A 72,089-nucleotide genomic window follows, 5' to 3' on the forward strand; every position below is an offset into this window, starting at 1 on the left:
TTAGGCTTGCTCCCCAATTCTCAGATCACTCTTCCTAGTATTTAATACCTCAATTGCTAGCTTCTTTTGTGGCCTGAACTCAGTACTTTGACCTCTCAAGTCAATAAGACTGTAAGTTTCTTTTTGAGTGCAAAGGACTCCTTATTATGTAGTTTGTTGAGTGCTTTAAAGAGAAAGGCTGAATTAGTATAGCTCTCACCTTGTGCAATTTACTTCTAGGAAAGATTGAATTTCCTGTACTTTCTCCCTGATATTCTTTGCTTCCCAGTGCCTTTAAAGAGTTATACATGTGTTAATATTTGTCCAGAGTTTACAATCACTATTTGTTAGTGGATTTGTCCAACATCAGCTACATTGAATTTAGAACCAGAATCTTAAGATGTGGAGTTTTAATTATCTTGGGTAAGTAAAACCAAACTTTGGGCCTATGAAATAGGCCTAGACTTTCCCCACAGCATATGAAACTGCCCTATTGTGCTGTAGGCATCAATAAATGTTGGCTGATTTAAAGTTAATTAAATCTGAGCAACTGAGCAACATTGGAGAAAATGATACCACAAAGCAGATTGATAATCACTATAAATTCATGATCACTTGCTTCAAGTATGTCCAAAACACTGCCTGACGATTTCACTATACTTCTTGTTTTCAATTCATTCTCTCATTTTTATAATAATAATTTCAAACTTTCCCATGCTCCTTAGGTCTCTAGCAATCTTTCCCTATAAAGCCCACTGTCCCCATCACTATTAGTATATAACTTTGCTTTTTGCTGTATAGTGATTAATAAAATCATCAGAAATAAATTCTTTCAGCTTTTTGGCAGCAACCCTACAACTTACATGTATCTGCCTGTAACACAAAAGGTGATTGGAACAGTGATTGGCACATAATAAGCATTAAGTAATAGCAGTCATCTTTACCATACCATCACGGTAGCATTATTATATGTATCAATGTTTTCATTATTGTATATATTTTATATTGTTATCTAACATCTTTTTCTCAATTCCTTCACTTGGATCTCCAACCGTATTCTCTCTTGAGTGCTCAGAAATTTTATATTATCATTTGACCTTCTCCTCTCTCTTATTTTCAATTGGATTATTATAATCTGTATATGTATGTATGTAAGTATTATCATGTATCATCTCTTCAAACAAGTTTATTCTATTAAAAAAAACCCCCTTTCTTCTCTATGTACATCTTTTCAACCTAGGTCCTTTTTTACCCTCTTCATTGTTTCCCAAGGAAAATTCCTCAGTAAATTACCTGTACTTGAAGTCTATATTTTCTCACAGCTTACTCCCTCCATAACCCGATCTACTAAACTGACACTATCAAAACTTCTCTCCCTATGCCGACACATGACCTAAATTAATCATAGTCAATAAATATTTTATAGTTGTAGTGTACTGTAAGAGACATATCATGGCTCTAAGATTAATGATAGTCATAAGGACAACCCAAGTATCTCACTGGATTGACACTACATGTCACTTACAGTATCGTGCAACCCAGCCCTGGGATTTCCAACCCTGGCAGGGGGATTTCAGGAGACCAGGCCACTTCAGGACAGGTGCAACTTTCATAAACCTTAAAAAGTTTACCCTTACAAGAAATGCTTAAATTCCATTTATGAAAGAAACACCTGGTAATGGACCCAGACTGAATACAGGTGTAAGAAAAGGGGACGAATCCCATAAACTCTTAGAATGGTCTCCAGATGGAGACACTTCAGTCACTGGGTCATCTGACCCCCTGACTGCATTCAGCTCATGCCACTGACCTGCTGCCGCTATTCATCTTGTGAAAGTGCTGCCAAAACAAACTGAACATGAGATGGTGCTTACAACACATCTTTGGCACAAATGAGATTGAAGGGGGGAAGTTGCTCCTGGGAAATCTGGTCAACTAGGACCACTGGAGACCCCTGAACATTACAAGTCTTTACCTTACTTGATCTCACAAAAAACTTGGCCAGGCACAGTTGCTCGCGCCTCTAATCCCAGCACTTTGGGAGGCCAAGGCAGACAGATCACGAGGTCAGGAGATTGAGACCATCCTGGCCAATGTGGTGAAACTACGTCTCTACTAAAAATACAAAAATTAGCTGGGTGTGGTGGTGCATGCCTCTAATCCCAGCTACTCGGGAGACTGAGGCCTAAGAATCGCTTGAACCAAGGAGGCAGAGGTTGCGGTGAGCCAAGATCATGCCACTGCACTTCAGCCTGGCGACAGAGCGAGACTCAGTCTCAAAAAAAAAACAAAAAAACACTTCACACAGGGAAGCACTCTACCTCTGAAAACCTAGTTTTCTCTTGGGTTCTGAAACATGAAACTTCTCTCTTCTTTCCTATTTATCTACGAATGCTTCTTATTTATTTTTCTTTCACACTAATAATGTGTTAAATTCCTCCAGGTCCTCTTACTTTAAACCTGCTGCCTAGGCAATTTCATCTACACTATAGGCATTACCTGTCATCTACTTCATAATGATCTCTCCCCAATTCTTTTCACTATTTCACTATATATATATATATATATATATACACACACACGCATATACACACATACACACACGTGTATTCACTATATATGTATATATATACGTGTGTGTATATATGTGTGTGTATATTTGTGTGTATATATGTGTGTATACACATATGTATATGTGTATGTATATATATGTACATATATACATATATGTATATATACACATGTATATTATATATGTGTATATATACATTATATATGTATGTATACACGTGTATATATGTATGTATACATGTGTATATATGTATGTATACACGTGTATATATGTATATATACACATGTGTGTATATACACACATATATACATATGTATATATATACATATATAGTGAATACACACACTATTTCACTGTATAGTGAATACACACACAATTTCACTACACATACACATGCACTACTCACACATAAACACTACACTACACGTACACACACAATTTCACTATATAGTGAATACACATACACATTATATATATATATGTAGTGAAATAGTGAAAGGACTATATATATGTGTGTGTGTGTGTGTGTGTGTGTATTCAACTTATTTAATAAAACCTCAACTGTGGGTTCCTGATACGGTTACCTAATTGCACACTCAACATCTCTATAAAGAAGTTTAAGACAAAACTTCAACATGTCCAAAAGTGACCTCATAACATTTTCCCCCCAAAATATTTTCCAGTTACTTCTGACTTATTTTTCATCCTAATGACCAAAATCAGTCTACCACTGTCTTCTGTTAAATATGTATTCCAAACAAATTCTCAAGTTTATACAGTTCTCTTCATCACCACCATTACCACCATGGCTGTTAATACTACTTCATCTCTCTATCTATAGCAATAGTCCACTTAACTGAATTTCTGCATTTCTCACCGCCAGCCATCATATATGCTATAGCCAGAGTGATATAAAAGTGCACCAATAATTAAAGAATTTAATATCCTTCCACTTCGCTGAAGATTATGATGAAAATCCCTAATGGTCTAGTCTCTGCATACATTTCTAGTCGTATCAAAGATCCTTCAACCATATTTATCTCAGTTTCTCACATGTGCCATTTTCTTTTCCATTACTTTGCATATATTGTTCACTATCAAAACTTATTTTCTCTCTTTCTCAAACTATTATAAAATATTTAAATATACAATGGCTAGATTTACTGGAGCTATGCTTAGAATATCAATATCTAGTGGCTCAATTTTTATAAACAGAAGTGTTGTTGTGGCATCTATTAATATTTATTCTTTAATTTTCAATATAAGCGTCACTTCCTCTGAGAAGCCATCATTTACACTTACCAGTTAGGATCTGTTCTTGAGTGGTCACAGCTCACTGCAGCCTTGCTCCTGGACTCAAGGGATCCTTGCACCTTAGCCCCTGGAGTAGCTGGAGTTACAGATGTGTGCCACGATGCCTAGCTAATTTTTTAATTTTTTGTAGAAATGGGGTTTCACTATGTTGCCCAGGCTAGTCTCAAACTCCTGGGCCCAAACAATCCTCCCACTTTGGTCTCTCAAAGTGCTGTAATTGCAGGCGTGAGTAATGCATCTGGCAAGATCAATTCTTTTCTGATGCAGTCTTCTAAAACAATATTTATTTTCAGCTTATATAAGTGTGATTATTTGATTAATGTCTGTCTACCTCACTAGGCTAAAGTCTTCATTAGAACATGAACCCCAACTAGTTTTGCTCGTAAATTTATCCCTAGAACCTAGTGTTCCTGTTGCAAATATGCTCAATAAATATTTTTCAAATGAATGGTTGAGTGAACTAAAGAATAGAACTTAATCAAGACATAGTCCTGAAAGCAGATTAAGATAGAAATAAGAAGGAGATTAAGTGAGATGAAAAAAACCCCGTGAATTGAATAACTTGTTTTCATCAACATTGATAACTGCCTCACTTAAATGAGAATTAGAAATTATGTCTATAATGGGCATTTACCATTTAGGTTAAAATTTTTTATTTTTTCTATTTTTTTAAGTGGAAAAAGTCAATTTCATATGATTAAACCTTGATAAACTAAATAAGTTGAATACACCCACTCACACACACACACGCCTTTTAAGTGATCCTACAAATATTCATTAGTTTACACACACACACACACACACACACACACACACATATTCCTATTAAGTGATCCTACAAATATTCATTAATTATTATACTCCAAGTGTTATTCTGAGTACTTGGAATAAGGATAAATAAATGCTGGGCCCTGGTCTTATATCTCTGAGTCTTACAGGTAAAAGAAAATATGCATAAGAAGACCATGATGACCACAGAGTTCAGAATGATAGATTCTTGCACTCCATGTGTTTAAAAGCAGAATGAAGGGACAACAATGATACTTATTAATTGTGATATTTAACCTAGCAGGAAATATCTTGACATTCTGGCATAACTAGATGTAGTAACTAAATGATTAGCTTGAAACTTCTAATTTAGCATTTAATACCAATGAAGAATAATAAATAAGAATCAAGAGCAGTGTGTCTGAGATTGTGGAAAATGTAAGTAAACAGTAGGAAAGTAATTGGTAGCTTAGTTGACTGATCAGGGCCTTATTTTCTTACTGATTCTTGGGTTTGGTTAAATAACAGATACTTGTTAAAGTCTTATAAAGGTAGAAAATGGTATGATTTGAAGTCAGCTATATCAGATCAACTGTTTATCCCTACAAACTGTACAATTTCAGACATGGAAAGGGCATTAGAGGTCACCCAGTATCTAATCTACACCCAGTATCTAATCTAGTTAAATTGCACATGAAAAATAGCTCCATTAATAAACCCAATATTACATAATTAGATAAATTCTAAAACAGGCAAAAATGCAACTTTATCCTTTATTTCACATGTCATTTTAAAGACAATGCTTGATTTAGATGAACAAAAAAAGAATAAAATAATAACTCACATTTGTTGGATGCATACTATGTGCCAGGCACTGTGCTGAGTGCTATGTATGTATTATCTCATTTACATCTCTTGATTATGTGAGATTTGTACTATTATCATGGTCATTTGGCAGCTTAGGAAACCGAAGTTTATAAATATTAAGTTACTTGCCCAAGATCAATCAGCTAGCATGAGGCTGAGGCTGAAAGATAAATTTGTCATATATAAAGCTGTCACTCTCATTATCTAAACTCTGTATCCACAAACCTATTGTGGTTTTATCTACATAATGTTTCAACTCACAAACATGCCATCTTTTCTTGCATCATTTATATAGTGTTCACAATTTCATGGGGCACAAGCTGTGTGTGTGCAATGAATCAGCATTTGGAAACTGTATCATGATCAATGTAGTGAAACGGTCTTCCCTTGTCAAAACGAAAATGATAGGTAATGCCAGAATAAAAGCAGCAGGGTTTGATTATAGTCTTTACCTCTGTGATACACACTTTAGAGCCCACAGGATTCCCATGAAATTATAGCTCTCCATGTTTCAGTTTTTCTGTCTAATATGTTCTTTATTTTTACATTGGCAGCATGTCCTATGTAAGACAGTTTTGTATTGATGTAGCTTTGCCTAAGTGGGTCCCAGAGAGTTTTTCCACCTCTCATTATATTGGTAACACATAAATCTCAGATCACAAACTAAAGTTGACAAGAAATGTCACTTTCTTTGTTTCCTCAATAAGAATGCAATTTTTTTCTTGGGCTTCTTGTTTAATGGGAAAATATTTAATCTTAGTCATTCTGGGATAAATTCATTCATTTAATTAAGAGCTTTTCAGGGGTGGGGCCAAAATGTCAACTAGAAGCAGCCGTGTTTGGAGGTTCCCATCGAAAAAAACCATAATAAGCCTGTGAATCCTTCACCGGCAATCAAGGTATCCAGGTTCTCATAAAAATTAACAAGAAGGGTGGTGTGACCTATTGAGAGAAGGAACAGTGTGGTGCGGCAGCCCACCTGCGAGACACAAAGGGAAGGAGAACCCTATTCCCCGAGCCAAGAAAGGCAGCGAGTGAGCACGCTACCCAGCCGGGGAAACTGTGCTTTTTCCATGGAACTGTGCAGCCCACGGATTGGAAGATCCCACTGAACCCATGCCACTGGGGCCTAGCATCCCAACCCCAGAATGTGCAGATTCTTACAGCCTCTCAGATGGAATCTGATTAAGCCTACAGAACTCTGGGCGGGGAGGGGTGACCAGCACTGGCTGCAGCTGCCTGCTAGCTAAGCTATTGAGCTCCTTGGGGACAGGGCACCAGCCAGCACTGGGACTCCCAACTGCATAACATGTTAAGCTCCCTGGACAGGGGAAGGGTAGCACCCATTTCTATAGCTCCAGGCTGTGCTTGTCCCCTGCTGGATCCAGGAGGCTGGACGGCTATGTCCCAAGACTTGTCCCCACAGCCCAACACACTGGCTGTGGCAGTCTGCGGCCAGAGTGCCTCTTTAGGCCTAACCCTGACTCATCCTGCATCAGTGAGTGGTGCTTCCCTGCAGGATCTCCAGTAACTCCAGCCAGAGGCTCAGGGACAAAATTCAGATCTCCCTGGGCCTGAGCCCCTACGGGGAGGGGTGGCCTCAGTCTCTGTGGACCAGCAGATTTAGCCTCTCCTCCTGGTAGTTCTGAGGACTTCTGGGCAGCCCAGATGAGTGGTTTTCCCCCCAGCAAAATACACCGTCTCCACTAAGGGACAAAGTGCTTCATTAAATGCGTCCTGCTCCCTGTGCCACCCAACTGGGTAAGATCCCCCAACAGGGATTGTCAGATACCCTATACAGGAACAATTCTACTGGCATCAGGTTGGTGCCCCTTGAGGTCAGAGGTCCCAGAAGAAGGAGGAGGCACCCATCTTTACTGCTCTCCAGCCTCCTTGAGTGACATTTCCAGGTACGGGAGCAAATCAGATGAATAGGGCCTAAAGTGAATCCCCAGCAAACTGCAGCAGCCCTACAGAAGAGGGACCTGACTATTGAAAGAAAAAGAAGCAGAAAGTGACAACAACAGCATCAAAAACAGCAACAACAAAAAAGGCCTCCCACAAAAACCTCATCCAAGGGTCAGCAGTGTTGAAGACTGAAACTAGACAGACTCATGAAGATGAGAAAGAATCAATGAAAACATGCTGAAAACCCAAAAGGCCAGAGTGCCTCTTCTCCTTCAAATGACTGCAGCATCTCTCCATCAAGAGTGCAGAACTGAATGGTGTATCATGTGGACAAATTGACTGAAGTAGGCTTCAGAAGATGGGTAATAAAAAACTACAATGAGCTAGAGGAGCATGTTCTAACCCAGAGCAAATAAGCTAAGAGCCTTGAAAAAAGGACAGAGGCATTGCTAACTAGAATAACCAGTTTAGAGAGGAACATAAATGACCTGATGGAGCTGAAAAACCCAGCACAAGTACTTCATGAAGTATACACAAGTATCAACAGCGGAATTGACCAAGTGGAAAAAAGGATATCAGAGTTTGCAGACCACTTTACTGAAATAAGACATGCAGACAAGAATAGAGAAAAAAGAATGAAAAGGAATAATGAAAGCCTCTGAGAAATATGGGACTTCATAAAAAGACTGAACCTACAGTTGATTGGAGTACCATAAGGCGACAGGGAGACTGCAACAAGCTGGAAAGCATATTTCAGGATATTATACAGGAGAACTTCACAAAGCTAGGAAGACAGGCCAATATGCAAATTCAGGAAATACAGAGAGCACCCATTAAGATGCTCCATGAAAAGATCAGCCCCAAGACACATAATCATCAGATTCTCCAAAGTCGAAATGAAGGAAAAACTGTAAAGTAGAGCCGGAGAGAAAGGCCAGGTCACCTACAAAGGGAAGCCTATCAGACTAACAGCAGATCTCTCAGCAGAAACTATGTTAGCCCAGAAGATGTTGGGGGCCAATATTCAACATTCTTAAAGAATTTTCAACCCAGAATTTTATATCCAGCCAAACTAAGCTTCATAAGTGAAGGAGAAATAAATTCCTTTACAGGCAAACAAATGCTGAGGGATTTTGTTACCACCAGACCTGCCCTGCAAGAGCTCCTGAAAGGAGCAGTAAATATGGAAAGGAAAAACCTGTACCAGTCACTGCAAAAACATACAAAAATATAAAGACCAATGACACTATGAAGAAATTGCATCAACTAATGTGGAAAATAACCAAATAGCATCATGATGACAGGATCAAATTCACGCATAACAATACTAACTTTAAATGTAAATGGGCTAAATGCCCCAATTAAAAGACCCAGACTGGCAAATTGGATAAGGAGTCAAGACCCATTGGTGTGCTATATTCAGGAGACCCATCTCAGGTGCAAAGACACAAGCAGGCTCAAAATAAAGGGATGGAGGAAAACTTACAAGCAAATGGAAAACAAAAAAAAGCTGAGGTTGTAATCCTGGTCTCTGACAAAACAGATTTTAAGCCAACAAAGATCAAAAAGGACAAATAAGGCATTACATAATGGTGAAGAGAACAATTCAACAAGAAGAGCTAACTATTCTAAATATATATGCACCCAATACAGGAGCACCCATATTCATAAAAGAAGTTCTTAGAGACCTACAAAGAGAATTAGATTCCCACACAATAATAGTGGGAGACTTTAATGCCCCTCCAGTATTAGACAGATCAATGAGACAGAAAATTATCAAGGATATTCAGGACTTGAACTCAGCTCTGGATCAAGTAGACCTAGTAGATGTCTACAGAACTCTTCACCCCAAATCAACAGAATATACATTCTTCTCAGTGCCACATGGCAGTTATTCTAAAATCGACCACATAATTGGAAGTAAAATACTACTCAGCAAATGCAAAACAACTGAAATCATAACAAACATTCTCTCAGACCACACTGCAATCAAATTAGAACTCAGGATTAAGAAACTCACTCAAAACCACACAATTTCATGGAAATTGAACAACCTGCTCCTGAATGACTCCTGGGTAAATAATGAAATTAAGGCAGAAATCAAGAAGTTCTTTGAAACCAATGAGAACAAAGAGACAATGTACCAGAATCTCTGAGACACAGCTAAAGCAGTGTTAAGAGGGAAATTTATAGCACTAAATTCCCAGATCAGGAAGCTAGAAAGATCTCAAATCAATACCCTAAGCTCACACTTAAAAGAGCTAGAGAGGCAAGAGCAAACAAATCCAAAAGCTAGCAGAAGACAAAAAATGACTAAGATCAGAGAAGAATTGAAAGACATACAGACATGAAAAATCCTCCAAAAAAAAAATCAATGAATCCAGGAGCTGTTTTTTCGAAAAAAAAAATATATATATATATGTATATATATATATATATATATATATATATATAGAGAGAGAGAGAGAGAGAGAGAGAGAGAGATAGATAGATAGATAGATAGATAGATAGATAGCTAAACTAATAAGAGAGAGAAGAATCAAATAGACACAATAAAAAATGAGGACGGGGATATCACCACTGACCCCACAGCAATATGAACTCCCATCAGAGAATACTATAAACACCTTTGTGCAAATAAACTAGAAAATCTAGAAGAAATGAATAAATTCCTGGGTGCCTACATCCTACCAAGACTAAAGGAAGAAGTTGAATCCCTGAGTAGACCAATAACAAGCTCTGAAATTGAGGCATAATTAATAGCCTATCAACCAAAAGAAGCCCAGGACCAGACAGATTCACAGCTGAATTCTACCAGAAATACAAAGAGGAGATGGTGCCATTCCTTCCAAAACTATTTTAAAGAATTGAAAAGAAGAGACTCCTCCCTAAGTCATTTTATGAAGCCAGCATTATCCTGATACCAAAACCGGAGGAGACACAACAAGAAAAGAAAACTTCAGGTCAATATCCCTGATGAACATAGATGCAAACTCCTCAAAAATACTGGTAAACCAAATCCAGCAGCACATCAAAAAACTTATCCACCATGATCAGCTTCATCCCTAGGATAAAAGGCTGGTTCAACATATGCAAATCAATAAGTGTAATCTATCACATAAACAGAACCAAAGACAAAAAGCACATGATTATCTCAATAGATGCAGAAAAGGCCTTCAATAAAATTCAACATCATTCGTGTTAAAAACTCTCAATAAACTGGGTATTGATGGAACATACGTCAAAATAATAAGAGCTACTTTTGACAAGCCCACAGCCAATATCATATTGAATGGGCAAAAACTGGAAGCATTCCCTTTGAAAACTGGTACAAGACAAGGATGCCCTCTCTCACTCTGATTCAACATAGTATTGGAAGTTCTGGACAGGGCAATCAGGAAAGATAAAGAAATAAAGGTATTCAAATAGGAAGAGAGGAAGTCAAGTTGTTTCTGTTTGAAGATGTCACGGTTTTATATTTAGAAACCTCCATCACCTCAGCCCAAAAACTTCTTGGACTGATAAGTTGTTTCAACAAAGTCTCAGGATACAACATCAATGTGCAAAAATCACAAGCATTTCTTTACACCAACAATAGGCAAGCAGAGAGCAAAATCATGAATTAACTCCCATTCACAAATGCGACAAAGGGAATAAAATATCTAGAAATACAGCTAACAAGGGATGTGAAGGATCTCTTTAAGGAGAACTACAAACCACTGCTCAAGGAAGTAAGAGAGGACACAAACAAATCGGAAAAGCATTCCATCTTCATGGATAGGAAGGATAAATATCATGAAAATGGCCATACTGCCCAAAGTAATTTATAGATTCAATGCTGTTCCCATCAAACTACCATTGACATTCTTCAAAGAATTAGAAAAAAAATTTAAATTTCATATGGAATCAAAGAAGACACCATGTATCCAAGACAATCCTAAGCAAAAAGAATAAAGCTGGAGGTATCATGCTACCCAAATTCAAACTGCACTACAAGGCTACAGTAACCAAAACAGCATGGTACTGGTACCAAAATAGACACATAGACCAATGGAGCAGAACAGAGACCTCAGAAATAACACCACACATCCATAACCATCTGATCTTTAACAAACCTGACAAAAAGAAGCAATGAAGAAAGAATGTCCTATTCAGTAAATACTTTTGGGAATAGTGGCTAGCCATATGCAGAAAACTGAAACTGAACCCCTTCTTTACACCTTACACAGAAATTAACTCAAGATGGATTGAAGACTTAAATGTAAAACACAGAACCATAAAAACCCTAGAAGAAAACCTAGGCAATACCATTCAGGACATAGGCATGGGCAAATACTTCATGACTAAAACACCAAAAGCAATGGCAACAAAAGCCAAAATTGACAAATGAGATCTAAGTAAAATAAAGAGCTTCTGCACAGCAAAAGGAACTATCATCAATGTGAACAGGCAACCTACAGAATGGGAAAAAATTTTTATAATCTACCCTCTGACAAAGGTCTAATATCCAGCATTTACAAGGAACTTAAATAAATTTACATGAAAAAAACATTCCCATCAAAAAGTGGGCAAAGGATATGAACAGACACTTGTCAAAAGAAGACATTTATGTGGCCAACAAACATATAAAAAAAGGCTCAACATCACTGATCATCAGATAAATGCAATCATAACCACAATGAGATACCATCTCATGTCAGTCAGAATGGCGATTATTAAAAAGTCGGGAAACAACTGATGCTGGAGAGGATGTGGATAGATAGGAATGCTTTTACCCTGTTGGTGGGAATGTAAATTAGTTCAACCATTGTGGAAGACAGTGTGATGATTTCTTAAGGATCTAGAACCAGATATACTGTTTTACCCAGCAATCTCATTAGTGGGTATATACCCAAAGGATTGTAAATCATTCTACTATGAAGATAGATGCACATGTATGTTTATTGCAGCACAATTTACAATAGCAAAGACATGGAACCAACCCAAATGCCCATCAATGATAGACTAGATAGAGAAAATATGGCACATATACACCACGGAATACTATGCAGCCGTAAAAAAAGAATGATATCATGTCCTTTGCAGGGACATGGATGAAGCTGGAAACCATCATTCTCAGCAAACTAACACAGGAACAGGAAACCAAACACTGCATGTTCTCACTTATAAGTGGGAACACTGAGAACACATGGACACAGAGAAGGGAACAACACACACCATGGCCTATTCGGGGGTGGTGAGTGAGGGAGGGAACTTAGAGGATGAGTCAATAGGTACAGCAAATCACAGTGGCACACATAGACCTATGTAACAAACCTGCACATTCTGCACATGTATCCGGTTTTTTTTTTTTAGAAGAAATAAAAAAAAGAAAGCTTTTTCTCTCTAGGGACCATATAAGATCTACTTTGTAGAGGGCTTTGAGTATCATGAAGGCATTAAGAGAAATTAAGTATAGCGGAATCTACTAATTCTTAGTTATCTTCCATACTGATATTCTCTTAAATTTACATTATCCCATCTTATCTGTGGGCCTCAGTGTCTGTGTGCTTTAATCTGCTGAGAAATTCATGTTCTCAAATGGTCTTTGGGAGCATAAATGACAGCCGCATATACTTTATCCTGTTAATGAGTGCTTACTAGTTCCAAACCTGTCTGTTGCTATTTCCATATTACTGTTGAGGTGGGGTACAGAAATAATTGTTTTCAAGTCTTCCTCTGGCCTACAAAAACTCTCTTCAGGTTTGAAAGGACATTTGTATAAACATATAGGACAAACATTTTTATTCTATGACCCTGTAATTATATTCCCCACAAAAGATATAAGTCTCAGACGCTGCCTGGTATCTGTCAGTGCCATCTTATTTGGAAATAGTGTCTTCATAGATGTAATCCAATTAAGATGAGGTCATTAGAATTGGCCTTAATCCAATATAACTAGTGTCTTTATAAGAAGATGATGTAAAGACAGAGACACACAGGTAGATGACAACCATGTGATGACAGAGGTAGCTGTTGGAGTGATGAATCTACAAAGACAAGAAGCACTGAGGATGCTGGCCGCTGCCAGATGCTAAGAAGAGGCAAGAAAGCATCCTACTCAGAATCTCAGAGATAGCATGGCCATGCTAACACTTTGATTTTGGACTTTTAGCCTCCAAAACTGTGATATAATAACCTTCTATTGCTTTAAGTCACCCAGTTTGTGGTGTTTTGACAGAACAGTTCTAGGAAGCCATTATAGGTCTCTACACCATGCTGGCAGAAGGATGCTTATCAAGACTTTAAAAGTCTCAGAAATTCACCCAGGTTGAAGTTCAGTTGCTCCTTGAGTTCTTGGATCCTAAAATTCAATTAGAAGTCTCATTGCCCACATCACACTGAGAATCAGTTTAGGGAAGACATGATAAAAAGACATAGTGCAAGTACTTTTCTTTGGGCATACACAAAGATCTAATTTCTTCCCTTTGGCTCTGTCTAAATTCTAATTCTTCATTTAGCACGAGTTCATGCAAAAAACACTATCAGACTGATCACTTATTCTTCCATGTCTATCGTTTTTGTATAGACTTTATGCTTTGAATCTGTCAGGATTCTGGTCTTTTTATTCAAAGCTAAGTTTCTTACAAATTAAGAGCTTTTTTCCTTCAAAAATTTGTCTCTGTCATGTATTTCAAACTCATATTTTGAAATTCAAAGGCTAAGAATTTATCTCGTCAATTTGTTGATTGACGATTGTCAATTGTCGATTGATGATTAAGTCTTCTACTTAATCATCACTCTTCCAAATGGTATGGACTAAATAGATGACAATAAAGAGTAACAGATAATTGGCAGAAAAAGAATCACTTTAAATTTTCAAAACATTATGTCATTTTTGGAAATTATTTTGATGTTGGATCAGCCTATTTGGAGGTTTGGTTTATTATGGTCTACACAGGTTCACCAGCCTTTTTCCTTTGTGTCATTATAAGAGAGAATATCTTCAGCCAGTACTCCCTGAGTGGTGGAACTGTAATTGGCTCAGTAGGAAAATGTTAAAGGAAATGAAAACATTTCACTTTCTGCCTTAAAGCTGAGAAAGCCTAAGGGAAAGCCTGGATTTAGGAGTAAAGTTTTAGGCTATGCCTTATGTTTCACAAGGGGTTTTTGTGTATGTTAGTTCTATTTAGGGCTATAAGTTGGTATTAGTCCTGGGATCAAGGATTACCTGATTCTTGATATTGACCCACTTCTACAAGGGCTCTGAAGAGAAGATATGTGAGAGAGACTTTGCACAAATGAACATTAATACTCAAAGTTCTGACCTCAAACCACAAGTGAAATTCTAATGAGCTGGGCTGTACCATGCAGAGGAATCTATGTGTATGACATACATCCCTTGGCTTTTGTGCCAGACTTTCTATTGGCATCTTGGCACAATTCCAGCTGTCTTCTATACCGTTTTTTGTATTGTACAGTATGGAGCTGAGATACTATAGTTAGACTTCTTGCTAGTTTAGTTTCTAGCAAGGAGAAATATAATTGGCTCAGGGAACCTATGCTGAACTTTTATTTTTTGTGTTACTAAAAGTCCTTCAACCTATCTTCCTTACTGAGATTGTTTGGATGTGTGTCTGCTCCAAAGCTCATGTTGAAAGGTAATCTCCAATGTTGGAGTGGGGCCTAGTGGGGTGTGTTTGGGTCATGGGGGCAGATCCCTCATGAATGAATGGCTTAGTACCCTTCTCACAGTAACAGGTGAGCTCTTACTCTGAGTCCACTTGAGATCTGGTTGTTTAAAAGAGTGTGGCACCCCACTTTCTTTCTCACTCCCCCTTTTGCCATGTGATGCTCCTGCTCCTCCTTTACCTTGCACCATAATTGTAAACTTCCTGAGACCCTTACCAAAAGCAGATGCCAGTGCCACACTTTTTGTACAGTCTATAGAATTGTGAGCCAAAAAAACATGTTTTCTTTATAAATTACCCAGCCTCAAGTACTCCTTTTTAGCAATGTAAATGGACTAAAATACTTTCATATACCTGGAGAAAGAATATCTTTAAAAATATAAAACTATACATGATAGGACTATGATCTGAGAATAAAGAGTATCTAATTGGCCTTAATTTTTTCATTAATTTACTGTTAAGTTGGGTATGACATGACATATACCCTCTCTGGGCTTCCATGTCTGTAAAATGAAAGGGTCAAGAAAATTGACTTAGAACTTACCCAGAATGTTCTTTAAACTGTCCCAAAGGTTCTGATACAGGAAGAAAAAGATCTTTACATTTCAACAGGCAGACTTCACATTTTAGAGTGCTCAGGTCATGGCTAGAAACTGTAACATTCAGGGGCACTACACCTTGTGAAACCTTGGGAAGTGCCACCTGCTAAGATTGAGGCCTGAAATAACTTCTTGGCCCTGGTCAAAGAGGAACACTGTCATTGCAGAAAGAGTTGGCAAGAAAAGGAGGAACGATGAGTTCCCCATCACCTCTTCTCTATGTCTCATTTAATTATCTCTACAGTGCTATGAAGTGATCAGTTATTTCCAGTTCATAGATAATGAAATAAAGTGAAAGTGACTTGCCCAAGTTCTGGTCTTTGCATGTGGGAAAACTGCACTTAAATCTGAGTTTTCTACTTCCAACTTTCTGTCTTCCATACTCCAGCTGACTGGCCTATGTATTGGCATCTCTATGTGCAAAAGTAAAATAAAATAAAATAAAATAAAATAAAGTAAAATAAAATAAAATAAAATAAAAAGGCATTCTCTATTCATCACCTTCTGAGTCTGTTCTTAAGTGTTACTGATTTGATTATACACTTAAACTGCTTCAGCTTTCAGGCACTGTGTTCCTTTATTCACAAAAATGGGGATAATTACCGCTGGCTCTCAGACACTTCACAAGAATAGTTTTGGGTTTAATTAGAAAATGAGCAATAGTTTTAGAAAGCTCAGTGCGTCCTTGGTTATTAATGGACAGAACTATTTTCAGTCAATTAATAAGACAGTCTTTTTCTATTCCCATTCAAATCTTCAATCATATCTTTAATTGTATACCTCACACCACTCCCTTTTACGTAACCCTATAAAGACTCTCCTCTCCTTTCATCTACACTTCCTTTTTGGAAAAGAAGTTGACTCAATCATTTCTACCTTTATTTAAATTTCTCAGTGAGCTATATCCTCTAGGATAGTACTTATTTCATGTAAAATCAGGACTGTTGAGTTTACCCACTAAAGGGAATTTAGATGTTAGTGAGGAAACATTTCAAGAAGTAAAATGGTTTTCTTTATGTCCTTGAAATTAAGGCATGTTTCTACAAATGGCTATCTATAGTAATTTTTCCCATTTACCATATCAAAAAGGAAAAATAATATTCAATAACAAACACAAACACTTTATATCCATTCTCTCCTCCAATTATAATTTCCAAATCATAAGGAGATAGCAGGATATAGGATATTTTATAAGCAATTCTGTTTGGTATATGTTTAGTTTTATTCTCCTAGAGGTCCACAGCTAGGATTGCAATTAGTCACTTCACAAAGCTCCAAGAACACCTGAGAGTGTTGTTTATTTTGCACATTTTACTTCACCTCTTGCTGAAACAGACTCTATCTCCACTTGCTACAGGGGGTGTGTAGCTTAAGTTGAGCAATTTATAAGATCACAGTTCTGACTTCCATGATTGGTCCAGGCAGTAAACATATGATCAAAGTAGACCAATCAGAATAATTTGCATTTTTTGTTAAATACTGAAGCTAGGAAAGAGAAGTTCTATTTTTTTTTCCTGTTAACTAGTTATAAGACTGTGACAAGAATTGCCAGCAGCCTTATTCGCTGTAATGTGGATAATCCTGAAGATAAGAAATAACTGCTAGTGGAGGGGAGAGAGAAAGAGAAAGATTTTAAAACCATAGGTTTTTGAGTTATTTAGTACCTATTGATTTTCCTTTGTCAGGCCACTGCAATGTCATTTCAATAAACACCTTAACCCCTTTTATTCTTAGGTAATTCAAGTTGATTCTCTGTCATTTGGAGCTAAGAATGATGAGCTTAACATTATGGCATAACATTATAGAATAAAGTAATGCTGTAAATTGCAATGAGGGGGTAGATAAGGAAGTGAGAAAATGCAGCTTGCAATGGAAAAAACCCAGGAGCCACTAGAAATGAGTTAAATACATAATAAAAATGGGTTTATTGTAATTTTTTATATATATTTTAGATGCTTGAAAATACAAGCTGTTAAGGGGATTGTGTTAAAGATAGAATGAACATCTCTTGAAAAATTAGTTATCTCCAGGAACTTATCATCTAGTTTTGTCTTTAACCTTATGGAATTATTTTTGTTTCCATTTTACAGTAAAAAAAAAAAATCTGAAAATTTAGGAGAATAAGTGTTTTGGTCAAGATCACACAGCTGGGAAGTGCTGTGGTACAAGAAAACCTAGATTGCAGGTATATATGACAAGCCGAAGTTTTGTCCAATAAATATACCACAAAATTTACATGGAATTAATGAAGGAGGTGATCAATAATGTTCCTGAGTGAAATTATTCTCAGTGTAATCTTGGCCAGAATCATGACATCAGAAAATGTTAAATACAGAAAGAATATGTGAAATGATTTAGCCTGGTTCTCTCCTTTCATAGTTCAAGAAACACAACTCAGAAGGGCTAGTGAACTTACCTCAGGTCCAATACCCCTGTATTTGGAGTGTGTTCATGCATGAGTGGTCTCTCAAATTCTCTGCCAATCTGGAGAGTCTCTGTGTTCTTCTGATTTCACAGCATGAGAATGCCTTATGTCTTCCACATAGAGCAATGCCAGTGAAGCTGCAAGAAGGGATACTTTTAAAATGAACCTTTTAAATTTCATTCTTTAGTATTTGTATGAGCAGAATGCAAATGGTGTCAACTCTATTATTTTCTGCACAAAATGTTCCTTGCTCAGGGCCAAATCAGGGGTAGGAAATATGGAACTGTGCCCCAAGTACCTCAAGGGCAGCTGGCCACTTCTATTTCTAGATCCCAAACACCTGCATTTCTCAAAAGCTGGTGCCGTTTCAGAAAAGACGTTTGGAAGTCATCAACATACTGCTTACTTACTGTGGATTTGAAAACCTTGAAATGTCAAGTTTTAGCTTGAGGCCAAGTTGAATTTTTGAGCCCTCATACTGATGGGTGATGAGATCATTTACATTGGATTATACCTCTGGTGTGTGAGCAATTCAGTAAATGATGAATACAGTGGGAATTACTGCAGTACATCTGCTGGACACTTTTATAGAATAGCTCTCTCATCTCACCTCCTAGGTGTGCAATCTTCAATCAGGAAATTTATTTGAAGCAGGAAATCAGTTCTCTAGGGCTATATCATCTGCTTTCGTCTCTTTTTCTGTGGAGTGTAATTTTGTCCACTGCTATGTCGCAAAGTAGACAACCATAGGACAATGATTCATGGCTAGAAAATAATGCAATTTTAAAAATGCCACCAAAGTTACAGCAGATCATTTGCTGACTGTTGTTAGGAAATAATGAATAACATTTTGTAAAAGAAAAATAAAAGAGACAGAGGAATTAATTTTTTAAAAAATAAAGAAGTTAGGCACTGACTGAGCTAAATGCTGGGAATTCAGTCAATTGTAACACGAATGTGTCCCTGGTTCTTACCAAGCTTTCAACCCAGCTGTAATGTTAGTTGATTTTAATAGGCAATTTTAATGTGATAAGTGCTGCTAAAAGTTAAATGAACAGTATTAAAGCAATAAATAGTAAAATAATTTAACTTAGTTAAGATGACCTTGCAATTTGTCCCTGAATAAGCTATATTTAAGCTGATTCCTGAATTAGGTGAATATTGAGGATGGTAGTATTGAATGTTTTCAAAGAGAAATGCAAATGTGTGGGATTAGTATTGAAATAAAACCAAGACAGTAGGGGCAAACCAAACAGGACAGTAAAAGTAGAAGCATTTATTCAGGCAACCGTTATATTGAGTCCTGTGCTTCTACCTTTACTGGCTGTGTAATGTGGGTTATTTTGGGTGGCTTCTATTTGCTTTTTATGAACACATTAATTTCTCTATGCATTCAATAATCCTGTATTGATTGTTTCATATGTTTCTAGCGCTGTGATAGTCACTAGTCCTTTGAGCTGGAAGCTAGATTTTATCTAAATTTTTGTTACTTTAAAGTCAAACATTTTATGAACTTGGAGTTATATTTTGATGCTAATAAAAGATATGTGATTACAATGGCTTAAACATTTTCTGGTAGATGTCTAGATGTAGCCTGTTGTGGAGAAATAAAAGCTCTCTGTATTCGTCAGTACTCTTATATAATGTCCTAGCTTCCTGACTCATAGACATTTTACAATATATACAATGTTTTCCCTTTCCCTAGGAATATTTTACTCTTCACTTATGAGAATTAGATCTGTGGCCATTTATCTACTTGATTGCTCTGATCTGAGAGTGCCAAATGGTTATAGTTTGGACTAGGTTTTTACATTAAGACTCAAGGTGTCAGGAAGACTAGAACAATATCTCCCTAAAGTATTTCCATTTTAGGAAAGATGAAGCCCAGACCTCGAAGACATCTTTGTGTCTTAGAAGTTTAAAAGATACCCAGTGGTTTATCTAGCACCCAGAAGGATGTATTTACATTTCAAAAGGTTAGAGTGAGAAGTCAGGATCTTTTCTATCTAATCTCAAAGGGATCATTATTCCATCCACAAAATTTTTTTCTCTTCTTTCAGGAGGAATGTGATGGCTGCCTTTTTTCTGAACATAAATGGAGAAAAAAATGTCTGTTTCTCATCTATGGAATATCCAGCTGCTAGCATAGAACATTTGCCCTGGCTTTTGCCAAGTCACTCCCAGAATAAGGTCTAGGGTCAAGGGGAGTGAGGTGATAAACTTATTTACTATGAGGTAATTTATAAGAACTCGGTCTGTGATCCACAATACCTTGTGTTCACAGTTAAAATAAAATTAATAAACATGAATATTAAAAATTAAACATCAGTTCAGAACTGGTATGATAATATCAAGAAACCATTAAGAAGCCAAGTTTCATCTATTGTTGCTTAGTCTTCAGGGTTCCTATCTTCAGGGTCGTGATATGGTTTCTGGAGCATCAGTGTTTACAATCATGTTCTATGCAAGAAATAGGGAGAATGCAAAGAGGCAAAATAAGATGTTTGGATGTCCCTCCATAAACCACTTAGATTTAACTGATTATCCCTATCTGCAGGAGAGGCTGAAGAATATAGTTTTACTTTCATGTGAACACAATATAGAGGGGCTATGAACAAAGATTCAGATGGAGAGTATCAGTCTCTCTTTCAACCATACCCTTTAAAAAAGATGAAAACTTATGGAAAATTGAAATTATTTTAGAGCAAACCCTTTATTTTCCTGTGTATTCTAAGGCCACATATAGCTACAGTGATTTGATCAAGAACATAGGTAATTTGATGAATGACTGCCTTCCCAACTGACTCCCTCTGCATAGGTCTTCCTGCTTTATTTGCAAAACTCTATGTGTTCAAATATTTGATAGTTTAGCAGAAAAGGTAATGTTTCCATAAGATTATGTACAGACTCTGTGCATGTAATTCAATATGCTAATACACGTAATAAAAAATTTAAAAATAGGGCATCTGTCAGGAGTTTCTGGTTTACTGTTTTTGGAAAAGTTATGATTCCTAACGTAGTTTCTCCTGAATCACTTGTTATTCCAATGTTGGAAAATGTATTAAGAACGACATTTTAACATCATTGAAGCATGTGTTTGGCCAGGTTGTAGTTGAAGTTAGAAAGTTTCATTTAATATGTTTTTTGAACTATATTCATTAATTATTTCATTCAATAAGTATCTGAGACCTGTGTTTTGTCAGGCATTGAACTAGACATCTGCTTTATACTAAGTAACCTGTAACTATTGTCAGTGAAGGTAAAGGCAGATGCTCATAAATCCTTTATTCTTCAGAAAGGTAGAATTATTTATTGACTAAATATTCAACCATCTCTGGAATGAATTGTTTTACTAAGTTATGAATAAAATCTCAAATAGAGAGTTTGTATTTTCAATATGCATTAATAAGCCATGTACCCTTAATATTGTACTGATGTTTCTGTTCCAGCATTTGAATTAGGATCTTGGCAAGCTATTCTTGTTAACCATGCTATTAAAAAGTGAAGTAGCACTTTTGTATTGTATTTTTGTAAATATCTATTTAAAAGTGAAAACACAACAATCTGGCTTGATCATGGGTAACATACATTATTATTAACAGTCCATTCTTCATTCTTTCTACTAATATTGATCTAAATACAAACTCAACATTAAGTGGTATATAAAGAAAAACATAAGATGAACTTAGTTTGAAATCCCAGCTCTACCACTTGTAAGCTATGCAATAACTGAATGTTATTTGATCTGCCTGATCTTTTGTTCTTCAACAAAGACAGAAAAGGAGGTTGGGGGTAGAGGGAGGAGATATCCTTCCCTTGGGGTTATAATTAAGAATTAATTTGTTTAGTACATGGCTTTTTGAGAATTAAAAATAATAGATGGACAATGTTTAGCAGGATGTTTAGTATATAGTAGGTCCTCAGTAAACAGTAGAAGATTATTCCAACACATTCTAATTCTCTCCCTTGCTCTCTTTTGTTTCCTCCCCACCGCTTTTTCCTCCTTTAAATATACTACAAATGTAGTTTCATAATATCTTTTCTCTCTTAATGGAATTATCGATGTATAATATCAAAATCTAAACCAAAAGGGCATTTGTGAGGACAGAGGAAATTTGTAAATTAGAGCAGAACTTGTAGAAACAATGCCAAAATATTGAATGAAACCCCTCTTCCATCTTTGTGCACAGTCAACCTCCTATAACTGTTCTCATTTCTTTTACTTCCCTACTCTACTACTTTTATCCCCCCCCTGTCCATTTTTCTTAGTTGCAACAACTCTTTCTTTCAAAGGCATGCCATTCATCACTGCTTTATTAGTGGTGAAGATATTAACAAAGGAAGCAGTAAAAGTTGAGTAGTTCGTATGTATTACATTGAAAATCTTTGTGCTATCTGCCATGGCTGAACAATCCTAACTGATCTTAATCTGGAAATCAAACTGCCTCCCATTCCTACTGATGTGCTGAAGTATTGTCTTTGGCATGGTTTGTGGTCTCACTGAAATCTTTAGAACCAAATAAAAGTGACTTTGGGCAGGCAATTATCTATTATCCCTGTCTTTTTCAGACTCTATCTTGTGTCTTTGGGTAAGTCTACACAGTCTGATGATTAGTCAGATATTTTTGTGGAAAAAGTAATATGATTTTGTGCTCTCTTGGAAGGATTACTGGAAAACAATTTAGGGATTTGGCTGTACCCTTGCTCGCCCTTCCCAATTTTGCCTTGTAACCTCAGCAAAAGCATTTAACTTTTTGTCTTCACCTTTCCTTGTCAGTGGAGAGTGAATAACAAAGGCTCGCAGGGTTGTTACAAGAAATATATCACCTTATTTTTGATAAGTGCTTTAAAAGCTTAATAAAAGCAAGGCAAGAGAGTTAAGTTGACTGACTTTTACAGTTGCTCTGGGAAAAAAAGTTCATTATCCCCAGTGATACATTTGAGCTACTAGAATACATATTTCAAGTGATTCTCTTTTTGAAAAACCTGAACGTTTAAAATTAGGCTACTTTCATACATATTCTTTTAGTGCAAGAACATTTTTAAATGATTAATAATTCTACTTCCCCTTTCTGCAAAAATTTGAATTTGATAATGAAGGTAAGTCTCCTAATTTGCTGTTTTGTGGGCAGAGAAATTCTTAGACTGAAACAAACCCCAGAGCACCAAATTCTGCTTTCCTTGGCACAGGTGCTCATGTTCAGGTAGGGATATCTTGGAAAAATTGGATAAAATAGTTTTTTTCTTTGCCTATATGGGCAAAGGGAAGGTAAAAGTCAAATACAAAAATAGACTATGTTGCCAAAGAATATATTTATTTAAAAAAAGGTAGTGATGTTTGCCTCACTATGTTAGGTGACTTTCTTATATTTGAGTTCTGTTAGTAATGTCTCAAATCTTCATCTTGTATATTACTCAACAACCCTTTTCACTTAAACAGCCTATGCTAATTTGAAGGCCTTTACACTGGTGGTAGGGCAGATGTTGAGATTTGAATTCAGCTTTTATACATACGATGAGTTTCAACTTCAAGTCTCTTCTTTCTACTTATTTATACTTCTTGGCTCTTTAAACTGAACTAAATTCATTGAAATGTTTTGCAAGATAATAATGATATGATGTGACAAGCCAAGGTCTTGCATTTGATGCCTCAGGCTTACTAAGTTAATGGGAAAGGGTCTCCTAAATCCATTAACTTTGTCGCATTTATTGGAAACTTTTGAAAATCTTTCTCAGCAACCCTGGAAAGAGGAAATTCACTTCCCTTTTTAAAGGCTCTTGGGGCTAACAGTCTATTTAAGGAGGTGCCTCTGAGTAACAACTCTCCCATCATAATATTATAATCATGCATCAGATGGTGATTTTTCTAATAATGTATTACTCAAAATGTTGTACTAGCCAGGATATCAGCAAGGGAGATCATAAAATTTTATTTAACCTTTTGTTAATTTAAAGGCTCCAACACTCTCTAATTTATTTATTATGTATGGGAAGAGGGGAAATGACAATAACCTCAAAGGCTATAAGACCTGCATGCTATTTCATTCACTGTGTTCAGAAAATATCCATCACCAATGGGGCAAGGAAAAGATTTAAAAGCCCCAATTAAAAATGCTTGTAAGCCTTACAAGAGCAGACATACTAAATAGAGACCAATGTAGAATGTATCTGAGATGAAAAAAACAAACACTGCCAGCCTGCAGATAAGAGAAAAACTCAACAAATATGATTCTAATATTTTTAATAAAAGACTTTTAGAATAACAGAGTGGGTTTTCATCTACATGTCTGTAAATCAAAAATAAAATTCTAAGCCCCCCAACTGATTGAATGGAAGCCCCTCTTGGCCAAGGGGACCCCCCCCCTCTAAAAAACTGAAAAACTAGTTCAGGCCATGACAGCAAAAGTGAGGGATCAGACCTGCTTCATTCAACCCTCCTTCATTTGGAATTTAGACACAACTGACCAGCATTAACATTGAAACAGAGATCTTGAGACTGACAAGATAGACCCTCTGTAACAGTAAGATACCAAATTCCAGCCAGACTCCGGTATAATATCACATGACAGACAGCAGGCCCTGAAAGAAATAAAGTATTTTACCCCAAAATATGTTTCTTTGACATATTTTGAAATGATCCTGAAAAGCTGTCTCTTGTGGGGGAAATTTATGTTCTGTAGAGAATCTCCTTCCCTTACTTGGTCTTTTCCAGAAAGTCTGACACCATTTTAGGTTTAATAAATGACATTCACATCTATTCTCTCTGCAGCCTGATACCTGAATGCTTCATTTACATGACAAGAATTTTGGCTTCCACAACCCCTACCACCCCTGCCCCTTACCTTAACTCAAGTTGATTTCAATTCTTCAGGCAGAGCTTAACTCTTTCAACCAATTATCAACCTGAAAATATTTGAATCCACCTATGACCTGGAAGCCCACCACTTTGAAGTGTCCTACCTTTCTGGTTCAAATCAATGTATACGTTAACCTGTATTGATTTATGTCCTTGCCTGTACTTTCTGTCTCCCTGAAATATATAAAATTGAGCTGTAACTCAATTACCTTGGACACATGTTCTCGAGACGTCCTGAAGCTGTCCCACTGGCCATGGTCCTTAACCTTGGCAAACTAAACCTCTAAATTGATTGAGATGCACCTCAGAAACTTTTTGGTTTGCATATCAATGGAAAAAACCAGTTTTTAATTCCAGAATGATTCCCAGGCACTATCGCACCAATTATCCATAATCTCCATCATGGTTTCATCATAGAATCATGAGCACTCAAGCCCAAGGCTGTATTCATCCATCTGTACCTCTCTGATAATGAAGTGATCAAATTGTAACATCTCCTTTATGGTGGTTTCTGTGTATGTGATAATCCATATAAAGCTTTTAATATGATGCTTGCCGCGTAGTAGTAACTCTTTAATAATGTTAACTATTATTTTTTGTTAACTTGATATTTAATGTTAAGCTAAATCATAAATGGCATTTTATAATAATATATTTATTAGACAAAACATTACTTTTAAACATTAATTTAGGTTCTAGTGCAAATACAGCAAGTCTCTTCTGATTAGTAAGAATTCTTTTACAGTATCTAACTGTAAAATTTAAATGGAGGCTTATGACACTCAATTATTCCATAAAATTCCCTAAATTAGTTAACTCAAGCTTTGTAAAACAGATCCAAGTCATAGGAATTTGAAATGTCTTAATTCTTAGACAATATTTAAGTTTTCTTTTTTTTTAAAATCACTGTAGAGAATGGTTTTAGAGATCTATACGGTGACACTAATAAGGAGGTTATTTTTGTTGTTCTCCTTTTACTCATGTGATAGGAAAATGCTGGAAAAGAAAAATGTGTGTACTTGGCAATTTCTAGATAAGGAAAATCCCTTTTAAATACTTGCATAATAAATTTATCACTGTCTAGATGGCTCTCAAATGATTAGAAGAATAATAGAAGGAATCTCTGTGTAATAGTAGTCAAAGTTTAATTAATATCTGGGTGGTCTAGGAGATTTTTCTCGATTGTAACAAGTCATGTGAGTCATCAGAGAGTCTGGTTGCTGCCTTTGCTTCAACTGGCTCAACTTGAGGAATTAAGTCTTACACACATATCCTGGCATGCTGGGGCACTATAGGAATTCATAATAATTGATTCCTCTCTGTTGAGCTCAAGACAATGTGCCTTGGCCTCTTCAGGATACAATTCGAGAGTTCAGGTGATTGACTCATTTGTTTACTTCTCTAGCTAGAAAAACACCTTTTCTACCTTTTATTTCCATCCCACTAAACCAAATTTAGTGTTCTTTAAACCAAAATTCTTAAATCAGGGGCTATTTTTCTTTTAAAAAAAAATATTACAGGGCCTGAGGACAAAACAAAACAAGACAAAGCAAATTGGCACTTGTTCTATATTCACTTTAAGTTACTCATCTTAATCTGAAGGTGGGAGGCTACCATGGTGTCAGGATGGATGTGGCTAGGGATGAAAATAATGCTAGTCATGCCTTGGACCACAGCCTCTTTGAGTCATAGTGTTTCTGCTGTTGAGCATCTTTATATGATAAATGTTTAAGAACAACAACAAAAAGTGAGTGAGGGTCTTCAGGTCTCAGAATATCATCTGGATGAACAAGAATATTTCAATAGTCCTGGTCCAGAAACAGTCTTACCTTGCTTCATTTAAATTGCTTTTTCTGGGCAGAGGAGAAAGTAAAAGTAATCCTAGAACCGACTTCTTAGAAGTAGGGACCTCTTTTTATATTTGCTCAGTTGCATTATCTATTTTAGGAAATTAAACATTAGCAAAATTTAAAAAAGATAAAAAGCAGTACCTACTGATGAGAATGAGAATGTAGGTAGCTCCTTTAATTTTCAAGAGTATATGACAAATAAAAATGGTCTTCATTTCTCATAACTTCATTTTTCTTATGCCTCATGTGAGATCATCTAAACAGTATTTATTACAAAACTTCATTTTCAATAAATATCCAGTAATAGTTTTGATTTTAGTTTTGGTTATGCTTTTAACTGTCTAAATGACCCCAGAACAGTCATTTAGTCTATTGTTTTCTGTTTGAACATTTTTAAAGTAAAAGAATCCTCGCAATGTTGAGATTCCCAATGTTCGAAGCAAGCTTCCATTTTATATCCAGCCTAATTTGACAGTTCAGTTTGAGGGGGGCACAGGATCTGATTTCAGCTGGATGTCTGGAGTGTTACCAGGAGACCACAAGAGGCAGCATGTCATAGGGAAGTTAGTTCCTCTACAGCAATAAGTAAATCTCAATGATTTTGTCATAGCCATTTTCTTCATAATGCCCACGATATTGTATTCGATCTTTGAGCAAGACTTTTTCAGTTTATAAAGAACCTAATGTAAGACCAATATATCATGGATAGATTGGAAACTCTCTCCGGCAGCTGACATTTGGGGCCACTAAAGTCCCAGCTTTCCCACTGCCGAGAGCTAATTTTCTTTTATATATACCAAAGCTCTCTGGCTTAAACAACACATGTCACAGTTTGCCAAGCAGGGCTCTAGCCACTGATGCTCCTTTTACAGCAGAATTAACAGATGCTTTTTCTGAAGAAGAGCTCAGCCTGGGAAGCTGGTGTAGCCAGCTGGCTCTCTGAAGTCTCCCAGACTCCCATTCCTGTAAAATTTTGATTTAACCAAAAGTATTTCCTCTCCTATGGACACTGAAGTAAGCCTTAATTTGAAATCAGTCTAATATTGTATAACCAACTCTTTTGATTAATTGTGGCTATTATTTGGGACTTAGAATTTATTATGGTGCTAGAATAAAGCACATTTTAACAGGGATAATAAAAATAAAGCTTCCACATGGTTACAGTTTAAATGAAAAGCACTTGATTTTTAGTTGCAGGAAATATCTCAACACAACTTAAGACAATTTAACACAAGCAGTGCCTCTCATTTGGTGGAAATTCAAGAGATAACTCTTAAAACTTTGAGTACTTAAACTCCTGATTTCCTAAAACATATCCCCGTTCCTTTTGCTTTTTAGTACCTTTGCAAAACTGCAAAAGCCTAGTCTCTGCTCACAACCCCCACGTTTCTTCAGTTTACACTAAAAATAAGATCTTTATCTCTATATTAGAAATAGTGAGATACCCATCTCTCTTGGCTTGGCTATTTCATCTTTCTGCAGGAAAAGCAACCACCCAATTATACGCAGCCATAAATTAACTTGACAAGCGGCATCCTGGAATCGCCACTCTAGTCTGAACTTTTTAAATTGTTCTTACATTCAGAGTTTCTTCTTTAGGAAGGAGAATTACATGCCCCAGTGGAAACTGTTTTATTTTTGTTTTCAGACTTACCAACAATACACTCTGTGCAGCAGGTTTAGCAGTTCCATAGCTCCTTTTCTTGGTGGACTTATTATGCAAAAGATATTGCCTATGCTCCGTCTTATAAACACATCCCCAGCAAGGAGGCTGAGTTCACCAGTGTCCCATTCATCATCCTCTGCAGAAAGCTGGGGTACTCAAGTCTTACAGCTGACAAACTTCACAGGTTTAGAATTTGGAAATGTCCCCCACCCCTTCTCCCAAGATGCTGCCCTTTCACTGAGAATAGTATTCTGGCCTCTGTTGTGATATACACAGAAGTCACTCAGGGAATGTAAGCTATAAATTAAGTGATAATCTTATATATCTGAGGGAAAGTGAAAACATGATTGCCTTTGAATGTACCCCTAGCTATGTTAGGCTTATTGTTTACTTGCACTCCTAATTAACACAAAATGGAGCATACAATATGTTTACACTTACTTTACAGTAAGAATTTGCATTCACAATGTTATACACATAATGTGATAGATTTTAAAATAAACTAAAGTGAATTTCTATGCTTCTTGTATGTTCAGAAATACCAGTTCTATTACCCACCTTTAACTTCTCTCACTCCAGTATCTTCCTTAATGTTTGTTCTAGTGGCTGCTAAAATGGGCTCTTGAATGGGAAAGGTGAAAAGAAAAGCCACTGTGTGATGTCTGGAAGGATTAATTTTTGTTTCTCCTATTTTCCACCCCAACTCTATACTTAGAGACAGCAGTTTCTTTTTTCCATTTGAATGGGCTTTACAGTGGGTAAAAGGACAACTTTCCTTCTTAGCCCTCATGAGACTGTGTTAAGTGGTGAGAAATGCTCTCAGAACTCCTTTGCCCTGCTATGAGAGACCAACAGCACGTCCAATATACCCTTCCCTTTTCTTCCTCTTCCTTCCTCTGCTCAATTAAAAATACTTTCTCCTTTCCTGACACACTAATACATCAACATTGCCTCTTGCTTCGTATTCTTCTCCTCTCTATCTCATTCTCAATACTGCAAACTTTTTTTTTTTTGGACTTATTCTACTTTTTCTACTCTCCTGTCATCATGGCGCAACTATGTCAAGGTCTTTAGCAAAGCCCCATACAATAGAAGTACATGGTCTGTAGAAAATATCCCAACCCACACAGCATGAATATGAAATAGTTTAGCAATGACTGTTAGAGAGGCTAATTTCAAACCCTGTTTCAATAGGACTGTGTTTTACCTAAGGGACGTTTTGATAAATTATTTAGGAACATTTGATTCTTGCCTTCCAGATACTGGAAAAAAAGGATAAATTTTAGCTTTTTTCCCTTCCTAAATTAAGATCTTCTGTTGTGTCAAAGTATCTCAAATTATCGTCTGTGACTCATCTCCCTTCCCATTGCCTGGTTTTTTCCCTCTTAAATATTTGTGCCTGGGGAGGAAAAGTTTGTTTCTTCGTACACTGTAACTTCCTGGGTTACTAAAGTGTAGTTGGCATCAAATTATTGGTAATTCTTCAACTCTGAGTCCAAAATAAACAGATATGCACCTGCCTACATTTAAACTACAACTATCATTCAATTAGTGTTTCTTTGGAGAAGGAAATTATGCTTTAAAATAAAGCAGCCACAAGCTAGCTTTCTTAGGGCAGCTCTGCTTGCTTTCCCAGACACAGGTCAAGACAGCCCAGTGCAGGGCTTCTGCAGGCACTGGCTTAGTTGGATGCACACAGATTGAGCTCAGGTGAATGTGGGGTCAGTTCATGAAAGACTCTTCACCTTTGTTGTCCTAGGTCTACCTACTACTCTAAACTCCTGATACCTCCAGCTCTCCTCACTCCAACTCCCCTATCAAAATAGGAAAATGACCAATACCATTCCTTTACCTTTGATTGACTGGTTACATTTTATCTGAAACTTACTCGCATTAAAATTTTCACCCCCCACCCCGCCCACCAGACATATGCATTTTCTTTTATTGGCCTCTTCTTTCTAATTTTAGACCACATGCTGCCTCACCCCCACCTTGTCAAATGAATTTCAAGCATTAGCAAATAGTTGTGTTTTTTTTTTCTTCGCTTGAAGACAGTGCAAAGGGGAAAAGGAAAAAAGGGTCCCTGAAATCACTCAACAGCTAGCTCTGCAGAATCATCTAATTTTTTCTTTGTAGAATTTCCTAGATGGTGATGAATGAGGTAAAGGAGCCGGTCCTTGGTCTCTCTGATCAAATATCTCCAGAATCCTGGAGGGATGGTGAAGATGGAGGTGGAGGGATCCAGGGAAATGACTCAACAGGAGGACTGGGCTAAGGCCGCTGGTAAAACTGACCCTGAATACCCGCAGGAAGTGTTTATCTCTGATACCTTGATAAATATGTGATATAAGTCAGTGGTTGTACAAGTCACAGACCTGCCTCTTCACTTCTTTTGGCAGACTCAGGCCCTACCTCTTCTTGCTCTTTTTAAAAATCCTACCCCTTATCATCTTGATATTTCTTCCTGACTGAAAACAATATGTATTAACTGCAGTTCTAAAATACATCTGTATCCATTCTCTATAATTAGTACCTGTGGTAAAAAATGCTTCCAACAAAGAGAAGTTTTATTATAACATTGGCTAATCATAACAATAACATTTAAAGTAATAATTATTATATTAGTTACTCTTTACTGAAAGCTTATTATAGGCCAGGTACTCTACTAAGTACTTAATATATACTATTCCTATCTCACAAGTAATTGTATGAATTAAATATGACATGTAAAGTACTTTAGCTCAGAATTGGGCATGTAGTAATGCTAAAAATGTTAGTTCATACATTATCATTTTATATATCATTATTAAGTTAATAATTACAATCAGTATTGTTTATTCATTTGGCCTTTACACCATCCCTATGCAGAAGGAATTAGTATTACTCCATTTTAGAGATGAGGATTCAGGAATATCCATCAGTGAAGGGAGCAAAAATTGAACCTGAACAGTCTGACCTCAGAGCCTGTATTTGCACAAATCTAGTCATCAATATTGTATGTATATACTTTTTTCATATCCTTGTTTTTACATCATATTTAGATATTTTCCTATATATGCTCTTTCATTTCTATCTCTACAAGTAAAGCTTCTGAAAATTATAACATGCTATTGAAATACCTACTTAAAAATTTTTAAATGTTCTGTTACAATTCTGCTCAGTTCAAGTCAGAGGTCGCTTTATACTGGCATTGCTAGAAATGTTCCTACGGAACACAGTACAGCGTAAAGTTTATTTTCATGTGTTCCCCTTTCCCTCTGCCTAGTCAGCTTTTTTGCCTTCTTTACTCTCTTCAAGAGAGAAAAACCATAAAAGCAATAAAGGCAAATTTTCTCCAGAAAGCAGTCAGAGCAGGAAAAGAACTTCAAGCCCAGGGGTGTTTTCATGGCAAGGAGAGTTGACATGTTGGGGGCAGGTTATAAAAGACTAAATAAGCTGGCCCAGGAGAGAGAGAAGGCTATGGGACAGAGGTGGGATGAGTGAGAGAGGTCCATTACATTAGGGCAGAGGATGGGAAGACTCTTGGGAGTTTTGAGGGACAAGTGAATTGCTAAGAGCTAGCTTAGTTCTTGTATTACTTCAAATGTTTGAGGAAACCGTGAAAAGAGAATACAATCCTGGTTGGGCCATAAACTTTTAAATATGGCCCAGGAGAACACAGGAAGGGGTTCATAATGAATACGTATGTGGGGGAGTTTGGGGAGGTGTCATAGATTTACAGTCATTATAGACATTAAAACAAAAACACAATATATTCAGCAATGTAGATGAAAAGTCATTTAGGAATATTGTGTATCAAATGTCTTGTTTTGCAAAACTATAGGTAGTTCAGTTATTTCATCTTGATGCTTGTAATATAAAGTAAGAAAGGGGAGTGGTTAAATCACAGTGGGGGGTTCTACTCAATAAGATTTTTGTGTACGCTTAAAGAACTAATGTATATATAAAATACCTAACACAGTGCCTAGCATATAGTATGTGCTAAATAATATTAACTTCTACTGTTTATTGTTATATAGTGCATTACAGGCATGCAATATATATTTTCAATAAAAAGTTTAAATTTTGGAGCATGATATTTATTAGTGATATTTAACTAATACTTCACTTCACTTTCCACCACTCAATGTCCTCTAAATTTCTGGTTTTTCCTTAGATCCCAGGAGCAAATATAGTGCTCTACACACTCAGCTCTTGCAGTCCAGGGTTGAACACTTATCTACATGTATTTAATACTTTAAAGTTTACAGAATCCTTCCTATAGAAACATTTTTTAGAATAGAGTTCCTGAAGTTTCACCCTGGGAATTTTTTTGACCTTTAGAATGGTTCTGTCAAAAGAGAATTAGGACCTAGGTTAAGAGATGTTTAACTTGTCCCATTGATCAAGAAACACCTGTGGAAAATTACCATCAAGAAACTGAGGCAGGCATGCAGCTCTTCTTTAGCCCCCTGATGTTCTCTAGGGGTGAGGGAAACATGGGTAGGAGCATTGAGACCTGCTCAGGACTCACCTTGTTGGAGAGTAAAATTAGGCACAAGGCTGAGCCTCATGATATTCAACATTCTTCACATGAGATGGTTTCCATGATGCATTGCCAAGTTCAGAGTTTTAATCAATTGGCTTCACTTAGACTGACTTCATCATTTGGCTACCCAATACATTTTGGGGGATCTTGTTATTCTTTTCTAATATATTTTTGGTAGGAGATCTTCAGAGATTCTTCTGTTTGTTCCTGGGATCTATGGAGAAACAATCTTTCTTGAACTTTACTTGTGTACCACCACTCTTGGATATCTACCTAACATGGTGTATGAAAATTAGCTTTTCATAATCTTTGGTCAAATATGTCTGTTTCAAAGATGTATAATGGGAAGGAGATACTGAAGTATCATTTGCAAATGTCAACTTAGACATTCAGAGTTTTAAACAAGAGATGTTAATTATCTTTCAAAATGTTACATTCCTTGCAGTGGGGACTACCTAGAATATATCCACATTCAATTTAAATACTTTTTGTTAGATAATGGCTCATAGTATGATCATATCGGTCATGTTTAAAATGATCAATAAACTTATTGACCTCTTTGATAAATCAATACTTACCTATTATAGGCAGTTAAATTCATATATGTTTGATTCTATTGAGAAAGGGCATTTACAATAAATTAAATCTAACATAACAAGGAAAATTTCTTAATAAGAAAATTAATTGCAAGTAACAAAACTCTTTCACAGCAGCTTCAGAAAGAGAGGCCTGGGACAGGAAAACGGGAATATATCTAAGTCTCAAAAAAGTTAGAAGCCATTGGGACCTCAGGTATTTTTTTTTCTCACTCTCTCTACACATTAAGCATTTTTTTCTACTCTCTCTCTTTCTGTCTACTGGCTTAGCTTATATATGCATTCAGTAGCTTTCTGGTTTACATTTCTCAATTTATGAGATGATTCCAGAGTTATCCTATCTTATCCTCACTTCTAAATTTTCAAGAAAGAGAACTAGCTATTCCAATATGGCCAACTGTCCACCCTAATCAAATCAGCTATGCAGGATCCCTGCCATTGTGCAGCTCCAAGATCACTGTTCATAATGGAGTCTCTGTAAATGCAGTCTATATAACTCTATTCATTAAAAATAACACCTCTTGGAACATGACAAAAACTGCAATGGAAATGCTCCTTGGGATTGTACAAAGTGAAAGCCCTGCAGCTGTGGCCAAGGGCAAAGAGGCGAATAGAAGAAATGTGGAAACATGGGACCCATTCCGGCCATAGAAATAAAAGGATAGCAAAAGACCCCAAGCTTTGTATACTACAATGGAAAACAAACAAATAATAACATCAACAACCAAAAATAAAGAACCCAAAGATTCTGTTCTAACTTTACAAAGCATGGGTAGATATAAGTAGGTCAGAACAATTTTAAAAGACAATCTAGCTCATATCCTGATAACTGATTTGGACATTTTGCATTTGTAAGAAAGAGGTAATAAATCATTGCCCATTAGAGGTAGAAGGAGACTTAAAAATATTCTAATCTATTTCCCTTATTTGACAAAAGAGATAAGTAAGGTGCAATTAGATAGAGGACATGCCCATGTTCACACAGCTCATTAGCTGCAAAGTTAGAATTAAAAGCTGGTTCTCCTGAATTCTGGAGAATGTAAGTATATTGCTGCCTTTGAAACATTGGCCCAGAAGTCTGGTATCACATTTACTTGCCTGGTTTGCTTTCTGGAGATGATCCAGACATGGTTATAAACAGGAATTGCTATTTAATTGGACTGTTCTGATTTAAGACTATTGCCTTTAAAAATAGTCTGCCTTTCTGAGTTTCCTGGCAGTCTCTTGCTAGAAACACCCTTACTTTACAGCCTCCACGTTTGATATCATCATGTGTAATACTGTGTTGAATAGTTTTTCCCCCAAATTTAGTTCTATCCAGAATCTGTGAATATGATCTTGCTTGGAAATAAGTTCTTTGCAGATGTAACCAAGTTAAGATGAGGTTATGCTGGATGAGAGTGGGCCCTAAATCCAATATAGCTGATGTCCTTAAAAGGAGAGGGAAATTTAGACAAAGGCACAGACATCCAGCGAGAATATCACGTGACAATGGAGACAGAGATTGGAGTAGTATGTCTACAAGCCAAGGGACAAATGGCAAGGAGTGCTGGCAACCACCAGAGACTAAGATAGAGGCAGGAAACAGAATTTTTCTTAGAGCCCCTAGAAGGAACCAACCCTGGTGACACCTTGAATTCGGATTTCTGAATTTTATTTTAGTCCTGAAAGAATAAACATCTGTTTTCAGGTACATTGTTTGAGATAGTTTGTTATAGCAGCTATAGGAAGCTGAGGAACATTGTACGTGTAACTTCCCTATAGAATGATATTTGAAATTTGTGCAAAATAAACAATAGAATCATTTAACACTAAATGTAGATGTATACAAGGCAGTCCTCTGGATTTTCTTAAGCAGCAATCCTAAACAAGACATGAGCAGATCTTTTTACTCTTTTTCAGCCCTTTGTTTAGAACAAAAGGAAATAATGTGAAAAACTTTGAAATGGACCAGAAAGATTACTGTGTGCCGTCAGCAGAAAACTGAGCATTATCTAGGTCACTTTTCCGAGTTATCACTTCCTTTTATTTTACAACTGTGTAAGTTGTAGAATATTGATACTAATGCAAATGATTCTTTTTCATAGAAATGCAAATAAATTCTGTGCAGGGAGTGCAATTGTCTAGTTTTCTATCATTTATTTGTAAATTTGTTCAGCATTTTTTGATGACCAATATATTTGTGATTCTTTGACTCCTTTAAATTAGTTGTAACATCTTATTGTTGCCCCTGTTAATTAATGAGTGAAGTAAAATCTTTGATTTATACTCATTTTGTATTTGCATAAAAGTCATGACTTTACTCTTTGTAAAGATATAGGCTTTAAAGAGAATCTAGAATGAATTCTCCATTTAATTCTTAATTTTAGTAACATTTCTCAGAACTTTTTAAAGGAAAGAATCACAAGGGCAAACTTTTCATTTCTTTTTACCTTATGTTGAAGACTTTTCTTTTTTATTATTATTATTATACTTTAAGTTTTAGGGTACATGTGCACAACGTGCAGGTTTGTTACATATGTATACCCGTGCCATGCTGGTGTGCTGCACCCATTAACTCGTCATTTAGCATTAGGTATATCTCCTAACGCTATCCCTCCCCACTCCCCACCACCCCACAACGGGCCCCGGTGTGTGATGTTCCCCTTCCTGTGTCCATGTGTTGTCATTGTTCAATTCCCACCTATGAGCGAGAACATGTGGTGTTTGTTTTTTTGTCCGTGCGATAGTTTGCTGAGAATGATGGTTTCCAGCTTCATCTGTGTCCCTACAAAGGACATGAACTCATCATTTTTTATGGCTGCATAGTATTCCATGGTGTATATGTGCCACATTTTCTTAATCCAGTCTATCATTGATGGACATTTGGGTTGGTTCCAAGTCTTTGCTATTGTGAATAGTGCCACAATAAACATAAGTGTGCATGTGTCTTCATAGCAGCATGATTTATAATCCTTTGGGTATATACCCAGTAATGGGATGGCTGGATCAAATGGTATTTCTAGTTCTAGATCCCTGAGGAATCCCACACTGACTTCCACAATGGTTGAACTAGTATACAGTCCCACCAACAGTGTAAAAGTGTCCCTATTTCTCCACATCCTCTCCAGCACCTGTTGTTTCCTGACTTTTTAATGATCGCCATCCTAACTGGTGTGAGATGGTATCTCATTGTGGTTTTGATTTGCATTTCTCTGATGGCCAGTGATGATGAGCATTATTTCATGTGTTTTTTGGCTGCATAAATGTCTTCTTTTCAGAAGTGTCTGTTCATATCCTTCGCCCACTTTTTGATGGGGTTGTTTGTTTTCTTCTTGTAAATTTGTTTGAGTTCATTGTAGATTCTGGATATTAGCCCTTCGTCAGATGAGTAGGTTGCAAAACTTTTCTCCCATTCCGTAGGTTGCCTGTTCTCTCTGATGGTAGTTTCTTTTGCTGTGCAGAAGCTCTTTAGTTTAATTAGATCCCATTTGTCAATTTTGGCTTTTGTTGCCATTGCTTTTGGTGTTTTAGACATGAAGTCCTTGCCCATGCCTATGTCCCAAATGGTATTGCCTCAGTTTTCTTCTAGGGTTTTTATGGTTTTAGGTCTAACATGTAAGTCTTTAGTCCATCTTGAATTAATTTTTTTATAAGGTGCAAGGAAGGGATCCAGTTTCAGCTTTCTACATATGGCTAGCCAGTTTTCCCAGCACCATTTATTAAATAGGGAATCCTTTCCCCATTGCTTGTTTTTCTCAGGTTTGTCAAAGATCATATAGTTGTAGATATGCAGCATTATTTCCGAGGGCTCTGTTCTGTTCCATTGATCTATATCTCTGTTTTGGTACCAGTACCATGCTGTTTTGGTTACTGTAGCCTTGTAGTATAGTTTGAAGTCAGGTAGCGTGATGCTTCCAGCTTCATTCTTTCGGCTTAGGATTAACTTGGCAATGTGGGCTCTTTTTTGGTTTCATATAAACTTTAAAGTAGTTTTTTCCAATTCTGTGAAGAAAGTCATTGGTAGCTTGATGGGGATGGCATTGAATCTATAAATTACCTTGGGCAGTATGGCCATTTTCACGATATTGATTCTTCCTACCCATGAGCATGGAATGTTCTTCCATTTCTTTGTATCCTCTTTTATTTCCTTGAGCAGTGGTTTTATTTCTCCTTGAAGAGGTCCTTCACATCCCTTGTAAGTTGGATTCCTAGGTATTTTATTCTCTTTGAAGCAATTGTGAATGGGAGTTCACTCGTGATTTGGCTCTCTGTTTGTCTGTTATTGGTATATAAGAATGCTTGTGATTTTTGCACATTGATTTTGTATCCTGAGACTTTGCTGAAGTTGCTTATCAGCTTAAGGAGATTTTGGGCTGAGATGATGGGGTTTTCTAGATATACAATCATGTCATCTGCAAACAGGGACAATTCGACTTCCTCTTTTCCTAATTGAATACCCTTTATTTCCTTCTCCTGCCTGATTGCCCTGGCCAGAACTTCCAACACTATGTTGAATAGGAGTGGTAAGAGAGGGCATCCCTGTCTTGTGCCGGTTTTCAAAGGGAATGCTTCCAGTTTTTGTCCATTCTGTATGATACTGGCTGTGGGTTTGTCATAGATAGCTCTTATTATTTTGAGATATGTCCCATCAATACCTAATTTATTGAGAGTTTTTAGCATGAAGCATTGTTGAATTTTGTCAAAGGCCTTTTCTGCATCTATTGAGATAATCATGTGGTTTTTGTCTTTGGTTCTGTTTATATGCTGGATTACGTTTATTGATTTGTGTATAATGAAGCAGCCTTGCATCCCAGGGATGAAGCCGAATTGATCATGGTGGATAAGCTTTTTGATGTGCTGCTGGATTCAGTTTGCCAGTATTTTATTGAGGATTTTTGCATCAATGTTCATCAGGGATATTGGTCTAAAATTCTCTTTTTTGGTTGTGTCTCTGCCCGGCTTTGGTATCAGGATGATGCTGGCCTCATAAAATGAGTTAGGGAGGATTACCTCTTTTTCTATTGATTGGAATGGTTTCAGAAGGAATGGTACCAGCTCCTCTTTGTACCTCTGGTAGAATTCGGCTGTAAATCCATCTGGTCCTGGACTTTTTTTGGTTGGTAGGCGATTAATTATTGTCTCAATTTCAGAGCCTGTTATTGGTCTATTTAGAGACTCAACTTCTTCCTGGTTTAGTCTTGGGAGAGTGTATGTGTACAGGAATTTATCCATTTCTTCTAAATTGACTAGTTGATTTGCTTAGCAGTGTTTATAGTATTCTCTGATGGTAGTTTGTATGTCTGTGGGATCGGTGGTGATATCCCCTTTATCATTTTTTATTGTGTATATTTGATTCTTTTCTGTTTTCTTCTTTATTAGTCTTGCTAGCAGTCTATCAATTTTGTTGATCTTTTCAAAAAACCAGCTGCTAGATTCACTGATATTTGGAAGGGTTTTTTGCGTTTCTATCTCCCTGAGTTCTGCTCTTACATTAGTTATTTTTTCCCTTTGCTAGCTTTTGAATTTGTTTGCTCTTGCTTTTCTAGTTCTTTTAATTGTTATGTTAGGATGTTGATTTTTAGATCATTCCTGCTTTCTCTTGTGGGCATTTAGTGCTACAAATTTTCGTCTACACACTGCTTTAAATGTGTCCCAGAGATTCTGGTATGTTGTGTCTTTGTTCTTGTTGGTTTCAAAGAACTCTTTATTTCTGCCTTCATTTCGTTATGTACTCAGTAGTCATTCAGGGGCAGGTTGTTCAGTTTCCATGTAGTTGAGTGGTTTTGGGTGAGTTTCTTAATCCTGAGCTCTAGTTTGATTGCACGGTGATCTGAGAGACAGTTTGTTATAATTTCTGTTCTTTTACATTTGCTGAGGAGTGCTTTACATCCAAGTATGTGGTCAATTTTGGAGTAGGTGTGGTGTGGTGCTGAAAAGAATGTATATTCTGTTGATTTGGGGTGGAGAGTTCTGTAGATGTCTATTAGGTCCGCTTGGTGCAGAGCTGAGTTCAATTCCTGGATATCCTTGTTAACTTTCTGTCTCATTGATCTGTCTAATGTTGACAGTGGGGTGTTAAAGTCTCCCATTATGATTGTGTGGGAGTCTAAGTCTCTTTGTAGGTCACTCAGGACTTGCTTTATGAATCTGGGTGCTCCTGTATTGGGTGCATATATATTTAGGATAGTTAGTTCTTCTTGTCGAATTGATCTCTGTACCATTATGTAATGGCCTTCTTTGTCTCTTTTGATCTTTGTTGGTTTAAAGTCTGTTTTGTCTGAGACTAGGATGGCAACCCCTGCCTTTTTTTATTTTTCATTTGCTTGGTAGATCTTCCTCCATCCCTTTATTTTGAGCCTATGTGTGTCTCTGCATGTGAGATGGGTTTCCTGAATACAGCACGCGGATGGGTCTTGACTCTTTATCCAATTTGCCAGTCTGTGCCTTTTAATTGGAGCATTTGGCCCATTTACATTTAAGGTTAGTATTGTTATGTGTGAATTTGATCCTGTCATTATGATATTAGCTGTTTATTTTGCTCGTTAGTTGATGTAGTTTCTTCCTAGCATTGATGGTCTTTATAATGTTGAAGACTTCTATTTCCAAAAGCATTTCTATAGGATTCCTAGCTCCTGACTACTTTAACAATTATTATCTATTATGGATGACAAAAAGAACAGAAAAAAATTGTAAGGGAAGTAGTCTGGAATATTAGTCAAAACAGTCATTGATCTCTTGAGCAGTGCCAATCTAGAGAACAAAGTTCAATGTTATTCTTTGCTTTCCATCAATACCTTGGCCAAAAACCAGCTTCGGAGACCTAACATAGCTCCAAGATAAGTTGACAATGGGAACTTAAATCTAATTTTCAAAGCTTCTCCAGTGTTGTGAAACAGCTTTGAAAGGATAATTGATATTGCCCTTTAAATTCTTAAAAGGTGGGATGAGGTCACACTAGCATGAAAAGTGATGCAGTGATCATGTTGTATTTGTGTGACAATCTCATGTCCAACTGGGACAAGAGAAATAGGAGTATTTAGAGGGCATGGGGGAAAGGCAGCACACCAGATGTGTCCTGGGCAGAATGGAGTCTATTTTGCAGAACATAAGGAGATGTAATGACTCATAAAAACTCCTGGTTACTGCTCTAACACAAGAGGGGACTGGGAAAGAGACATAGTATATTTCCTTGCAGCCTGGGCCTACCCCAGAGTTTTGTGTCTCTTTATAGTTTCTTCACATGCTGAGCTACAGCATCAAGAGTCTGTCTTGGAAATTGACTCAGTTATTAGGCCCTGTATATGTTTAGTGCTTAAGTTTCTTTCTGTTCTCCTTATGTAATTTGTCTTCTTTCAATACAACAGACCGAGGGCATAAGCATAATGACTTGGAATGGCTAATATCCCAACCTTGTATAGTTATTTTTCTAACATACTTGAGTTTATTTTCACTTCTTATGCCTTTCAGTCCCTGCTGACTTTGTTACTCAGTTCATAGTGCACTGTTTCTTTACTGACATGAGGGCCTAGGATATTTGCAGTTCCTCTGGAGACTCCTGCCTGCTCACATGTCCTCAGCTAGCACCATCTTTGTCTTTCACAGCTCCTCAGGTGGCTGAAATTTTCACAGCTTGTTAGGTGACTCTGGCTTTCACAGTCTGTGGGCCTGAATGACTGCTAGGGGAACAGCATTCTCACTCTCTCCCAAAGCCAAGCTTCACAGTGGAAATATGTGAGTTGTGCCAGTAGCCTCCCAGAAATCCTGCGGTCATGGCAGAGGCAAGCTAACTCAGCATGGTGATGAGATTTCTTCCAGATTGGGAATTGATGTCCCAAACAGAAAGTGAATTGTACTGACTTCATTCTCAAGTAAGTTGTTGTGACAAGTGAAAATCAGAGCAACACCACATAAAATGGCTGGCAAAATAAACAGCAAGGAGCATTATGTCTACAATATTGGTCCCTGTATGTCTTCTTTTCTTTTAATAGCTGTTAATATGACCAAAATGGCAAAGTGTATTTAATAGAGGCTTCCTTTGATATTGCACTATTTTTAGGAGCCAGGGGAAAGCAGCATTTTATCAGGAAGAAGGTAATAAGCAGGAATTGAAATGTTTTCATTTGGATCCTAAGTGGTGCCTAAGGAAAAATTGCACAATGTTAAAGCAACAATAATTGGTTCCTCCTGGCTTTTCCCATTGAAGGAAATTGAAATTCAATTGACTTTCAATGGAATAGCCACGGAGTTCCAATTGTCATTGCTCCGACTTTGTGCTTGTCTATCGGAAGAATGGTATGGGAGCCAAAAAAAGAAAAAGTCTTGAAACAGCTGGGAAAAATAGTGCAATTATTTTAGGACAGATTGGAGGGGACTGGGATATTCCAAATATATAAATACATTTCAATGTACTTCAGAGCCCATAATTGATACATTGCTAATGGCAATATCAATTTGGAAGTGGTTGGAAGTGGAGTGCAATTTTTGCCATTTAGTTATTGATAGTAAAGTAAAATTTAATAAAAATAAATTATGACAACAGTCTAGGTTTGGTTGCAAAATGAGAGATCTAAATTTTATGATTTTAGATAATTTTATGGATTTAGATAATTTTAAGTAGTGTTTCTAGGATTCAAGGTACCATCAGAAAATGATTGCAATAATTCATACTTATTTTTAGATACCCTGTCAGATATTTTGCAGTTTACCTTATTTATTCCTTACAAAAACTTAGTGAGGCTAGTACTGGTCGATTTATAGGCGAAGAATTTCGGGCTTAGAAAAATTAAACACTTGGCTCAAGATAATATAGCCAGAAAATGGTTGAGCCAGGGTTTAGACCAAGGAAGATTGACCCTTTAACGTCTATTAGACCCTGGCCCTAAGAAAGGTTATTCACTACAGAAAAATAAAAATAAAAAAAAAACCCACTGGGACTACAGATATACTATTAATAGGAACAGAAATAAGGGACTACAGTTATTAAAGCAATGGTTGAACAAACTAGTTGGAGAAATAACTGAAAGGGAGCCATTAATTATTTGATAAAAATTCTACTTAAATGCCTATTTTGTTTAACGTACTAGATTTGACATGAGCTAAAGACACATATTTTAAAACACTTTGTTGTGAGACATTTTAAGCAAATGCTAAAGTAAGTAGACTAGTATTATGAATCTCTATATATCATTCACTTACCTTAAACAATTATCAGCTCACTGCAAATCATGTTTCATGTTATCCTTAATTGCTTCCCCACCACCAACATTACTAGGAAGCAAATCCAGGTTCCTACTATTTTATTCATAAATATGTCAGTATATCATATTCTAATAAAGACTTTTTATTTTGGAAATAACCACAGTATATTTTAAATAAATTATAGCTCTTTAAATATTAATCACTATTCAATTTCCTAAAATACCTAAGAATTTTTTAAAATATGCTTTATTTAGATATAGCTTACATTAAATAAAAGCAATCTATTTCATGTGTAGATTTCAATGATTTTTAACATATATACATCTGTGCAACTACTACCAAAGTCAAGATATAGAACATTTTCCTCATCTCCAACATTTCCTTCTTACTTTCTTCATTTCTGCTCCTTTCAACATCAGCTCCAATAATCCACTAATCTTTCTATCATTATGAGTTATTATTTTCCATTTGATTTCTGGCTTTGATCTTTAATATTTCCTTTCTTTTACTTATTTTGACTTAATTTTCTTTTTCTAGCTTCTTAAGTAAAACTTTGATAATAAACTTGAATCTTTTCTCCTAATACAAGTTTTTAAATCTATACATTTCCCTCTAAACACTACTTTAGCTGTATTCCATACATTTGATACATGGCCATTTTACCTTCATTTTAGTCAAAATATTTTCTAATTTCCCTTTGATTTCTTGTAACTCATAGATTGTTTAGAAGTTTGTTGTTTAAAAATATTTGGTGATTTTTGCAGAAATCTTAATGTAACTGATTTCTAATTTAATTCTGTTTTGCTCAGAGGATATACTTCCTGTGATTTCAATCATTTTAACTTAGTTGTGACTCATTTTGTTGTTCTGCAGTCTATCTTGGTAAGTGTTCCATGAGTGCTTGAAAAGAATGCTTATTCTGTTGCTGGTGGCTCTAAGTAATGCCGATTAAGTCAAGTTGATTGTAGTGTTATTCAATCTTTTCTATCTTTACAGATTCTTTCTACTTATTCTATCAATTAATGACAGAATAAAAGAAAATATCCAACCGTGTTTGTATATCTGTCTATTTTTGTCAATCATTGCTTCATATATCATGAAGATCTTTTATTGTGTGTATATCCACTTAAAATCACAATGCCCTTGAAGGATTAATATGTTTATCTTTTATTCTTTTTTTTTTGACATTCACGTTGCCTCATAGTTATTTAGCTATTCCCGCTTTTTATATTTATTGTTTGCATGATATATCTTTTCCCATTCTTTAATTTTTAGCAAACTTCATACATATTATAGTGGTTGTCTTGTAGAAAACTTACAATTTGGTCATGTTCATATCCAGCTTGACAATTCCTGATTTTTAATTGAAGTGTTTAGAACATTTACATTTAATTGTTAAAATCTTTGAATTTAAGTCTGCCACCATCTTATCTGTATTCTGTTTTTCCCATCTAGTCTTTGTGTCTATTTTCTTTTGCTGTGTTATTGTACATAAGTTATTTTTATAATTCTATTTATCTCTTTGTTTTATACTTTTAATTATTACTGTAGGATTTAAAATATTCACCTTTAATTTATTACAGCTTACCTTCAAATAATGCTATATCACTTTACATAAAAAACCCTTACACCTTTACACTTGTATACTTTAATTTCTCCAATCTTCTCTGTTGTGCTTTTGTTGCTGTGTATTTTACTGCTACATACGTTATAATGCACAAACTGATACATTGTTAATATTTTCCCTTTAATCAATTAATTATATTTAACAAAAGTTTAATTTAAAAAGTAGTTATGGTCATATGTGTATATATGTGTGTGTGTGTTTGTATGTGTATATGCTTCCTGTGTGAAAGTTATAATCATTCATTTCTCTGAGGAATACTAGATTGTTTCAGTGAGAAATTAAGATTCTTCAGTCTGAGTGGTAGGGTACTCACTGTTACTAAATTGGTCATTATTTGTAAAACACCTAAAAATAATGAGATGTATTTAGTGACAATTTTCTCCTCGTTCATAAACAATTAATCACAAACTTAGCAGCTTAAAAAAAACACACATTTTATATATTTATCATTTTCATTACTTTTAATTTTTTGCAGGAACATAGTTGTCAGTTTTGTACTTTCTTTTCTGTTTAAAAACTTCCATTAAAATTATTGTAATGTAGGTTTCATGAGATGAATTCTCTAAGATTCTGTTTGTCTCTAAAAGTCCTTTATTGCTTCCATTTTTGAAAGATATAGTCTTTGGATAGATAACTCTGCTTTTCATTTTTTTTTCTTTTGGCACAGAAAAGTGCCATTCCATTTTCTTTTAGCTCGCATAATTTCAGAAAAGAAGTCTTAATTTATCTTACTTTTGCTGCTCTGTGGGCAATATGTCTTATTTCTCTAGGTAGTCTTAAGAGTTTCTCTTTTTCATTGGTTTTCAGTAATATGTTAGTAATACATGTCTTGAGGCATCTTAATTGCATGTCTTTTTGATTTTTAAAGCAAAATAGATCATAAGTTCATACTAATACTTCTTATTCAAATTCAGGCATGCAAGATTTTTGCTTTATCTCACATGTCTTATACTGGTACCTTCTTTCTCCTATGTCCAAAATTCCAATTCTCAACAACATACTTTCTAGCTGTCCTCATATCAAAATACAGATGTCTGAGAACAATACCAGCCATATCCTGTTTGAAAATAGCTTAAATTTTGTTTCTGCATTGTTTAAAGCTAGAATATGCCACTAGTTATATTTGCCAAATCACTATTTTTTAAAGCTCCTTGAAATAATTCCTACAAGTGTGTATACAAATAAGCTTTTTTTGATTTCATTTTATTTTAACTCTTAAGATCTACTTTAAATTTCTCATTTTATTTTATAAATACATTAAATTTCCATGACTCAAGTGTCAAGTCTATAAAATATAGGACATTGAATGAAGAATAGAAGATTCTATTCCTTGCCTATCCACTATTAGCGGTTACTCTCATTTAACTCCAGCCCCTTGGCCCTAGTCAACAAAGAGTAAACTTTCTGTCTCTAAGGATTTGTTTATTCTGGACATTTTATACAATTAGAACCATAAATATGTGGCTTTTCATATCTGGCTTTTTTTCCTTTGTCATAATGTTTTAAAGGTACGTCCATGTTGTAGCATATTTCAGTACTTCATTTTTAGGGCTGAATAATATTCACTGTATGGCTATTTTACATTACGCTTTTGTATTTATCAGTTGATGGACATTTGGGATATTTCCAGTATTTTATGAATAATGCTATAAACATTAGTATATAAATTCTTACAGAGGTATCTTTTCATTTTTCTTGGATAAATGCATAGGAGTGGAATTTCTGGGTCACATGGTAACTCTAGGTTTAAACTTTTGAGGACTTTTGAGACTGTTTTGCAAAGTGGTTGCATCATTTTACATTCCCACCAGCAGTATATAAGTATTTTAATTTCTCCACATTTTTCCAACACCTGTTATTATCTGCATTTTTTATTATGTTCATCTTAGCAGTTATGAAGCAGCATCTCATGTTTTTAATTTGCATTTCTTTGATGGCTAATGTCGTTGAGTATGTTTTCATGTGCTTATTATCTATATATAGCTTCTTTAGAGAAATGTCTATTCGATTCTTGGCCCACTTTCTTCTGTCTTTTTTTTTTTTGCACACTCTGTGTAACCATTTAAGAAAACTCATGTTTATTTTTTATTATTTTTAAGGTAAGCAATTATACATAAATGAATATGTCCTCTACCCTCATAGATAAATGACAGCTTGTGATATACAGTTGCTTTCTTCACTTGTTTTTGGTCATGCTGATTCTTCCATAATTACATAAAGAGAAAGTATTCCTTTTTTAATCAATGTACTACTGTACTGTGGAGGCGTGTCATACTTTAGTTCATAGTATAAATGTGCCATGCTTTATTTAGTTGGTTCCCTGGTTGTTGAACATTTGGAGTGTTTACAATTTGTGTATCATTTCAAATAATAAAGATGCATAGAATAAGCTTCTGTATCCAATTGTACAATTGTGTAATATATCTCTGCAGTTGATTCCTAAAATCAGTATTTGTAGATCAAATGATAAATAAATATATACTTTTTGTAGATATTTCCAAATCTCTTTTCCTAGGGATTGAACCATTTTAAATTCTCACTGGCAAGGTATGAGTATTCTTGTGTTTCATCCAAAATTATGTTGTCGAAGATTTGATGTTTCCAGTTTGACTGGAGAGAAATAGCAGGTCCGTGCGCTATTAATTAGCATTTTCTTATGGTTAAGAGTCATATGCAATTAATTATCTATGAAAGTTCTGTTCACATTTCTAGCCTGCTTTTTTTTTTTTTGGTCTGAATCACAGATTGTTTTTCTGTTGTTTTTATTTTCTTCTTCTTCTGTATTTTTTTTTAACAAAATGATAAAATACCTCACACATAATGGAATTTTTTCTGTGAGTGTGTGTGTGTGTGTGTGTGCCCTGCCATTTAGGGCTCTTTCATGACCACTCACCATCACTGTCTAAGGGGAAGCTTCATGAGAAAATTATACTTTTTTTTTCACATTATAAACATTGGCATCTGTGCCTGTAAAAAACATTTGTCTCTCTCTTAGATCCCTGGGTATAATTATGGACTTTCATTGGTTAACATCAGTATGCTTCTCTCAGTCCTACACTATACCCCTTTAAATTTATATAATTTATATTTCCTTTACCTAGGTGTATCTTTATGGGTCTTTTGTGAATGAACCAATTCTTTATTATTGCAAAGGGCCAAATAGTTTCACCTGGGAAGTCTTTTTTTTTTCATATAATTACTAAGCTACTCTACACACAACCTAGAGTTTTGTCACTATTAATATCACAAAACTATGGTTTGCGTATTATTTCTCTTACTTGAATTGATCTAGGTAAGATATGCAGAATGGCAGAAAATGTCTATAAGTTTTGCTAATGGCCAAAGTAAGTTTTGAATGAAATTTAGTGAGATGATGAAAATGATCTTTACTAACAATCCTTTGTTAATAATTATAAATATATTTTAAGAGATTGTTTCAGTTTGAGCTTGCTGCTGTAGTATACTTTCTCTTAGAGAGCATTGTTTGTTTTTTTTTCATGAGATCAATTAAATGGATGTTCCTATATGTGAATACTGGGATCTTTTTCCTTAAAGGGCTAATCTCAGGAGGGGTTTGTATTACTAAGAGAGCAGTCAATTAAACACCTAAAATCTCAGTGGTTTAGTACAATGTTTATTCTTCTATAAGGTATACCTAGTGTGTGTTCATTTCTCTTCTCTGTTTTGTAATATACAGCTGAAACACATATCCTCAAAGTCAGCTTGATAGGAGAAAATAAAGATAAAAAAGACATACTGGTTTTTAAATCCTGTGACCTGAAAGTGAAGCATCACTTCAGCTCATAGCGAACTGGCTAAAAGTAGTTACACAAGCTCAATCTAACCGCAAGGGAGACTGTGACATAATGGAGTGCATGGATCTTTGGTGTGCTGACTGTAGTTTGAATGTCTGTCGCTTTCAAAAACATATTAAAATTTAATCCCCAATGTGGCAGTATTGAGAAATGGGGTCTTTAAGGGGTGACTGGATCATGAGGGCTCTTCCCTTATGAACAAATTAATTTATTCATGGATTAATGGGTAAATGTATTAATGGGTTATTATGGGAGTGGAATTGGTGACTTTATAAGGAGAAGAAGAGAGATCTGAGCTGGTACACTTAGCCCTGTCACCATGTGATGCCCTGTACTGCCTCAAGACTGCAGAAAGCTTCCACCAGCAAGAAGGCCCTCACCAGATATAACCCCTCGACCTTGGACCTTGGAATTTTAAGCCTCCATAAGTGTGGAAAATAAATTCTTTATCTTTATAAATTACCCAGACTTGGGTGTTCAGTTATAAGAAAAAAAAAGTCTTATACGGTTTTCATAGGGATGTATCAGAAGGAAAGCCTTTTCGCACTGAAGGGTGTATTCTGAGAATTGTGCCATAGCACTTTGAGAAAAAATGGGTTAGGAAGACCTGGAGAAGAGAAATGTGGAAGTGACCAGAGAAAAGAAAGAGCCACACCAGAATGACAGCATATGAAGTCACATAGCAGATAAGAAATTCCCTATAATGGGGATTGAGTGATACATTTCTAGGAGCACTTATGTCTGGCATTAGTTTCGAAGTTGTGTTTTTCTTTATGCTATAATTATGTTTTTTGTTTTTTTTTAATACTGTGGTAAGAACAACTAACATGAAATCTGCCCTCTTAATTTTTTAAGTGTGGAATATAGTATTGTTCACTATAGGCACAATGTTATACAGCAGATCTCTAGAACTTAATCATATTGCATAAGCAAACTTTATATCTATTGGATAGCAACCCTCTCCACTCACTCCCTGGCAACCACGCTCTGCTTCTATGTGTCTAACTATTTTATGTACCTCACATACATGGTATCATGCATTGCACTCCCATGTTCATTGTAATTACTTTTCATTATCCACAAATAGTAAGTGAAGATACTACAGAGAATAGCCTGTAGTAACACCAATAGTGTTATTGGTAGATGATTATTTAGGGGGAACTTGGAAAATGAGATTCTTTGAAGTAGAGCATTAAATGTGGTAGATAGAGAAAATTCTCAGATATAGAGAAAAGCAAGGAAAAATAATTAAAATCAAGCTGTCACTAGAAGTTAGGGTGAGAGATTCCAGGAGCTCATAAACAAGCCCCTCCTCTACTCCTGAATTCTGGCAGAAAAGTCTTGAGTAGAGCACTGCAACTTCCACCCCACAGCAAACATGATGTGGTTCTAACCATTTAGAGGAAAGAGTGGCCCTGTAAAGTTGTAGGATTCAGGATTTTCTTTGTTGAACAAATAATACTCCATTTATTGACTTGTTAGTATTTAGTAGAAATTATGCTATAAAATTTATACATTTTATCTAACACAATAGATATTAGCTTACTTATTTTACAGATTAGATAACTCTGGCTCTGAGAGTTTAACTCACTTCCCATGCATGCGTGTGTGTGTGCGCATGTGTGTGTGTGCGTGTGTGCCTATACTGGAAATAAATGCCTTAGATTCCATTCTTCTCCTATCTTAAACTATATACTGATTTGCTAAGTTTTGCCATCGATTACATCAGAATTTACTGGAACTTACCGGAACGTGATATTTGTACATAGCAGATATCAATGGCATGTACTCATTTTGTCTAAGAAATGCAAAGGAATACTACTGTACTGCCCAAGGTGTTGATGAGATAATGTCCAGATGTTTTTTTTTTTTTTTGAGAAACTGCGTGGAGGTTTGAGATAGCATTTTCTTGGCTAAATAGGTTTTAACTGCAGCTACACACATCTCAGATTCATGGTACATCTAATTAGGCCAAAACAACATCTACTTGTTGAGGAGAGGAATTAAATGTTGTATTGGAATAAAACATATTTAATGGCTTAAGCTAGAATAATGTAGAATGCCAGTGCCCAGGCTTTAGGAGCCATATCCTCCTAATTCTTTGCCTATGGAATTCATGCTTGAAATGTTAACCTGTGGAGAAATCCTTTTACAAATTGCTTGACTCTTACCAGCTACCAGTGGAATAAGCAATCTGTTCCTACATTAATAGGCTGCTACCCAGAGGAAACACTTAGGCAAAACTGCAAGCTGTCTTAAAATTCTAGAAAGCAAAAATGTCAAAGATGCCCAATTTTACCAAGCTGGTCTCTGAATCCTAAACTGCTTATTAAGACTTGCATGTTTGGAACACATGTGGAACACAGTCACCAATTTATTCCATGTAGGACAAGTAGCCAAAACCAAAACCTAAACTAAATATTTGGTCCTTTGGTTGGAAAACGGTTATTTCTAAGTTGTCTTATTTAGTGGACTCTATTATGCTTGAATGAGCAAGTGTTTTGTTTGTTTATTTTTGCTGACTGCCCTGCATTGAATGCTAGCCTCTGCTTAAAGTAAGAATGCCTCTAAAAAGATATATAAGTTTACATATCAAGACATGCTTGCTGAAATCATGGTCAGCACCATTCTGTTTTATAGCTCATCACCTGGTGCTTACCAAAACTTGCCCTTCTAAACTACATTTCATTTTTCAGTAGCTGTATATTCATTAAAAAAAAAAGATCTGGAATAATTCGATCCCCAAAACATATGTGGTTATCTTACACTTCCAGTAATGCATGCTCTCCAACACATAAGAAAAGATGCTGTTTTGATTACTTTATAGAAACTACAAAATGCTCTCTTAACTTATGCAATCTAGTGGTAAAACTATCCTTTTTCTTCCCCGAGAAGGAATAAAAGTTATATGTAAGCAATATTAAGCATGTGGCTAAATGTTAGTAAAAACATGTCAGTCATAAAAAGGTAGGGCTGAGCAATCAATTTATATCTGCTTCAAAGCATGTTACAAATACCAAGAGATTTCAAAGTGTTAAAAATGAATCACAGCAGCATTCACGACTGAGCAGCAACAGCGAGTGATATAAAATAAGTTCCCAGCTTGGGGTTTTCTGTAGATTTCTCCCATTGCTATGCAATCCATCATGTGCGGTATTGCATTCTTTCCATTTCTGCATTCATCGTGTTGGCAATTTCACTGGGGAAATTGGACAGAGTAGAGGAGAAAAGGAATCTGGCTGGACTCTGTAGTGACATAGATGTCAGGTCTTTTCCTTTGAATTTGAGGTTGGGGGTTCTATTTGATTTAGAGATGCATTTACGGACATAGAAAATTGTAGAAAACTCAGAATTTGTTGGTGAATATCAGAGCATAAACACTTAATATGAGGATTCTGTTATGGAAAGCAAAATTTGAACAAAAATGCACTGCTTAAGAACCTTTATAGGTAGGAGCTAGAACAACTCTATCAAAATGTAGAAATGGTAGACCCAGTTTATTTATCATCCACCCTATGCAATGCTCTGTTCTCAATGTTTGGAAAGAGAGAAAATCTTGTCTTATTTCAGGAGTGGAAAAGCTTGTGATTCAACTGAGTATACAGCAAGGGCTAGATGAAGAATTTAGAAGGAAAAAAAAGATGTCGATCATTGAAAGAAGCATTTGAAGTAGGGAATATTTTACGGGAAGCATAAGAACGGGGGGTTGGAAAAAAGTACAGGGCAAAGAAATAGAGGCAGGAGTGGGCAATCCTCCTGCATGGAACAGGGCATGGGTCAACCTTATCTGGAATGGGAGCCAGTCAGAATCATGCTTTGTGAGTATCTTACAGGTCGTGGGAACCAGAGGAACACAATTAATTGCATGCAATACAGAAGTACTTTTATCTTTTGAAAAAGTGTAAGAAAAAGTGGTGTAAGTTTTTTCGTTTCAAAAAAATCTTTTTTTAAAAAAAATTTGGTTTTCCACCTAAGAGGTAGTCAGTATTCTGGTAGTTCCTCATGTTCAGCATATGATGTAAGGCTAGAGAGATCCTGGACTTTAGGTCTATTATTCACCCCTACATAAAATGTTTGCTTGTGTTTATTTGCTTGTGAGAAATTAAGCTTTCCAGCAATTTAATATTCACTTTAGAATGATAGTGTTATGCATTTAATGTTTGTGTCCCTCCCTCCCAAATTTATATGTTGAAGCCTTAACCCCTAGTGGGATGGTATTTGGAGATGGAGCCTTTGGGAGACAATTATGATTAGATTAGCTCATGAGGACGGGGCCCTCATGATGGGATTATTGGCCTTATACGAAAAGGAAGAGAGAGATTCTCTTTTCTCAAGGTACTTAAGGAAAAAAAAACCATTTTATTCCAAAATATATTTCTTTGATATATTTTGAGATGGGTGCCAAATGGCTGGCAGACTGAAGTAGCCCTGCAAAGTTGTCTTTGTGGGGGAAATCTGTGTCTGTAAATCCATAGAAAATATGTATTACTGTGGCTTGCCCTTAACTTTGTCAGGATCTAGAAAAGGTTAACTGAGAATCTGACACCTTCAAGGGTCTGAAAGAAACATTTACCATAGATTCTCTCTGAGGGCTGTTCCCATAAGGTTTCATCTATATAATGAGACTATCTTTGCTAGCCAAGCCTCTCTTCTTTCCTTCCCGTAACCTGTGTTGCCACTAACTCCTGATTTACTACTATATCCTCTTTTTGCCCATGCTCTGAGCCTGCACTCTTTCTGTAACCTTAAGATGGTACTTAAGTTTCTGTACCCCACTGTGGGAGTTGGGTCTTCATTCTGAAGTCTCTCGTGTACACATATTAGGTAAGTGTGGATGCCTTTTCTCCTACGAATTAATCTGCTTTTGTGAGTTGTTTTTTTAGTGAACCTTCAGAGGGTCAAGGGGGAAGTTCCTCCTTGACCCCTATAGCATGCATACACACACACACACACACACACACACACACACACACACACACACACTGAGGAAAGGTCACGTGGAAACATAGTGAGGAATCGGCCATCTGCAACCCAAGGAGAGAGATCTTTCACCAGGAACTGAATAGCCAGCACCTTGGTTTTGAACTTCCCAGCCTCCAGATCTGTAAGAAAATAAATTTCTGTTGTTTAGACCAGCTACTATCTGGTATTTTGTTGTGGTGGCCCAAACAGGCTATATAGACAGACAATTTTTTGAAAGTTGTTAGGTATAGGAAATTATTTTTCTTTGTAAAGGATATTTGGGGAATCAGTGGCTCAGGATGTCTCTAAAATCTAATTGAGGTTGAAATTTGAAACTTCCTTTGAAAGTCCAATTGAGTCTTAGTTACTGACTTTGATTCAAGTAATGACTGTAGTCTTCCCTATGAAATCTATTCCTAGATTTTAAACCTGGGCTCTATTGGAAGTATCCGGATGTGGTGGTTCTTGCTGTAACTCAAAGAGCCCACTTATATTTTGCTTTCTGAGAACAAAAAACTTACACTCCTTCAAACAACTTATGACCATGAAGTTCCAGAAAGATTTTCTGCCATTTTCTTGTTTTTAGGAATGAGGCATCTTAAACAGAAAAATAGAACTTCCTTAAATATACTCAAAATATATTATGCCTGGCTTTTTGAGGTCCTGGGTTTCTCACATAGGTACATAATAATTAGAGGCTTAGTTACTTTAAACAAACCCTTCTAGACCAAACTGGTATTAAGGAATTTTCATTTATTTCTTATTCATCAATAACAGAAAGTAGACTATTGGCTGGAGAAGCAATTTTGTTTCATGCAGATGCTGCCTGCCAGATACGATTTTATTCCTTAGTTATTATTCAATTGTGCTAATGAACACTGTATTATAAAAATTTTCTTTACATTAAAGAACATGTATTTAGCTCCTCTGTGACTAAAAGACCCATTATATATTTTAAAAATAAACTAACAATATTAAATACATGCTTTCATAATCTCAAAAAATAAGAAGGCTTTATTGAATTCTGTATTATATTTGAATGTATCTAAAGTGACATTAGAATTTCATTGATATGACTATGATACAGAAATGTATCTTAGAGAAAGGTAAGTGAGAAAAATTCCACGTGGTAATCATAGGTTATTCCTCTCGGTTAAATAGCACGGGAGCTTATTCTGAATTTCAGAGAGACTTGGGAGTAATCAAAGAGATGAAGAATATTGTGACATAAAAATATTCTACAAAATAGATATTTAACAAGAAATAAAAGGTGTATGAGTAATCTGTAAAGTGTTACTCAGTGTTTTGATTTCTTCAAGATCTAACTATTGTTAAGAAAGATTCCTAGGACACTTACATGCAAAAGTTAGAAGTAAAATACGTTTTTAGAGAATCAACTACTACTACTATTTGAGTTATATTCTGGTTGAGTGAAGTTTTTGTTTCCAGTATCATTAGTTTAAGGAACATTTACACATGTAGATTGAAGTGAAGAATTAGGCAGTTTTACAGGCAATTTAGGCCAAATTGTTACTTTTTGGGCGATTACATAGACAATTGTTTGTATTCTCACTGTCATTCTGGAGCAGAAGTTCCCAAATAATGTCTCTAGGATATCCTTTCCATAAGAAATATACAATACCATCGGAGTTAAAAAAAAATCCATGACTAAATATTTCAGAACACAGTGTTATATACTTAAAGAGCTTTTTTTCTGTAAGACTTTCAATATACTTTATTTAATATATGCAAGTAGTTTGGGACTCCCTGAGCTGGAGACATTACATATTAGAAATAATAGTAAGTTTTGATAGCATTAGGAAGGTATTATGGCCAGGAGGCCCAGGAGCTTCCTAACTTGGCTTGTACTAATCACATTTTCTCTTCATTTGGTCTCCAGAGGAAGCGGTATACAGAAGAAGCAATAACAATAATAAATAGGAACTCAGAGTACCATTTTAATATTAATAATGTGAATGCCTGATACTCCTCCAGTGAAGTCTCTTAAGTATGCTGGTAAGATGTGCAGAAATAAATGATCTCTGTTCACTGACCCAAACTTACCAATGTGATTCCATTTATTCGAAGACCAATATGGCCAGCTGAAATAAGCTGGAAGCCAGTTTACTATACATTTAAATGAAAATAAGAAGATATTAGACCTACTCTGAGTAAATACTAGCATAATTCTCAACTCATTCTATAAATGAAATGCATAAAAGAACAAAAAGGAGAAAATCAAGATAGCTAGATTGCACTTGTCACCAAACTGCATAGCAGGCAGTGCTGGAGGAAAACAACACACAGAAAGAAAAAGAAAAGCCAGAGGGCTGGGTCCAAAGAAGAGGTTCAGTTTAGTTAACCTGTGCAGCTGCAACCAAAACAGGTGTTTAAGGGGACAATGCCATAAATGCATGTTCTAAAGCATCATTTACCCCACCCAGTGATAAACTGGGCTAAAATAAATGTTCTGAAGTCTGTCCAATCAGAATAATAAATCCTCCTCTTTGAGGAAAGGAGAGATAAGAGATTAAGAAAAAGGAACATGCCCCATCTCTACAGATGCATAGTTTGCCAAATGTATTGACCACAGAGTCTTTCTTTTTTTTTCAGGAGGATTTAAGGATCAGTTTTTAGTGAAAATACATTAGAAAATGGTGCATTACTCTGTACCCGTATTCTTAAAACCATTGCCTAGAATAAATAACTCTAAGTGAGTGATAAAATACCATAAAACCTGTCCTTTCTTGCAGCATTTTAACATAATACATTTATATTATACATTTAAACTGTGCAATTTCTGAGACCTGGAATATGAAGTGAAATCTATCTAGAGATGTTTTAGATCAGGAAAATTCCCCATCTTTCTGGGAAAGTGTAGCAGAATAACCTTTCCTGTATCTGTGACTTTGATGCTTGGTATGTGGAGGATACGTGGACCTGGAGGTATGGAGGAAAGCTTCAGCATCTGGCCACAACTGTTACCATGAAAACTATTGAAGTTAACTTGAATAGGAGAGGATTCATGTGTTGCATGGTTTGGGCTAGATTACTTGTCTACGAGTCTCTCTCTCTCTTTTTTTTTTTAATTAGCAATTTTAATTGCTTCTGTTTATAGTCTGCCAGTTTTTCTAGCTTCTGCAATGTATTTAATGTTCTGAGTGTCGTAATAGGCTAAAGAAAATTTGGCCTCATAAAGCCATCATCCCTTCCTTTGTTACTTATTTGCTGTTTTTACTATTTATAGTAAAGAGGTAACTAGTATTAATTTTCAGACAACTCTTAATTTTCTTAGGGAATTGAAAAAAAGCTACCATACACAGACTAGTTTTTATGTACCAAGAGGCAGGTTCACATTGTGAGTATTTGGTTTGCATGGTTTTCCATTTCTTTGCAGTTCTGGATAACTTCCATCAGCATATTCCTTGAAATTAGCTTGAAGTATTTGTTCTATATTTTATGTTGAAATTGGGCTCCTGTCTTCTGCAGACAAATGACTTGTTAACATATTGTTTTTGAAGCACAATTTGCATTTCTGTGAACCAGGGATTAGGCATTGTGTGTAGATTAGGAATAATTTATGTCTAATTAATAATTGATGTTTTCCCCTATTCTGACCGAGATTTTGTTCTGCATAATATGAGAAGAGCAGAGTACTCTCCAGTGATGACAAGAGAAAACATTTTTCAAGAGCAAATCACACTAAAACTTTGAAATCAGCTGCAGTGGGGCTTTTAACCACTTCACTGCTAAATAATTGAGCCAGAATTTTTTTTCCCACTATTCTTGTCTTCTGAAATGAGAAAATGTGTGAATACAATAATGTTCTGTGTATTGAAAACTCAAAAACTTTGTGACCTCACATATCTAGAGGGCACTGATAAATCGAAAAGGACACCCAAAAGACCTCTAGGCAATAAAAATAGAGGCCGTAAAGCTCATACATTAATGCTCACTAATTTTTGTCAGGGGAAAGTCCCTCAGGTGTTCACTTAAAGCAGAATTAATCTACATATAATTTTTAAAATACCTTTTTAAATATCTAAGGTTTATTTTAATAAATTCTAATAATAAAGAAGTCTTTACAGTAAAAAGTAACTCTCTCCACTCCCACTCAATTTCCCAGCAGTGATAAATATTAATTATTTCCAGTTTCCTTAAAATTCAGCAAGCCTGACTATTTTATTTCTCAGATTAAAATAGCTAACTTAGAAAAGCTGAGAAAGGCATGTGGAGGGAGTTAGAAGCCTTAAGAGTCTATCTGTATGATGAGAAACAAAAATAAAAAGAAACAAAGAATGAACACACACACACACACACACACACACAAAAGTCACAAATACTCCAAAATCATGACAATCCAGGACATTTAGTTTACACCAGGTTTCAAGCAGTGCTTTTAAATGAAGTATTGCAAGAATGTGTTCAAGTAAGGGAAAAGTAATCTGGCAGCATTTTTCACAATGTGAGGATTAGAGCTAGAGTTACATGAAATACTGTATGTTTAGCACAGAGCTAGCACTGAAAAAGGCTCTCATTAGTGTTATCTACCCTCAGTTTTTCTTCCTTGGTTTTAATACTTTAACCAAGGTTACCGATACTTTCATATCAGTAATGCATATTCATAATGAAGCCAAAATATTCTCATCCCAAAATGTTAACTTGCAATATGAAAATACATAAACATTTACCACCATCTCATGTATATGCTCCTTTCTCAGTTCTTCACATGCTCTATACTTTGTCCTTAGACCTCATAATACATCCCTTTCAATCCATCACCTGTCTGCTGGTTTCCCCAGTTTCTACCACTTAGGCTTGACTCCACTGTGTATCATTTTAGTCATTTTCTTCCCACTGACTAAGAGGACCTTGACATTCCCCTCATTTTGACTACATTTTAGAGAGGTTTCTTCTTGACTCTAGGCCTCCGAGCTCCCTATTCTTCAAGAATTTACATTAAAAAATTGTAATTTGTAATTTAAAATTCTTTCTGTGCCCCTTTGAGATGTAAATTTTTTGAAATGCTTCTTGCCAGTTTTGCAACCCAGGTGTAGAATTTCTCAACGACCTGGGCATCATTCTTTTGAAATGTCATCATCAAAGAAGATAGCGCCGTTACCTCCCAGTCTCTGTGGGAGAGAAGGAGGCTAATTTTAGTGGGCACCTTGCTCCAAGTTGTAGATCTATCTTTTGTTATGAGGATAAAGAAAGTTTACTTTTCCTTTTGGTACACCCAATTAGCAAATACAGTTAGCCCAAGATCTCCCCTGTCTCAGTGGAGTTAAGTTCACGCTGAGCTCTGGTCCTTCTCCCTTATTGCAAATGCCTTGTATAATGTCTCTACTACCTGTTCAACTTTGGTGTATTTTTGCTTCAATGCACTCAATGTATTGGTCCACCTTACCTTCTGCTTTTCCAACTCCAAATCTCATATCGAATCAATATTAACATTTTCTACTATTAATTACATCACAACCGCTGTGTATGACTATAGGAAATCAGATAATGATGTGAATTATTGTTAGTGCAAATAGTGAACTCACTTCTCTCATTTGCATGGAATTTCACCACTCTCCTTAACCCAATTAGCTGTCAGCTGTGCTAATCCTAGATACTTCCACTGGAGGGGTGGCGGAACTTTATGAATTTTGTAACTTATATTTTAAATCAATTTCATTTGTTTCTTCCTTTATATTGTTGTCATATGATCTCAAAAAATGACTATAATATTCCTCTATTAAGACTTTTAAATGATTCTCATTGCCTTTAGAGTAATTCTAATTTAGAGAAAACATTCTGTCATTCACCCTTGCCTATATATCACAAGCTTTACCTTTCATCATGCCCTACAGTGTAGTCTGTGCTGTAGCCATAGTGAATTGGTTTATAACATATTAATGTCTCAGAGTATTTTATATTTCCCATCTTTTACTGACACAGTTCCATTTCCTCATGCATATACTCATTCCTTCAGCTGCCTTTATTAAGCATGCATTGTAGGCCTGTCCACCAACTTTCCTTCTTACATCTATTTGTGCCTGATAACACTGTCTCCTTTTCAAGATTCAGCTTAGTGCCTATTTAATAAAGCATTTTTAACTCTTCCTATTGGGTAAAGTTAGCCTCCTCTTCTATTTTTTCCCGACTCTATTACATTCTTCTATCATTGAACATGTAACACTTTTGGAACTTGTTTGTATATTTCATGACTAAAGAACCAGAAACTATTTTTGGTAGGTAGAGGAACAAAATTGCCCATTTTGGCTGAATTTGAATGATTTTTCTCTTTTGAATTAAATCCACTAATTTATTTGTCTCTACCTATTGCTTTAGTACTGCATACACAACATCTCTGACATATAATACTCTTGTAGGCTTTGTTTCAATGCTTGGTTAGTGACCTTATTGACTGGTCTGTCCCTTAAACAAAAACATGATACGTACACCTCAGAAGACAGTCTGTTGAAAAAAATGTCCTCGAACCTGTTTAGTTTTTGAAAAAAATTACACTTTACAAAAATAATTACAGAAACATCTTGTCTAACAATAGCTCTCAGTGCATGAATCATTCTGAATAAACGAGTTTTATCAGTAGCTAAACATTTTAAATACTCTGACTATGAACTATTATTTTATTTTATCTTATTTTATTTTATTCCATTTGTTTTTTATGTCTTGAGATGGGGTCCTGCTATGTTGCCCAGGCTGGTCTTGAACTCCTAGGCTCAAGTAATCTGCCTGCCTCAGCATCCCAGTGTGCTGGAATTACAGGCAAGAGACACTGTGCCAGCCTAAAAATATTCTGGTCAAAGAAAATATTTTTGATATTTATTATATGTGCCATTGATTTTTAATTAGAATATATGAAATAGAATTTTCTGCCTTTTAATATCTTGTTTCTCATATGGGGTCATCAATTGAACAGCCTGTGATATAAACTTAGGGTGCTCTCAGGAGCAGCTCAGTATGTCACAACTGTGAGCCCACTGGCTGCTGTCTGTATTTCTCTTACAGACCTTCTCTATTATATATTGCTTTTTGGAATTCTGAAAATCATACACTTTAACTTGTAAAAGTTTTGTGTAAAACAATAGCAAGAATATACTAAGTCTAGGCCTGAGGGGCCTGTTTTCAAAAAGACATAACACTTTTACCAATAGAATCTGCGATGATGTGTTTGCCTGGTCAAAGTTAAAACTGAAAATTTATTTCAAGGAAATAAGGAAACAAGGAATAACCTTATCTTATTAGTTTAGATTCCAGATGGTTTTGTTTCCTGGCAGTTGAGCACTAGATAGACAAATTTTATTGATGGGCTCTGATATTTAGATATTAACAACAAAAATATTTTTTTATTATATAGATGTTTCATTACAGCTAATTAAGTTTAGAAATCCTTTTAAGGCATTTTGAATCAAACCAGGTACACTGTATATTTATATTAGAGAATAGTTATGCATGCAATTGGGATGATCATAAAGGAATATTTTTTAAAAAAAAAACTCTTGCACTTAATCACCCCTCACCTTGTTAATTAAATGAAATTAAAAGCTGAACATCAGTTTCCTTATTGCACATAGGTCTTGTCAAACTTGACTGTGGCTAATTTGATATCTTAAAAAAATGCAGTTTTGTCTCAATAAAACTATGTTAGCTTGCAATGTTGGATATTCTACACAACCACAACTTCTTACTGACTGTAATATATTCAACATATCTAGTTTGGTGGAAACGATGGTGTAGTGAGTGGGGTGGTAAACTTCATCTATTCCCAAATGTAAAATAAGCATAAAAGAGAATTGTTTGTTTTCTGACACTTCATGAATTAGTTGTGTAAAACGGTAAGAAGGAAATCCAACAACCAGCATTTTTTTTTAGGGATGCAGTTACTTAATGAGATTGTTTTCTGAGAACATATATTTGGGTAAGGTGAGAGTGATATGGAAGTTGGGGCTTGGAGATATTCTGTAGAAACTTCTATAGATAGGTTCTGTGCATGTCATGAACACATCTAAATTGGAGGAGTGCACTTGAAAACAAAGAATCTTCCTAGGTGAAGAACTTAATTGATAAGAGTCCCTAGAGATAAGCAAACTTTTGACTTGCTATTGCTGAAGGAAATAGAGTATTTGAATTTAAAAATTAAGTATGAATTCATAGGAGGATGGGATCAAAATGGTAGTGAGAACCACTAATCTCTGTCTTCTTTCTAATCCAAACACTAGAAATGACAGATGATATTGGTATGATCACACACAGAAACACACACACACACCCACACACCCTCATAAGAATGAAGATATAGCTATAAATACCATTATTGGAAAACAATTATACTATTAATGGAACTTCTCTTAAGAAACCTCATACTCAAACAAATTTACAAGAAAAAAAAAACAGCCCCATCAAAAAGTGAGCAAAGGATATGAACAGACACTGCTCAAAAGAAGACATTTATGCAGCCAACAAACATATGAAAAAATGCTCATCATCACTGGTCATTAGATAAATGCAAATTAAAACCACAATAAGATACTATTTCACGCCAGTTAGAATGACGATCATTAAAAAGTCAGGAAACAACAGATGCTGGAGAGGATGTGGAAAATTGGAACGCTTTTACACTGTTGGTGGGAGTGTAAATTAGTTCACCCATTGTGGAAGACAGTGTGGCAATTCCTGAAGGATCTAGAACTAGAAATACCATTTGACCCAGCCATCCCATTACTGGGTATACACCAAAAGGATTGTAAATCATGCTGCTATAAAGACGCATGCACACGTATGTTTGTTGCAGTACTATTCACAATAGCAAAGACTTGGAACCAACCCAGATGTACATCAGTGATAGAGTGCATAAAGAAAATGTGGCACATACACACCATGGAATACTATGCAGCCATAAAAAATGATGAGTTCATGTCCTTTGCAGGGACATGGCTGAAGCTGTAAATCATCATTCTCAGCAAACTATAACAAGAACACAAGACCAAACACCACACATTCTCACTCATAAGTGGGAGTTGAATAATGAGAATACATGGACACGGAGGGAACATCACACACCGGGGCCTGTCGGGGGGTGGGGGGCTAGGGGAGGGATAGCATTAGGAGAAATACCTAATGTAGATGACGGGTTGATGGGTGCAGCAAACCACCTTGGCACGTGTATACCTGTGTAACAAACCTGCACGTTCTGCACATGTACCCCATAACTTAAAGTATAAAAACCAAAAAGAAACCTCATACTCATAAGCTGTCACTCTCCATTTTTCCCCATTCCCTGCACCACCTCCAGACTTAAGCAATCACTAATCTACTTTCTGTCTCCAATTAGCCTACTCTGAACATTTCACATAATCTCTAAACTATTTTTGCAACCCTTTTGGAAGTTTAAAATTGTCTCAAAATAAAAAGCTGTATTTACTTTTCTGTTCTTTTTGGAAATATATTTTTGTGAATAATTCGTTCTTGTGTTTAACAAAATATTTAAAATGTTACGTAACTAATGTAAAAACAGAATAGTTTGCATGTGATATTTTTTGACTCAGGAGCCAGCATCTTCAGTATCATACTGTATTGTCACACAATGCACAAGTCTTAACTTATTTCTTTCTACATCTGCTCCTGTGTATAACAGAGTTTATGGCCTATATTAGGTATTTAGTAAATTTTTGTTGAATGAATACCAACATATATGTATATATAGATAAATGAATATATGAATGAATCATTTCACATTATATAAGCATAAAATTGGTTTAAGTAGGCTTTCAAAATCAGTTCACTTTATGAATTTTTGAAAATAATTTCAGCATCATTCATTCGTTATTTGCAATCAGAACATTTTAAATTTTAATCCTGGCTCTGCTCTTTCTAACTTTTTTGATCGAATGATCTAATCTTATAGGTAAGCCTCACTTAATTTACCTAAAAGTAACAATGATAATATATTCCTACACCAACTCATGTCATTGTTGTACAGATCTTGTGAAATGATGTACTTTCTAAAGACTCGTATAGAAAATTATTATAATATATGAAGAGCTGTAACTTGGGAGATATATTTTCATATGATGATATGAATTATTTTCCAACATCGTTAATGCATTCCTATGTGAATCCGCTCAGAGTATACAACAGTAATAAATAGTTAAGTTTCCTTGAGTAATATAAAACCATTGTCAGACTTATCTGGCTGGTCCAGATGGATCTTAAAGAAGATTCTTTTCATAGAAGAGTTTTCATTTACACATGTGAGTTCCCATTGATGTCAAAGCAAATATAAACCAAGAAAAGAAGCTCTTAAAACTAACTGCTCAGATGTCTAGCACAGGGACTCACAAGAAAGAGGGATAAAATAAAATATAAAAATAAGTCTCACAGTGTCTTAGAAACAAGTAGACTTAAGTAAAAAACATTTTAGGAAAAATGGTCTCTGCCATAAATCAGAATTAAAGGTATAAGGAAAGTTAAATTCAACAACAAAGACAAATCAATTTAACTCCAACTGCTATCTAAAACATACATGAGGAGTAGAATATGAAGCTCTTGCTTAGTTTCAATCACACAACAAAGCAAGGCTTATTAAGGCTTCCCAGAAAGTGTCAGGGTTATTATGGCTTCTCAGAAAGCAATGGGAAGGCAGACTTCAAAGAAGATGGCCTAGGTCGCCAAGCAACTATCCATATAAAAATGGCATAACAATGAAAAGACCAAAAATTATTACGGGCCTAACATAGTCTCAGTGTATTCTGAATGAGAACCTGGATGAGGCAAAAAGAAGGAAGAATAAAAGGAAGTAATATTTTTAGTATTGTATAAAGTTATTATATAATGTTTTAAAGCCATATGTTCAAACTTGAAAACTTCTCAGGGACTTCAAATCGGTTGTTTTCCTCATTGAGTAAGTCATTTTTGGCCATAAATCATGTATTTACAAATTCACATTGTTTTGCTGAAAAGAGGGAGGGGGACTTTGGATTTTATTTAATTGAATGTATCAGAGAATTCTGAGCTCCTATGAAAATAAAACGATTAGGCTATTAAGCCTCAAGAGATACAGATAAAGAGAAATAAATTTCTACTAGTGATGATTTCAAAATATCTATATAGAAGTGGCTTGGATGAAGCAGCCTCTAGTTGGGAATATTTGTTTAGGGAGGAATTTAGGGACCTTGTCTTGAAACCCTATTTGCATAGTAATCACAATGTTTTTATTTAAATTGGATGCCTATTTTGGGGTGAGTTTTGGTAACTGATTTAGACATAGAGGCCTTCAACTCTCATTACCACCAAGACATTTATTGCTGTTTTCAATACAAAATATTTAGAAGAAATAGCAACAGAAAATAATAACTGTAAAAGGCAGTGTAGAAGGGAGTAGTAGATAATTGAATATAAATGTTCTGAACAAAAAAGGAATTGAGAGATAAGAGATATCTGGGTTAGGGCAATCTGGCAGGCTTAATAAAGGAGGTAGGTAGAACTTCAATTAGGTGTTGAAACATAGGTTGTTTTGGAAGAAGACAGAAGAGGAAGGGCTTCTTGGGCACCAGCATTTGGAGAAGTACTTTTTTGAGAGAAGAAAGTCCCCCCAGACTGCCAGGTAATGAAAAATGTACCATCTATCCAGATATAAGTTTATACTCAAGTCTTTCAATTCCAGAGATATGCATCCATGGTGCTTAGATGTTGCTCTAATTCCAATCAGGATGGACCTTATGGGTGGAATCTCTTTAACAGTTTAAAAATGTGTGTGTGTGTGTGTGTGTGTGTGCGTGTGTGTGTGCGTGTGTGTGTGTGTGTGTGCATGCATGTATGTGTGTTTGATTGTATTCCTAGCATGCATAGTTGATGGAGCAATGACGCCTTTTATTTCGCATGTCAGATATAGTCCAGTAGATTTCTAGTGACTTAGTGGAGTATTATCTAAGACACAGCTTAGTTCAGCAAGGGATATGTGCCTGGATATGTCATTAATTTTTGCCGTGAGGACAGGTAAAGACAGTGGACAACTATCCTATATATCCCCGAATCTAGGTGTAACACAGTGAAACTGGCACTTTAACATGAGGTATTGGATTGAAAGTGCTACCTTCATCACTATCACTTGTGTGACCCTGGGTAAGCTATTCATTTATTTTCCACCAAAGATTCTGCATCAGTGAAATCAGGTTACTATTTACATTATAGAAATTTTGTAAAACTTAGGCCCCAAGTATTGAGCCTTGACTAACACCTAAAATACAGCAGCAATATATTTTGCATATGTATATATACTTTCTTTCTAATTTTTACTCAAATACTTTACATATGCTGTTAAGGAAAACATGAAACTCTCTGTTCTAAGTTGTGGCATATGTAAACATTACAGAGAATTCTAATCAAATAAGCACTATGAGAAATAGCTACCATTGTGTCCCACAAAATATTCTGTTACATTTATCAGAGATACGTTACTGGGAAGGTATACCATTCATCCAAGCTAGCATAATTTTTTTTATGATCTTTAGAGACATACAGATCAATTTCGGGGCTGGTCAGTTTACCGTAAGTCTAATATAATATTGCAGAAACATCCCAACATGTTTTCATTTGGACATATTCCACATTTTATGCTTTTTATCCACCTTAGAGTTCTAAAATTCATTAAATGTTATCAATTTTCTCAGTCTTCTGAGGAGCTATTTAAGTTTTATATAAGTTAAGATGTCAATCGAGTCAAAACTCTGTTCTTCTCGTGTTAAATGATTGGCCTTGATCAACACACTTCATACACATGAGTTTGACTTTCCTGCCTGAATATGGTATTCATATTTGCCCACCAAAGCATTAAACTGATAAAAGATTAATAGCCTAAGATACCTTTAGAATATGCTGAGCTGCTCCTTTGTCGTTGATGTTATCTTCTTTGGGGGTTGATATGGTTAGGCCGTGTCTCACCCAAATCTCTTCTTGAATTCCCATATGTTGTGGGTGGGAGAGACCCAGTGGGACGTAATTGATTCATGGGGGCAGGTCTTTCTCATGCTGTTCTTGTGATAGTGAATAAGTCTCATGAGATCTGATGGTTTTTAAAAACGGATTTCCCTGCACAAGCTCTATTCTCTTGACTGCCACCATGTGAGATGTGCCTTTCACCTTCCACCATGATTGTGAGGCCTCCCCAGCCACATGGAACTGTAAGTCCAATAAGCCTCTTTCTTTTGAAAATTGCCCAGTCTCGGGTATGTGTTTATCAGCAACATGAAAACAAACTAATACAGTAAATTGGTACCAGTAGAGTGGGGCATTGCTGTAGAAACCTGAAAATGTGGAAGTGACTTTAGAACTGGTTAATAGGCAGATGTTGGAACAGTTTGCAGAGCACAGAAGAAGAGAGGAAAATGTGGGAAAGTCTGGAACTTCCTAGAGACTTGTTGAATGGCTTTGACTAAAATGCTGATAATGATATGGGCAATGAAATCCAGGCAAAGGTGGTCTCAATGGAGATGAGGAACGTATTGGGAACTGGAGCAAAGGTGACTCTTGTTATGTTTTAGCAAGTAGACTGGTGGCATTTTGCTCCTACCTTAGAGATTTGTGGAACTTTGAACTTGAGAGAGATGATTTAGGGTATCTGGTGGAAGAAATTTTGAAGGAGCAAAGTATTCAAGAAGTGACATGGGTGCTGTTGAAGGCATTTGGTTTTATAAGGAAGCAGAGCCTTATAAACTTTGGAAAAGTTTGGAAAATCTGTAGCCTGACAATGTGATAGAAAAGAAAATTGCATTTTCTGAGGAGAAATACAAGTTAGCTGCAGAAATTTCCATAAGTAACAAGGAGCTGAATGTTAATCACATTCAAGACAATGGAGAGAATGTCTCCAGAGCACATAAGATGTCTTCACGGCAGCCCCTTCCATCACAGGACCAGGGGCTGAGGAGGAAAAAGTGGTTTCATGGGCCAGGCCCAGAGCCCCCTTACTGTGTGCAGCCTAGGGAATTGGTACCCAGTGTCCTAGCTGGGTAGGGGCCAACATAGAGCTCAGGCTGTGGCTTCAAGCCCCAAGTCTTGGCAGCTTCCATGTGTAGTTGAGCCTGCAAGTACACAAAAGTCAAGAATTGAGATTTGGGAACCTCTGCTTAGATTTCAGAAGATGTATAAACATGCCTGGATGCCCAGGCAGAAGTTTGCTGCAGGGGTGGGGCTCTCATGGAGAACATCTGCTAGGGCAGTGCAAAAGGGAAATGTAGAGTCAGAGCCCCACACAGAGTCCCTACTGGGGTACTGCCTAGTGGAGCTGTGAGAGGAGGGCCACCATCCTCCAGACCCCAGAATGGTAGATCTACTGACAGCTTGCACTATGCACCTGGAAAAGCCACAGACACTCAATGCCAGCCCATGAAAACAGTCAGGAGGGAGGCCGTACTGTGTAAAGCCATGGGGCAGAGGTGCCCAAGACAGTGGGAACCCACTGCTTGCATCAGTGTGACCTGGATGCAAGACATGGAGTCAAAGGAGATCATTTTGGAGTTTTAAGATTTGACTGCCCTGCTGGATGTTGGACTTGTGTTGGGCCTGTAGCCCCTTTGTTTTGGCCAATTTCTCCCATTTAGAATGGCTGTATTTACCCAATGCCTGTATCCTCATTGTATCTTGGAAGTAACTAATTTGCTTTTGATTTTACAAGCTCATAGGCTGAAGGGACTTGCCTTGTCTCAGATGAGACTTTCGACTGTAGACTTTTGGGTTAATGCTGAAATGAATTAAGACTTTGGGGGACTGTTGGAAAGGCATGATTGGTTTTGAAATGTGAGGACATGAGATTTGGGAGGGGCTGGGATGCAATGATGTTTGGCTGTGTCCCCACCCAAATCTGATCTTGAATTTCCACATGTTGTGCGAGGGACCCAGTGGGAAGTAATTGAATCATGGGGGCAGGTATCTTCTGTGCTGTTCTTGTGATAGTGAATACATCTCATGAGATCTGAAAGTTTTAAAGGGGGAGTTTCCCTGCACAAATTCTCTTCTTTGGTGTGCCACTATGTGAGACATGCCTTTCACCTTCTGTCATGATTCTGAGGCCTCCCAGCCATGTGGAACTGTAAGTCCAATAAACCTCTTTCTTTTGTAAATTGCCCAGTCTCGGGTATGTGTTTATCAGCAGCGTGAAAACAGACTAATACAGGGGTCTTACAATTTCATTTTACTAGATTGATTGCAATGCTTATTATTAACACCCAGTTAATTAAAATGTTTTTAAAAAATAAACAAATATCTAAAACAAAATTCTGAAATGTCTGCAATACTGTCGAGCTGATATAAATAAAACTAAGCAAACCAATTTGTTTTCATTTTTCTTTTTTCCTTAAATACGCTACAAATATATCATTGTTTTTGGTCTTATGAAACTTGGAATTCTAACAATAGTATGATAAGCTATCTAATATTAGATAATGAGTTTTGAATGTTCCTTAATTTTACCCGTATTCTCTGGAGAAGCTAAGTGAACTCCTGGTAATTATGACTTAAATAGTTTAAAGCCTAAATCAGACAAGATATAATGAAGAAAGCCAGAGGAAGGGAGAAATATATGGATTGGCTCAACTATGAAAAACATCCTAATTCTTGTGTAAGATGGGACATGGATCATACTTCTAGCTTGCATGACTTCTATTATATGAAAAAAGAGGGAGAATATTTCTTCTGGTGGCTGAAGTGACTGTTTCTGGAAGAAAAGCAATAGGAGGCAATTTGGTAGATACAAGTTTGTGATCCAGTAGAAATTAGAAACTTTGTTTTTGGTAAAATTAAATGGTATTATTTTTTATCATCTGTGAATCAAAATAAGATATGATGATTCTTGTGAAGTCAGCCTTTTTTGAGAGCCCTATAGATGCCACAAGGGCAGACAGTAGAATATGCAAGACTTTAAGAGTTGAAGCCTAATCATCTGGAAGTCTTATGACTTGTGATAAATTCAAATGGAAAGCACCTGAACAATGTCATCTACTATGAGAAAACGCAGGATATTCAGTGAAGATATAATTAATGTACAAACCATTGAATTTCCAGCCTATTATACTTCTTAATATAGCCTGATGTCAAAAATGACTGGCAAGGTATAGTGATCATGGCAAGGGAACTACCTTATTTAGCTTAATGGCTATCTCTCAGGTATAACTCAAAGCAAAAGAAGTAGAATGTTAGTAAAATTCATATAATTTGTATCTATATGTATGTGTGTGTAACTTCAACAGTCATCAAAGATGCTATATTCAAATAAGTTCTTTGATGTTTTCAGAGGTAATTTGGTTTTCTGGGTGCTAGTGTGTTGATTTCCAGAAGGTACAAACCATGATTCCCATGCTTCTGCGTTTTCTTGATGCCACAGTGCTGGATGTGTCATGGTTGATGCTCAATAAATTCTGTCATTGACGGATTAATTCTCCGTTGTCTTTAATCTAAGCCTGTATTTTCCTCTTTGTTATGATACAGGTACTTCACTCCCAGCCTCTTTAGATATATCATTTTAGACTTTATCTGGGAATGGAGAAATGTTTTAGAAGAGAAAATTTCTATACTTTCGCCATATGGGCTATGCAGGAACTGGAGCAGTTAAAAATAATGTGGGGTACATAATAATTGGATATTTGAATGGGATAGTATTCATCGGATCATGAAGCACTACTTCCTTGTTTTAAAGATAAGGAAACTGAGGCTACGGAGATTAGGGGACTTGTGGCAGATAGGCATAAAGGCTTAAAATTTTTTAGCGCTTTGTTTTAGCATTGATTTCTCCTTTGGGAATTCTGTCTTCAATTCTGGAGTGATTTTAGGCTCACAAGATCATAATTAGTCAAAATTTAAAGCTACTTAATCTTTGTCAGCACTCCAGTACCCTGTTTAAAAGAAGAAAAACCAACAAAATCCCTTCGCCAGTTGGAATCACTAGTTGAAAATGTGAAACATCCTTATTACACCAAAAGGGAAGCACAAGTGCTTTCTTCTAAGTGTTTAAGCAGGCTTTGGAGGGGGTGTTTGTTCTTCAAAACCAATAGTGTGTCTTTGTAAATGGGCATCCCACTGAATCAAAGAATGTGCGGACGCAGTGTAAGGAAAGCCTCTTTCAATTTCCTCTGGTGCTGCCAACTATTTAGTCTGAGGCTGTTTATACTTTCTGGGATATAAATGATTTTATCTCCATTGCTGACAATGTTGAATTCAACGTCCTTCTTTTTGATACAGTATTTGCTGAAGAAATTGTATTGATTTACAGACTCTCTCTTCTGTAATTCCCCTAACATCTCAAGGCCTTTTAGGTTAACCAGTTTCCTTCAAACACCCTTCAAGACAAAAACATATTGGTTTTCAAAATCTCAGCAGGCTCTGGCAATATGGAATCAGTGCTGGCCCTAGTAATTAATAATTTATGTCTCTATAGCTCTCTTTACAAATTCAAGTTCTAGCAGCATTTAACATTTTATGCTTCAATTGTTTTTTATCCACCAATAGTTCTGATTTTTTGTGATATATTTTCTTCAGATGTATAGGCGAAAGCAATGATTTGTTTGCACGAGGTAAGGAAGAAGCAAGGAAAATTAACTCCCTCCACCCAGTCCCCCTTTAGACAATCGATAATTCCTGTTCTCATCCAGGCTTTAGTCATTGCCTGTCTGGATGACTGCAGACTTCCTCTTGGTCTTCCTATGTATGACCTCCCTCCTCACTAGAGACTTCAAAAACTTTAGCTAAATTCATCTTCATCTCCCTGAAACCATGTTGCTAGTCTTCAAGCATCTCTTTTGCTTTCAGAGTTAAGTTTGAATTTCTTGATTGTGGCCAACTTAGTGGAAACCAATTTAATTTTCTTCTATCTTAAAGTCAGACTGATTTTTAGTTCATCCATTTTCTTTAAGTTGTCAAAAGTTCTTTTAAGAAAGTTTTCTAGATGATTTGTAGAATGTGAGAAGTGACTTTTAAATCATATTCTGTTGATAAAATGTGACTCTTTAGTGTAAGTTTAGGCCAGAAACTATATAATATCTTTTCAGTGTGCACATACTGCAAGTGACTCCCAGTAAACATCTTATTAGTGTTGTAGGATGCTTTTTCACATTTATCACTCAAATTGGCATAACTCATATGGTTATGATGACAGCTTACTGTCTATATTTGTCAAAGCTGCATTGTGTTGAATGTAAGCTTCTTTCCTCAAGTTCTGTGCTCTTTTAGGAATATTTTTGCATATAATCACTTCACTGCAAAACAAGGGGAAGGGATGTAGGTGACTAGAAAGATGAATTAGGAAAGGCAAAATGAAATAAAGGGCAGAAGTGATGAGTCATACACTGAAGACAGAGGCTATCCTCTTGGGTGAGAGACTATCAACCAGAATCTTAAAGACTACACTAGGCTTGTCCTGTGCTATTTGACCTATATTCACTGCTATTTCTCCTAATTTTTATTGATTGATCTACCCTTTATGTTGTCCTTATTCAATTTATGTATTCAACAGATATGTAGTGAGAAAATACAATGCTCCTGGCATTGTTTTGAAAACTGGGTTTAGAGCAGTAAAAAAGCAGACAAACCCATGTCTAATATATACACAATGATTCAGATTCTACTAAATGCAAGGAAGAAAATTATTTTAAAAAGGAGGATGAGGCATCATGGAGTGACAGGAGAGAACTCCCTTAGGTTATGTAGACAGAGGTGACCTCTGTGAATAGGAGAAATGTAAGCGGAAACTTGGGTGATGAATCATCTGCTTTGTGAAAATCTAAAGGAAAAGCATCTCAGAGGAAGAAGAAAGCAGAAGAGCCCAAACCAACCTTGTGTGCAAAGAACAGAAGAAAGCCATCATGGCCGGAGCAGGTTGATTGAGAGAGAGAATTGTAGGAAAATGAAGCTCAGA

Source organism: Gorilla gorilla, chromosome 13, assembly GCF_029281585.2.
Source record: "Gorilla gorilla gorilla isolate KB3781 chromosome 13, NHGRI_mGorGor1-v2.1_pri, whole genome shotgun sequence".
Lineage (NCBI taxonomy): Eukaryota > Metazoa > Chordata > Mammalia > Primates > Hominidae > Gorilla > Gorilla gorilla.